A 69,667-nucleotide genomic window follows, 5' to 3' on the forward strand; every position below is an offset into this window, starting at 1 on the left:
GTACCAGTGTGGCAAAGTGCCCCCCCTGTGTATGTTATATGTTACGTGTTGTGTGTAAATGTTGGTGTATAAGCATTGGTACACGGGATATAAGCGGGTCTGTGTTTCACGTGTGTGTAAATTGTATATTTGTATTAGGCACGGGGATGGCACATCACATCACGTGCAAGTAAAAAGTAATAATATGTGAGCACGGGGAATTGCACTTTAATTAATTCACGTGCAGTTGTACCGAGATTCCAATTGAATGATTGACTAGCAATCGAGTCTCGGTAGAACTGCATAAAAGCTGCATGTTTTCACTCACTGGGGGTTTTGGTGTTCGGTGAGTGGAGAACGGGAGTGAGAGGAGGAAAGCAAAGTAAAGTAAAGTAATTAGTGTTTTCACTCACCATGTTTGTCCGTTTGTCTGTTCACTGTTTAGTCTGTTTTGTTTGTCTCTTTATTTTGGTGTATAGTGCCGTGTCCCGTGTTTTTGTGTTTAAAACCTTTTATTTTCGGTTCTGTTCTGTTAATTATTAAATGCTGAGCGCGATCACGCGCTCAGCTTAACCAAAACTACAAGTCTTTGTTTATTTATTTCCTGCTGTAGATCCCACGCAGGACACCACGTGTCACAAAGACGGCCGGAGTGGGTGGCGTCAGACCAGAAGCAGGAAATAAATAAACAAAGACTTGTAGTTTTGGTTAAGCTGAGCGCGTGATCGCGCTCAGCATTTAATAATTAACAGAACAGAACCGAAAATAAAAGGTTTTAAACACAAAAACACGGGACACGGCACTATACGCCAAAATAAAGAGACAAACATAACAGACTAAACAGTGAACAGACAAACGGACAAACACGTTGAGTGAAAACACTAATTACTTTACTTTGCTTTCTTTTCTCCTCTCTCTCCCGTTCTCCACTCACCGAACACCCAACCAACTAGTGAGTGAAAACATGCAGCTTTTATGCAGTTGTACCAAGACTCGATTGCTAGTCAATCATTCAACTGGAATCTCGGTACAACTGCACGTGAATTAATTAAAGTGCAATTCCCCGTGCTCACATATTATTACTTTTTACTTGCACGTGATGTGATGTGCCATCCCCGTGCCTAAATACAAATACACAATTTACACACACGTGAAACACAGACCCGCTTATATCCCGTGTACCAATGCTTATACACCAACATTTACACACAACACGTAACATATAACATACACAGGGGGGGCACTTTGCCACAACCAGCCATGGTGATCAATAATTGAATAACTGATTAGTTGATTAATTGTTGCTTCTCTACCAAGAAGGGATTATATTGTAGCGTCAAGATGAACAGGATTGTGGGGCTCTGTCTGTCTGTCTGTCTGCAGCTTTAATGAAACTAAACTCTTTTCAGAATGTAGTAAACTAACACAGACCCCAAGAAGAAGGGATTATATTGTAGCATCAAACTGAACAGGATTGTGGGGCTCTGTCTGTCTGTCTGCAGGTCTAATGAAAATGTTTTCTAGCATTGAGCCTGTACTGGTAGTAAACAAACACACTGGCGTCACTGGCATGTGGTGTGTCTATTCAGATGAGAGAAATCTTGCATAACAACCACACTGTTAATAATTATGAAACAAGAAAAATGGGGCTGCAATCCCACAATCCTGTTCATCTTGACGCTACAATATAATCCCTTCTTCTTGGGGTCTGTGTTAGTTTACTACATTCTGAAAAGAGTTTAGTTTCATTAAAGCTGCAGACAGACAGACAGACAGACAGACAGACAGACAGACAGAGCCCCACAATCCTGTTCAGCTTGACGCTACAATATAATCCCTTCTTCTTGGGGTCTGTGTTAGTTTACTACATTCTGAAAAGAGTTTAGTTTCATTAAAGCTGCAGACAGACAGACAGACAGACAGACAGACAGACAGACAGACAGAGCCCCACAATCCTGTTCAGCTTGACGCTACAATATAATCCCTTCTTCTTGGGGTCTGTGTTAGTTTACTACATTCTGAAAAGAGTTTAGTTTCATTAAAGCTGCAGACAGACAGACAGACAGACAGACAGAGCCCCACAATCCTGTTCAGTTTGACGCTACAATATAATCCCTTCTTCTTGGGGTCTGTGTTAGTTTACTACATTCTGAAAAGAGTTTAGTTTCATTAAAGCTACAGACAGACAGACAGACAGACAGAGCCCCACAATCCTGTTCAGCTTGACGCTACAATATAATCCCTTCTTCTTGGGGTCTGTGTTAGTTTACTACATTCTGAAAAGAGTTTAGTTTCATTAAAGCTACAGACAGACAGACAGACAGACAGACAGACAGACAGAGCCCCACAATCCTGTTCAGCTTGACACTAAAATTAATATAATCAACCTTTGACTCCTGCTATGTTCATCTGTGGTTGGATTAGGTCAGTGAGCAAAACTCCACCTTTCTTTTAATTTTTGAGGGGGAAAAAAAATGATTAATTCACCAAAACAAATCTACAAAAAACTAAACCAAAAACATAAAACATATATATATATATATATATATATATATATATATATATATATATATATATATATATATATATATATATACACCGTGTTTATTTTAATAGTTACCTCCGAAGAAGATACGCCAGTACTTGGGCTAAATCCACGTCCTCTTCAGCTCTCCCGCTTGAGGGCCCTGCCGCCCCGGACCCGCTCCAAGACGCCGCCCGGTTGCTCCCCGACGAAGCCCCGGCGGCCCGGTTGCGGCTCGGTTCGTTCCCGCTTCGGTTATTTCGGCTCGTATTTGGGTTCCTGTTGGTGTCTGTCCCGTCTCGGCTCGGCTCAGCTCCGTCTGCGCTGCGGCGCGATCCCGACATGGCAGCTGCGCTCGAGCTGCTGCGAGAGCCCATTCACTGGAATTCAAATTTATATACAGCACGCGCACTAACGGTCGCTTCGCAGTTTAACCGACGAGGACGACTGCGACAAATCATACAATATTTAATATAAATGAAATATCGTTTTTTATTATTTATTTGAGATACTACTACGTCTTAACTAATATTTTCTTTCAAATGAAAGTTAAGTTACAGTAATATATTGTGTTGTGAAAAGTTACCTGAGGTGAAAAAAAAAAGTAAGTTACCGTAATTTACTCAATTAAAAATTTCAGCAACGTTAATTGCCCTAACCTGCGGGCATTTAAAAATTAAAAAAAAAAATCCTCGGTATTGCAAGGTTTAGTTGAAATTAATTAACTAGTAAAAAGCTTAATAACAGAAACAAGCCACATCCGTAATATCGGAGTGCTGTTTTTATTAACTTGTTTATGAACTGCGAAGTGTAAGGAAGTGCCAAACAGATTTTATTTTACTTTCAGTGGCACATTAAATCTTGGTTTAAAATTTCAGAAAACTTAAATATTCAAAAACGATACCCTACAATATTTAAATCAAGTATTGTTGTTTTTTTTTTTTTTTTTTAAGAAAAGAAAACGATTCAATTTTACACCCAGAGCTCCATTATCTATTTTACGTATCAAACTTGTACTTTGTGACAAACACGTCAGGATACTGAATAAACCTGCGTAAACGCTTTTAAAATATATATTTCTAGGTATATTTTATTTCTTCTCATTAAAAAAAAACAAAAAACACCCCCGTCAAAACAAGCGAGACAGTTTTGCTTCCGTTCGACAAAAAAAAACAAATCGGTAAGATTTCGGATACTGTACGGTCGTCTCTGTAAAAATATATCAGATACGCTGTCCTTCCTTCGTCTTCGTTTTTAACAGAAAATGAATCCTTTCGCATTTTTATTTTTCTTCAGCCATGTTGTTTACATCCTCACACAGCTCCATTTCGCAAGTCACATGAGTCGCGACCCCAGCGTTTCCACTGTCGAGGGCGGCCCGGGAAACCGGCTCCATCTTGGCTCTACTGAGGCAGCTTAGCCGCCCAGAAACTATTGAGCGACTGGAGCCAAGATGGCTGGTACAGGGATACAGTTTCCTAACTGCAAATTGTGACGCGCTTGTGTTTCTTTCTTCAGTCGTATTTACCACCCACATATGTAACTCGCCTTTAAAAACTATATATAGCTGCACAGGCATCTACAATGTGGGGTCCCCAATAGCTACCACAAGCTCGTTTTAACAGGACGCTCCCCAGCGCAATTCTGGATGTCAGTGGTGTTGCTGGCATTATTATTATTATTATTATTATTATTATTATTATTATTAATATTTATTTCTTAGCAGACGCCCTTATCCAGGGCGACTTACAATTGTTACAAGATATCACATTATTTTTTACATACAATTCCCCATTTATACAGTTGGGTTTTTACTGGAGCAATCTAGGTAAAGTACCTTGCTCAAGGGTACAGCAGCAGTGTCCCCCACCTGGGATTGAACCCACGACCCTCCGGTCAAGAGTCCAGAGCCCTGACCGCTACTCCACACTGCTGCCCTATATTGATTTCAAAAGGCACGGGAACAGGGAATTGATTTATTATTATTATTATTATTATTAATAATAATAATAATAATAATAATAATAAACTGAAAAGCAGGAATTGACCCTCGACCGTGGTAAGGAACACAGACATAATTTCAGAGGAACCAGCCTCTCTCTCCCTCCCTCCCTCCCTCTCCCTCTCCCTCTCCCTCTCTCCCCCTCTCTCTCCCTCCCTCCCTCCCTCTCTCTCCCTTTCCCTTCCTCCCTCTCCCTCCCTCTCTCTCTCTCTCCCTTTCCCTTCCTCCCTCTCCCTCTCTCTCTCTCTCTCTCTCTCTCTCCACTCCCTTCAAGAGTATTATTGGCATGACTGATTTTTACAAGTATTGCCAAAGCAGTGATGGGAAAATTCAATCTTTCCAATTAACATTTTATTTAACTGAATAAAAACAAAACAACACAGTATACTTAAAACAAATCACAACAACACTAATGAGATAGATAGATATGTAAATAAACAAACACACACACACTCTCTCACTCCCTGTGCTAAACTCTCCTGTACAGCAGTTCATAAAAAAAAACCACGAACATAATTTAGTAGATCTTTTATTTAACATCATGTAATCAAAGAAACTACAAAATGATACCGCAGAGATCAGGGGGTGCAGAGAGAGTGAGGGGTGCAGAGAGATCAGGGAGTGCAGAGAGATCGTCGGGGGGTGCAGAGAGATCGGGGAGTGCAGTCGGGGGTGCAGTCTCTGTTTCAGGGGTGCAGCTTGTGAGCTCTCAGTAGTCTCCCATAGTGCTCTGGGTGGAACTGCTTCAGGTAGGCGTCCATTTTACCAGGGACCCGATTCTTACAGGCCTCGCTGAGACCTGAGGGGACAGACAGAGAGACAGGGAGACAGAATAATCATTAGTATAATAGAGACACAGACACTCACACACACTCACACTGAGACACACTCACACTGAGACACACACAAACTGAGACACAGACGCTTACACTGAGACACACGCACACACACACAGACACTCACACTGAGACACACACACACAGACGCACACACACTGAGACACACAGAGACTCACACACACACACACTGAGACACACAGAGACTCACACACACACACACTGAGACGCACACATACAGACACACACTGACACACACACAGAGACACTCAGACTGAGACACACACACACACAGACGCACACACACTGAGACACACACAGACGCACACACACTAAGACTCACACACCCACACAGACACTCACACACACACACACACACACTGAGACACAGACGCACACACACTGAGACACACACACACTGAGACTCCCACACAGACACTCACACACACACAGACGCACACACACTGAGACACACACAGACGCACACACACTGAGACTCACACACACACTCTCACCCAGTTTCTCCACCAGTTCTGCGATCCTCTCGGCACCTGCTGGGATCTGCTCCGGGGTCTCCACCAGCACTTCCAGTTCTCCCACTGCGAACCCGAAATCCACCAAGTCCAGGTCGGCCCGCACCCCTCCCTGCAGGATGTAGGAGCGCCTCACAGTGGTGAAAGAGGCAAACTGCACCAGAGCAAACTCACCCAGCCAAGCACTGTCTGTCTGTCTCTCCCACCGTCCCTCTCTCTCTCCTTCTTTCTCCCCCTCTCCCCTTCCCTCTCTCTTTCCTTCCTTCTCCCTCTCCCCCCTTCCCTCTCCTTCCTTCTCTGCTTCAGTCTTGCAGGAGCGCTCTCCCTCTCCCTCCTTTAAAATCTCCCTCTCTCTCTCCCCCTCTCCCCTCTTCTCTCTCAGCACCACTTGCCTCACCCTATCCACAATCTCCGACAGCTCAGTTATCTCCCTATAGCGGGTACACAGTTTTATGTTTCGTCCTTCTCCTCCTCCTCCTCCTCCTCCTCCTCTCTCTCTCCCTTTCTCCTCCTCCTCTTCCTCTCCCTCCCTCACTCTGACCGGGCATTTCAGCTCCCAGCATGCCCCTCTGCAGCGTAGCCAGGTGTCAGACAGGGTCAGGGTGAACTGCTCGGTATCAAAGTAGCGATCATGAAAACTGCGTTCGCCCACAAACTGAGCTGGAGAGAAGAGAGGAGAGGAGAGGGGAGAGGATAGGAGAGAGGAGTGAGAGGACTGTCACCTTAACCATCAACACAACAGGGGGAGTCACACAGTCAGGGGAGCGCAGGGGTCCCCGAGGGTCTCCCCTGGTAAAGGCACGGCTGTGTGGTGTGGAGGGGGGAGTCACACAGTCAGGGGAGCGCAGGGGTCCCCGAGGGTCTCCCCTGGTAAAGGCACGGCCGCGTGGTGTGCAGGGGGGAGTCACACAGTCAGGGGAGCGCAGGGGTCCCCGAGGGTCTCCCCTGGTAAAGGCACGGCTGTGTGGTGTGGAGGGGGGAGTCACACAGTCAGGGGAGCGCAGGGGTCCCCCGAGGGTCTCCCCTGGTAAAGGCACGGCCGCGTGGTGTGCAGGGGGGAGTCACACAATCAGGGGAGCGCAGGGGTCCCCGAGGGTCTCCCCTGGTAAAGGCACGGCCGCGTGGGGCACAGGGGGAGTCACACAGTCAGGGGAGCGCAGGGGTCTATTACAGTAATAGTACTAGTAATAATAATAATAATAATAATAATAATAATAATAATAATAATAATAATAATAATAATAATAATAATAATAATAATAATAATGCTCTGGTTCCTCACCTCCTAGCTCTTTCAGTCTGGTCTCTGTGTCAGAGCGACACACAAACTTCCGTTCTACCTCCACACTCATCCCTCTGTCCAGACACTGAAGAGAGAGACAGAGAGAGACAGACAGGGAGAGTCAGAGGGAGAGAGAGACAGGGAGAGTGTGAGAGAGACAGACAGAGAGAGAGAGAGGGAGAGACAGAGAGAGACAGACAGGGAGAGTGTGAGAGAGACAGAGAGAGTGAGAGACAGAGGGAGACAGACAGGGGGACTGTGAGAGACAAAGAGAGAGACAGACAGGGAGAGAGAGACAGAGAGACGGACAGGGAGAGTGTGAGAGACACAGAGAGACAGACGGAGAGTGTGAGAGACACAGAGTCCAGAGAGAACAGCAGCCCCACTGGCTGCCCAGTATGTGTGTGCCTGTGAACAGTGGGGTGGGGGGGGGGGGACGGAGAGGGAGGGAGGGAGGGGGGGAGGGGTAGGGGGAGGGACGGAGAGGGAGGGGGGGAGGGGGAGGGGGGGAGAGGGGTAGTTTGTTTTCAGAGTTCTCAGCGTTCAATTTCACATCCCTATCTCTTTATCTAATTATTAATTAATTTTCATTGCTTAACTTTTATTGATGTTGCTGATGTTTAGACTGTACTTTGGAACTGCTTTTGGCAAGGCAGCTAATGTCGTCATGCTAATAAAGCACCTTTGAATTTGAATTTGAGAGAGAGTCATTAAAACAGCCAGCCACAGGGTGGGGCTAGAGAGAGAGAGAGCGAGAGAGAATACATATAAGACACTGTCATGAGACCGCACCTGTAAAACCAGGGATATACTGAATTATTAAATTAACCTTGCTATTTTAATTGAATATATTTACATTTAACTGACCATATTTTATTTTCAGATTACTATACTGAATTTAGAGTCCAACATCTGTGTTAGTATCTAACTCTCTCTTCTCTCTCTCCTCCTCCCTCGACTTTGAATTTGAGAGAGAGAGAAAGAATTAGAGTGCTATCGGGCCCTAAAAAGACACTACACCCTGAGCAGGGTGAAAGACAACAAGCAGAGGCAGATCCGAACCAAATACAGGATCAGTGAGCACAGCCTGGCCATAGAAACAGGCCGACACAGGCAGACCTGGCTGCCCAAAGAGGACCGGCTGTGTCATCACTGTCCACTCCAACAAGTAGAGACAGAGATGCACTTTCTACTGCAGTGTACAAAATACACAGAAATAAGGGAAACTTTCCCAGCTGTGTGTCCAACTGGCAGCCCAGTACACAGCCGCCTGTCAAAGCCTGAGGGACAGACAGTGAGCACTCTGCATGAGTTCAAATCAAGTTATATTTCATTGTTGTTATTGTTAACTTATTAATAACGTGGTTATTATTTATATTTGTTTACCATTATTATTATCATTATTATTCTCATCAGTGTTATTGTCTATTTAATGTTCAGATGATGTGCTGTGCATGCATTGCTTTGGCAATACTGTGAATAATGGTCATGCCAATAAAGCACCTTTGAATTGAATTGAATTGAAAGAGACAGAGAGAGAGAGAGAGAGAGACAGAGACAGAGAGAGAGAGAGAGAGAGAGAGAGAGAGAGAGAGAGACAGAGAGAGAGAGAGAGAGACAGAGAGAGACAGAGAGAGAGAGAGAGAGAGAGACAGAGAGAGAGAGAGAGAGAGAGACAGAGAGAGAGAGAGAGACAGAGAGAGAGAGAGAGACAGAGAGAGAGAGAGAGAGAGAGAGAGAGAGAGAGAGAGACAGAGAGAGAGAGAGAGAGAGACAGAGAGACTTGCCAGACCCCGAAACACTCCCCATCCTCCTCGGAGAGCAGACAAGCTGTATAGAAGTGGCAGCCCAGGACACAAGCGCCTGCCACAGCCTGAGGGACAGGGAGTGACACTGAGGCTCCTCACACAGGGAGGGAAAGATAGATAAATACATGTTATAGAATACATATATAAATGTATATCATTATTGTTGTTGTGATGTGTCTGAAGTACTATGTTGTTTTTGTTTTATTTTATTAAGTTTTAAATGTTCATTGTAAAGATGGAATTTGGCAATACTTGTGAAAAATCAGTCATGCCAATAAAGCACTTGAAATTATTATTATTATTATTATTATTATTATTTATTTCTTAGCAGACTCCCTTATCCAGGGCGACTTACAATTGTTACAAGATATCACATTATTTTTTACATACAATTACCCATTTATACAGTTGGGTTTTTACTGGAGCAATCTAGGTAAAGTACCTTGCTCAAGGGTACAGCAGCAGTGTCCCCCCCACCTGGGATTGAACCCACGACCCTCCGGTCAAGAGTCCAGAGCCCTGACCACTACGAAATTGAATTGAGAGAGAGAGAAAAAGGGAAAGAGGCTGTGAGGTCCAGTGGTTAAAGAAAAGGGCTTATAACCAGGAGGTCCCTGGTTCAAATCCCAGTTCAGCCACTGACTCATTGTGTGACCCTGAGCAAGTCACTTAACCTCCTTGTGCTCCGTCTTTCGGGTGAGACGTAGTTGTAAGTGACTCTGCAGCTGACGCATAGTTCACACACCCTAGCCTCTGTAAGTCGCCTTGGATAAAGGCGTCTGCTAAATAAACTAATAATAATAAAAAGAGACGCCCATGCATACAATACTCACGCACAGAGAGAGAGAGACGCGCACACATTTGTCGTTAATGTACCGCACGATGCGGGGCAGGTGGCAAGCCTGCGTCTGATTCCGTGACGTAATATAAACATGGACAGCGGTGAACACACTCACCTCACCGGACACGGCCGTGATTGAACGCGCGTCTTTTTTTTTTTTTTTTTTTTTTTTTTACGGCGCTGACTAGGGGAAAATAAAACGAATCACGCACGATTATACTTTTAAAAAATGTAAAAAAAAATCATTTAAAAAAAAAAAAAAAAAAATTGTGTTGCCTGGCAACGGAGATCTATTGGCGTCGTAAAACTAGACACCATCGCAAATAAAGCGATTTTTATTTATTTATTTTTTTTCCAAAAACATTATTTAAAATGCTCTAATAAATAAAAGCGACCTACCCTTCTGAGAATCAAAGCGGCAAGTGAAGCCGGCGAATTGCATTCTGGGTTTGTAGTATTTTTCTACTTACGTACAACGTTTATTATTTAGACGAGACATAATTATTTTTGCAATAAAATCATCTCTTTTTTTTAATTGTCAGCGTGGCGCTTAATTAAAACCTTTTTAAAGTTGTCCTATAACATTACCAGCTATCGAAGCACTAAATGCCTACAACTCCCAGAAGGCACTGCTTTCCTTACGCTCTTTGGCCGGGAGTTAGGGAAGAAGCCTGCGCGGTGCACTCTGGAAGTTGTAGTCTTTATTTTGAGTTCGCCCACACCTGAGCTGAACTAGTCGCACAACACGTTTCACGCGTTTAGAAGTGTGTGTAGTTTTTTTTGCATGTGATAAAAAAAAAAACAAAAAAAAAAACGTCACTACAAATCGCTCAGCGCGGTGCTTGAAAGCAGAACCGTAAAGCAACGAACTGCTTGCAGACGGGTCCACTATAAGCGATTCGGTTGACCCACTGTTAAAACTGTTGTTTTGTAATTTACTCCAGTCGTGAACATAAGAACATAAGAAAGTTTCCAAACGAGAGGAGGCCCCATTCAGCCCATCTTGCTCGTTTGGTTGTTAGTAGCTTATTGATCCCAGAATCTCATCAAGCAGCTTCTTGAAGGATCCCAGGTTGTCAGCTTCAACAACATTACTGGGGAGTTGGTTCCAGACCCTCACAATTCTCTGTGTAAAAAAGTGCCTCCTATTTTCTGTTCTGAATGCCCCTTTATCTAATTTGTGACCCCTGGTCCTTGTTTCTTTTTTCAGGGTCCCCTGGGTCGACATTGTCAATACCTTTTAGGATTTTGAATGCTTGAATCAGATCGCCGCGTAGTCTTCTTTGTTCAAGACTGAACAGATTCAATTCTTTTAGCCTGTCTGCATACGACATGCCTTTTAAACCCGGGATAATTCTGGTTGCTCTTCTTTGCGCTCTTTCTAGAGCAGTAATATCCTTTTTGTAACGAGGTGACAAGAACTGAACACAATATTCTAGATGAGGTCTTACTAATGCATTGAACACATATTGAAGCAGAAGTGTATAATCACTGCATAGCGAAATGCTGAAGTTTGCAAAAATTAGACTTTTTTTTTTTTTTTTTTTAAATACCATCACAGATGAAAAGGCACTGGACATATATCCAACAGATATTGTTTAAGAATAGCTATAGTGTGAAGCGTTTATTGGTGATAAATACAAGGACATTGAAAAGGAAACGGTTTTTCTCACAAGGAGGCTGTGTGTTTCCGTGGTTAAAGTCCAGGGCCTGTACCCAGAAGGTCCCGGGTTCAAATCCCACCCCTGCTCCTGACTGACTCACTGTATGTGACCATGAGCTAGGACTATATAAAGCAGGATAGGACAGTCAATCCCGTGATGCAGTTCGGTACCCCATTACAGGTGCCATTTCTGGAGCCCACTCTGTACTGAATACATTGCGGAGATGCTGTGTTGCAGCGCCGGGATATACCGGTATGTTTTTTTAATAGCAATACAAAATATCCTAAATATAAAGTGACTGACTTTTATTTATGCCAATTAATGCTTGATTATGTCAAGACACATTTTACCAGCGCAAGCGCGAATATGTTAAAAGCATTGCGAGCACGCTGTGAAAGAGCTCTACGGGCTCCAGAAATGGCGTCACTGTTTACTAACTCAGTCCACTTGTGACATCATTTTCCTGTACTTCTTTATACAGTCCTAGACCCTGAGCAAGTCTCTTCACCTCCTTGTGCTCCGTCCTGCGGATGAGATGTTAAATCAGTGTCCTATTGCAAGTGACTCTGCATATAATGCACAGTTCACAGCCTGCCTCTGTAAAGCGCTTTGTGCTGGTCGGCCACTATGAAAGGCGCTATATAAAAATAAATATATGATATTACTATTATTTCAGACAGATGGCCAGGAAAGCAATGCACACATATTTATGAACAGCAGAGCAGGCTGAACAAATGGCAATATTAGATCAGAAGGCTCTATTTATTAATAATAATAATAATAATAATAATAATAATAATAATAATAATAATAATAATAATTCTGGCTAGATAATTGTATTAACTGCATTAAATCCTGTGAACTGGCCAAAATACAGATATAGAAACGTGTCGTGCCAGCGTCATCGCCGGGGCTTCTGGGTAGTGTAGTTTTCAAAGCAATGCATTCTTTAGAGTCCAATGAAAGCTGCTGAATAATGTTCCCTTGTTAACATATTGAATTGCACACCCTCTATATAGAATGAACTCCCTCAGCTTCATAGAGTCCAATGAAAGCTGCTGAATAATGTTCCCTTGTTAACATATTGAATTGCACCCCCTCTATATAGAATGAACTCCCTCAGCTTCATAGAGTCCAATGAAAGCTGCTGAATAATGTTCCCTTGTTAACATATTGAATTGCACCCCCTCTATACAGAATGAACTCCCTCAGCTTCATAGAGTCCAATGAAAGCTGCTGAATAATGTTCCCTTGTTAACATATTGAATTCCACCCCCTCTATATAGAATGAACTCCCTCAGCTTCATAGAGTCCAATGAAAGCTGCTGAATAATGTTCCCTTGTTAACATATTGAATTGCACACCCTCTATATAGAATGAACTCCCTCAGCTTCATAGAGTCCAATGAAAGCTGCTGAATAATGTTCCCTTGTTAACATATTGAATTGCACCCCCTCTATACAGAATGAACTCCCTCAGCTTCATAGAGTCCAATGAAAGCTGCTGAATAATGTTCCCTTGTTAACATATTGAATTGCACACCCTCTATATAGAATGAACTCCCTCAGCTTCATAGAGTCCAATGAAAGCTGCTGAATAATGTTCCCTTGTTAACATATTGAATTGCACACCCTCTATATAGAATGAACTCCCTCAGCTTCATAGAGTCCAATGAAAGCTGCTGAATAATGTTCCCTTGTTAACATATTGAATTCCACACCCTCTATATAGAATGAACTCCCTCAGCTTCATAGAGTCCAATGAAAGCTGCTGAATAATGTTCCCTTGTTAACATATTGAATTACACAGCGCTTTGTAGTTTTCCCAGATACTATTACGGCTTCCATTTTTTTTTTTGCGATATCGTTTTGTAGTTTCTCTTTGAGTACATGCTGTTAAATAAAACATTTAAATTATGTTCATATAGTTGTTTTTTTTTTAAATACAGATCACCTTTTTTGTTTTGTTTTTTGAACTTTGTATTGTATTGTGATCCGACATGCTTCCAAGAAACCTGACGAAGATATATCCAACCGGAAAAGCCTGTGGCGCATTCCAGGTCATAAACGAACTGTGGTCTCACAGATCCCCGCCTCATTTTCCCCTTTCAAGCGTGCTGCAATGACAGGACTCAGCCACCTTGAAGGTTGTTACATTTCTATTTGAAGGAACCACGGGAGGCACAGGGACGCCAGCAAGCAACAGGCTATCGTGCACAACACACGAGAATTTAGGTTTACTAACACAGCATACGAAAATAAAAAGGATATTGCTGCTCTAGAAAGAGTGCAAAGAAGAGCGACCAGAATTATCCCGGGTTTAAAAGGCATGTCGTATGCAGACAGGCTAAAAGAACTGAATCTGTTCAGTCTTGAACAAAGAAGACTACGCGGTGATCTGATTCAAGCATTCAAAATCCTAAAAGGTATAGACAATGTCGACCCAGGGGGACCTGAAAAAAGAAACAAGGACCAGGGGTCACAAATTAGATAAAGGGGCATTCAGAACAGAAAATAGGAGGCACTTTTTTACACAGAGAATCGTGAGGGTCTGGAACCAACTCCCCAGTAATGTTGTTGAAGCTGACACCCTGGGATCCTTCAAGAAGCTGCTTGATGAGATTCTGGGATCAATAAGCTACTAACAACCAAACGAGCAAGATGGGCCGAATGGGGCCTCCTCTCGTTTGGAAACTTTCTTATGTTCTTAATATCGCTTCATGTTTGTGTAAACGCAATAATTCACGAGAAAAAAAAAAAAAAAATTTGGAGAAAGGCAACAAGTACTTATCTGAACCTGGCTCTCCGGCCAGGTCAAGCTTGAAAGGAAAAATGACGAGGGAGACCTCGGTCCCATTATGACCTTTGGGGTCGGCGCCACGACCTCGTCGCAGGATCGTCCGAACAGCTTGGATAAATCTTATTCTGAACAAACGAGGTCCTTTTGGAAGAGACTGCAGCAGCCAATGACTCCCTGTGTGTGTGTGTGTGTGTGTGGGGAGGCCCCATTCAGCCCATCTTGCTTGTTTGGTTGTTAGTAGCTTATTGATCCCAGAATCTCATCAAGCAGCTTCTTGAAGGATCCCAGGGTGTCAGCTTCAACAACATTACTGGGGAGTTGGTTCCAGACCCTCACAATTCTCTGTGTAAAAAAAGTGCCTCCTATTTTCTGTTCTGAATGCCCCTTTATCTAATTTGTGACCCCTGGTCCTTGTTTCTTTTTTCAGGTCCCCTGGGTCAACATTGTCAATATCTTTTAGGATTTTGAATGTTTGAATCAGATCGCCGCGTAGTCTTCTTTGTTCAAGACTGGACAGATTCAATTCTTTTAGCCTGTCTGCATACGACATGCCTTTTAAACCCGGGATAATTCTGGTCGCTCTTCTTTGCACTCTTTCTAGAGCAGCAATATCCTTTTTTGTAACGAGGTGACCAGAACCGAACACAGGGAATCAGTGGCTGCTGCAGAGTCACTTCCAATAGGAGCTCGTTTGTTTGACGTCTCATCCGAAGGACGGAGCACAAGGAGGTGAAGAGACTTGCTCAGGGTCTCACACACACAAGTCACTTCACCTCCTCGTGCTCCGTCCTTCGGATGAGACGTCAAACAAACGAGCTCCTATTGGAAGTGACTCTGCAGCAGCAGCAGTTGATGATGATGCAGAGTTCACCCCCCCTAGTTTCTGGTAGTGGATAAAATCGTCATGCATTCAGAATTGTATTGATATTTTGATGGGAGCAAAGAAATGACACGTCCATGTTAAAGTTCAGTCTAATTTATTGACTTATTTTAAAACATACAGAGGAGTACAAACAAAAATACAGTTTATAATAATAGATCATAATAGATGGAACACACTCGTCACACAAGCTACGAGATCAGGTTTATAAAGCTCTTTCTTTCTTTGTAGTTTCTCAAAGTATCGTGTCGTTGGTTTATATTTGGCGTTTTATTTTAGTCTGCAGTTTTTTTTTTTTTAATTTCTTCGTAGAAAACTTTGGAATTGACTCAAGAACTTCAGAATTTCCATTTTTCCAAGGCAGAAAACGGTTGCCGGTCCTTTTTGATGCTTTGATTCATCTCAAATACTGGCACCCTCCACTTAGAACACAGAATACAAGCATCTAGTACTAATCATTAGGAGCTGTTGTTCTTTCAAAACTGCACATTTCACACAGACCGAAAAAAAATAATAATAATAATAATAAAAAGACAATTTCTGGTAGTTGTAACATCTTTATAAAATAAAAATAAAAAATAAAAACCACTGTAATACATTTCAAATATTTGTCATGCGTGATTTTGTTTCAAAGAGTGGCACCTTTTACATGATCAGCAATAATGTCACAAAAATATTGATGGACTGAAAACGCGGTTTGGTTTTATTCGATGACCGCTCCCGCTCCTCCACGACTGAATAAAATTGCTAGAAATTGTGTAATTCGCTTAAGAAGTTGCTGAGAGTCACGAACCTTGAATCATGGCATGGATGACGTCATTTTTGGGGGGTTATTTTTGATCATGTGACGTCCCTTTAACATTACTGTGAGCCCGACTCAGTTTCTTCACCAATTAAATTCTGTTTCACTGATAAAATTTTTTTTTTTTTTTTAAATACTGTAAGGATGTCTCATCAAATCAGTGGCCAAAAGTTTAGCATTACCTAGAATTTTAGGACTGAGACGTTTTATATTTAAAAAAAAAATAATAATAAATAGTAATTTATATTTTTTTTTATTTAACATTATTATGTAATCCAAACAAACTACAAAATGATATTGCAAAAAAAAAAAGTCTGCCGGAAGCCATCATAGCAGTCCAGTACTATTTCAGATTTCAGAAATGTCACATTTTTCCAGTCAGTTTTAGCAGCTTTCATTGGACTCTATGAAGCTGAGGGAGTTCATTCTATATAGAGGGTGTGCAATTCAATATGTTAACAAGAGAACATTATTCAGCAGCTTTCATTGGACTCTATGAAGCTGAGGGAGTTCATTCTATATAGAGGGGGTGGAATTCAATATGTTAACAAGGGAACATTATTCAGCAGCTTTCATTGGACTCTATGAAGCTGAGGGAGTTCATTCTATATAGAGGGTGTGCAATTCAATATGTTAACAAGAGAACATTATTCAGCAGCTTTCATTGGACTCTATGAAGCTGAGGGAGTTCATTCTATATAGAGGGGGTGGAATTCAATATGTTAACAAGGGAACATTATTCAGCAGCTTTCATTGGACTCTATGAAGCTGAGGGAGTTCATTCTATATAGAGGGGGTGCAATTCAATATGTTAACAAGGGAACATTATTCAGCAGCTTTCATTGGACTCTATGAAGCTGAAGGAGTTCATTCTATATAGAGGGTGTGGAATTCAATATGTTAACAAGGGAACATTATTCAGCAGCTTTCATTGGACTCTATGAAGCTGAGGGAGTTCATTCTATATAGAGGGTGTGCAATTCAATATGTTAACAAGGGAACATTATTCAGCAGCTTTCATTGGACTCTATGAAGCTGAAGGAGTTCATTCTATATAGAGGGTGTGGAATTCAATATGTTAACAAGGGAACATTATTCAGCAGCTTTCATTGGACTCTATGAAGCTGAGGGAGTTCATTCTATATAGAGGGTGTGCAATTCAATATGTTAACAAGAGAACATTATTCAGCAGCTTTCATTGGACTCTATGAAGCTGAGGGAGTTCATTCTATATAGAGGGGGTGGAATTCAATATGTTAACAAGGGAACATTATTCAGCAGCTTTCATTGGACTCTATGAAGCTGAGGGAGTTCATTCTATATAGAGGGGGTGCAATTCAATATGTTAACAAGGGAACATTATTCAGCAGCTTTCATTGGACTCTATGAAGCTGAAGGAGTTCATTCTATATAGAGGGTGTGGAATTCAATATGTTAACAAGGGAACATTATTCAGCAGCTTTCATTGGACTCTATGAAGCTGAGGGAGTTCATTCTATATAGAGGGTGTGCAATTCAATATGTTAACAAGGGAACATTATTCAGCAGCTTTCATTGGACTCTATGAAGCTGAAGGAGTTCATTCTATATAGAGGGTGTGGAATTCAATATGTTAACAAGGGAACATTATTCAGCAGCTTTCATTGGACTCTATGAAGCTAAATTAATTCATTCTATAGGTGGAGGATGCAAAACTTTTGGCCAGAGCATATCTCAAATCCTCAAATTTTGGTTTAATCACAAATTCAATAAAAACGATTGCAGCCGACAAATTAATTCCATCATCAAATCTCGCTGCACGCTTCCTTGAGCTTTGTGGCTCTCTGATGTGGAGTTTTGAAAGAAACACACGTTCCAAACGTCGTATTTGACATTATAAAAACACGACATCTGGGACTGGTAAAGAGAGACTCGGGGGGGGGGGGGGGGGGCGGGCGGGGGGACAGTTCAGGACGCGTTCCTGTAAATCTGAGCAGTGAAATTTCAAACCAGCTATGAAGCTCAAAACACATAGAAAATTGATCTGCTTTACCATCGCTGTGGGGACGAAATGAAACACAAGTAATGCCTCAATTCTAGGCTGCGGTTTGTGATTTAAATCGAGGTTCAGAGAAGCATCTGAAGGTATTTTATTTGCTGAATTATCAGGTGCGTTGAGACTGGAGAGGTTAACACAATTAAGAGTAAGATATCGTCACGATATAGTCAAAGAGAAAATGAGATATCAGGTACAAAATGCTTAACATTTTTTTTTAAAAATGACAAAACAAGTAGCCCAGTCCTCAAATTAGGAAAACGGTAATTAATGGGTTAAAACAAACTCCAGATCTGTGTGCGCTAAACATCTATGTGGTTCTTTCAGAACTGTACATCTGAGACCAGTGCAGGACAGCTACGATTTTTAAGAGAATTGTTACAAGCACTTTCAAATTATCAGTGGAGTTTGACAAAGCACAGCAAGCTAGCTAGCTAGCTAGCGATTTTTTTTTTTTTATATATATAAAAAAAGTCCACATAATTAAAAAGGATAAATAAAATGTGTTCCTTAGATTTTTTTACATTTTTAAATGGGTTTAAAATGGAAGTCGATTGGATTTAACAAGCCGCTTGGTGAAACCACAGGGCGATGTATTTTATTGTAAAGAAGTCACGCAGCGGTGTGCAAAACTATCGGAAGACCTCAAGCAGGGTTAGCGATAGCCTTTGCAAACCTCTGGGTGTGAGAATTTCAATTTCCATTCAGATATGTAGCGAAAACGCGAGACCGCTTTTGCCTTAAATCAGGCATCTTAACCCCTTGCGGTCCTATCTCGGACCTGGTCCGGCATTGCAATTATTCCTATCCGGTCCAATATCGGACCCTGTCCGACATCATCAAAAAAACGCAAAAAAAATGGTTTCTAGTCGTTTTTTCTCCGGAAAAAGCCGAGAAAACCATTCAGCGGCCGAGTGGGAGCGACAGGAGCAGAGACAAGCCGAAAAAAAAAGGGCGTATCTCATGAATAGTCATACTTGCCCCTGGGATCAGATAACGGGGCGGTCATAAGGAAACAAGCTGGCTGTGACTGCATCAGCGCTCAGAGAATATCACGGACATTTGCAGAGCTTTTTTGAGATGTTATAGTAATAAAATAATGACTTGGATCGCATTATTGAGGAGTTTGGTGATAAAACGAGTGATCAGGAGATGATTGATCGGTATGCACGACTATTATTATTATTATTATTATTTATTTCTTACATAGCTGAATGCGATAGCGAGCGAAAGGGTGGGGCGGGGCTGGAGATGCCTAGTGAGTGCTTTGTTGATATGCAGGGCCATTTAAACCCGTTTGACTGTGGAAAAAAATACTTTTAAACAGCGCGTCTAAAATTAACTGGGCGCCTGAGACGTGCTGAATAAATGGACTGCAAAGGGTTAAACAACTTCTATAAAGTCTCCTGTGTTTTACCGCGTGTGGCTTCTGTGTTTCTATTTGAAATGACCTGCACGCCCGGCAGTCATTAATGGCGCCATTTTCCAGATTTTCAGCTGCAGTGAAATTCAGAAGGTGCGTTCATCTCAATGTCTTTATAACCGCTGGGGTAAAAAGGTCGCCCCAAAAAATACTAACTAAAAAACTACAACCACGCCCCACCCCCAACCCCAAAACAAACAAACAAAAGGTGGCCTCTAAGGTTTAAACATCACTCTGTATTATCCTTTGCTCAGCGTGTCTGTCTGTCTGTCTGTCTGTCTGTCGGATTTGGGATCTCCGCAAGATTTACAGCCAATTAAAGGGCAGCGAAAAAGGGTCACAAAATATAATTAGGAGCTACAGATTCAAATTTTAAACCAGGGTCACCATTATATTCAATAACTAATGCATTCTAATACCGTATTATTATTGTTAATTAGTCATTCAGCAGACGCTTTTATCCAAAGCGGCTTAGGGACTAGGGGGGTGAACTCTGCATCGTCAACAACTGCTGCAGAGTCACTTCCAATAGGAGCTCGTTTGTTTGACGTCTCATCGGAAGGACGGAGCACAAGGAGGTGAAGTGACTTGCTCGGGTCACGCACACACACACACACGCACGCACACACAGGGAGTCAGAGGCTGAGCCAGGATTTGAACCTCCTGGTATCAAGACCCCCTTTTCTCTAATCGCTGGACCAGCGAGACTCCTACAGTTGCAGTCAGTTCAGACTTGGGAGTCATCACACCCACCCCCAAGAGTACCAAATTCAAATTTCTTCCAACAAAAAATCAGAACGCAATCTAAATTTATTTAAATCAACAGACGACCATTTCAAAAGTTTTCAATCTTTTCAGAAATCTAAAATGAAAGGCATAGTTCTATCTCTCCCCCCCCCCCCAGCGTTCTCTCCCCTCCGCCCCTGCAACACACTGCCCCCTAATGGGTGAAAGAAACATTTGCGTGTGCGTCTTACTGCTATATTTTTTCCCTCCACTAGGGGTCAGGAGTGCTGCGGGGGGGGGGGGGCACTCTGGCTGTACTTTAGACATGATTCCGAGAGCTCTATTGAAAACACAGGGTTTTGCTTTCAAAATCAGTATTATTTTTCTTTAAAATGTCCCCAGGAAATGCCCAGACTGAATCAGAAAGGGATACAAAGTGAATCTATAATATATATATATACACATATATATATAAATTAGACTAGTTGCTAGTTTAGTATAAAATTTCCCCAGTATTTTGAAACAGACCACAGTGTAAATTATTGCAGAGAGAGAGAGAGAGAGAGACAAAGAGACAGAGAAAGAGAGAGAGAGAGAAAGAGACAGAGAGTGCAATTAAAAAAAAATTTGGGCAAAGACGTATGCAACCCCAGGCCAATAAAACTCTTAAATCAGACACACAGACAAACAATCGCTCTGACAGACAGACAGACAGACAGACAGACAGACGGACAGACAGACGGACAGAGCCGCCACACACCCCAGATTCTACTCTACTATCCGCTGCTAAAAGACAAAAGCTCCTCAGAAAGTTTCATCACAAATCAGACAGGCGGGCTGTCTAGCTGCTGCAGTGTGTGATACAGGTCCAGTTTACAGGGCTGTCCGGAGGAGCTAATTAAAAAAAAATCTGGAGTTTAGAGGGGGGGGGGGGGGGGGGGGGGGGGGGGGGGGGGCGAGGGGGGGGGTCAAGGTAATACTCCCCGATTGCTTTTCGAAATTACACACTCGTCCAATCACAGCGCAGCCTGCAAAGTCCGGTTCTGAAAAGGTTCTGAGTCCGAGCGTTGATTTGGTTCTGAGCAGGTCCAGGTATATATATATTTTTTCATTCCCCCCCCCCTCCACCCCCCCGCCCCGACACCCCCCAAGACAGGGTTTTAGTTCTTTGGGGGTGGGGGGGGGGGTGGGGGGGGGAAGCATAGTTCTGGTTCTGGTTGTAATCCAGCCCGGTTCGATTCTGAAAGACGAGGGTTTTAAAAAGAAAAAGAAAAAATAAAATTCGTGGGGGGGGGGGCTGATCAAAATCCTGTGATTCAGCCACATGATCACCGGCCCCTCCCTTTAAAAGGAGCGTCTTTAAAATCCGTTCTCTCGCCTCACTATCTCTTTCCTCTCAATCTTTTGGTTTTTTGCTTGTATGGGGTAGAAATCAGACCGCGTGACCTACAGCTAACAGGAAGCGTCTGGAATTTGAATAAAAGACGCCCCCCGAATTCACACCAACGAAACCAATTCGCGGGTAACAACAACAATTATTATTATTATTATTATTACTATTTTTGTTTAGTTTTTCTTCAAAACTTGCCTTAACGGTGCCTTTTCATCATAAAGACAGCGTGACCCGGAAGCTGTCCCGGGCTCGCCGGCTTGGAGCTGCTCCCGGTGGGTGAGGCGGGAGGGAAGGGGGTGAGTTCTTGAGGCTGTCCTGCTTCTGCCTGTTTCAATCTCTGCAGGTGGGCCCTGGAGAACAAATGAGCCCTGCTGCTGGACGACTGCTCCCCAAAACGATAGTCGCAAAGCTGGCACTTGGACCACAACGCCTCCCCTCTCCTCCGCTCCTCCAGGCTCCGGAAGTCCATCCTGGGAGGTCCATCCTGGCCCTGGCCCTGGTGGGTGGCGACCGGGCTGGACGTGAGCCTTTTCTCCCTGGCCCTGGAGTTCTGGAACCAGATCTGGACCACCTTGAGCGGCAGGCCCAGCTCTCGGCCCAGGACGTCGCACTCGTGAGCGGTTGGGGTTCGACAGCGTTTGAAACACGCTTGCATGACCCGGACCTGCTGCTTGCTGAGGTGGGTTCTGGCCCTACGTTTCTGCTTCTGAGCCTGGAGCGGGTCTGACTCGGGCCGGGCCCCAGAGTCGCGGTGCTCCGTCTCTTCCGGGTACCCCTCCTCCTCTTCCTCCTCCTCCTCCTCCTCCTCCTCCCTCCTTCTTTTCTTCCTGGCTGGACCTTCTCTCTGGGCCTGAGAGCGAGTGAGGTACGAAGATGATGGAGAGGAGGACGAAGGGCCAGGTTGCTGGGGTCTGAGGGGCTCCGGTTTCAGATCCTCCGAGAGGCGCTCGCTGGCCGAGTCCTTCCTCTCTCTCGCAGAATCCTCCGGCAGGCTGGGAGACGCGGAGAGATCCGTTTGAAACCCTGGCTGCTTTGCGATCTTCCCAGCTTCCGGGAGCGAATTATTATTAGCGACAATAACAACGTTACTACTTCTGTTGCTACCCTCGTTTTTGTTACTGTTGTTGTTATTACGAGACAGACTGTTATTATTGATGTAGTGCCTGGGTTTCATTACAGCTAGAGAACAGCTCTTCCCCTCTTCCTCTCCTCCCTCCTCCCCCTCTTCCTGCTTGATCTTCTTGAGCGACCCCGCGCTCTCAAAACAGCAGGCCGCTCCTCCATCCTCGCTCTCAATTTTAACGGGTGCCACCTTGCGATCCAGGACCCCCGGGGTGTCCAGCCCGGTTCGTTCGGGGCTGGGCAGCTCGTCCAAGGGGGCGGGCGGCCAGGTGAAACGGATCAAAGGCTTCCCCACGGCGGCCAGAGTCCCGTCGCTGAAGAAACGGATCTCCCCTTTCCTCTCCCTGGCCCGCATGTTCTGAAACCAGATCTGCACCACCCTCTTCTCCAGGCAGACCCACTGGGAGATGCGTTCGAAATCCCTCTTGACGGGGTTAGGGTCTCTGAAGTAGCAGCCGTAGAGGAAGTCCAGCTGCTCGGGGTGGATGGTGGTGCGAGAGCGCCGGCTGTCTTTGAGAAAGGGGGTGCGCGGGAGCCGGGGTTCTTCGGAGCGGGTTGTGGGGCCCCTGCTGCTGCTTTCCGGATTGGGGAGGATCCTAGAGAAGCGAGGGTCCGGCTTCGAGGTCTCCAAAGTCTCCTCTCCTTTCCCCGTTTTCATGGCGATGGGAGGGTACCTGCCCAGCAAGGATTGTTGGAGGTTCTCCACTTTGATGCTTCCTCTTCCTCCTCCTCCTCCTCTCTCCTCCTTCTCCGAGGCTCTCTCATTCTCCCTCTTCCTAGGTATGGTCATGTCCACTGGAGCCTCGTTGTCCTCCACCTTCACTCTCTTGGCGGTGGTGGCGAGGAGGAGCAGGGGAGAGGAGGAGGGAGAGGGGTGCGAGGGCAGCTGGGGGGCGTGGGGGTGGTGGAGGAGGGAGAGGGGGGGGATTCTAGTGACCGCTGGGGGGCTGTGCAGGGAACCGGAAGCCAGCGAGCCAACCAGAGTGGGGCTGGAATGCGAGATGCTGGCGGCCAGCGAGGACGTGCCGAGCCCGGGGGGCCCCTGGATCACGTAGGGGTTGAGGTAGCGCGCCAGGAAGGGGTTCAGTTGCGGGGGGAGGCCCAGGGAGGGGTGCAGGGAGAAGTTGAGGGCCGGGAGCAGGGTGGGACTCCCGCTGGGCAGCCTATTGGCTTTGAAAAGGGAATCCAAAATGCTGCGGCTGTCCGATTTCTCCTTTTTCACTTCCCTCTCCTCCTCCTCCTCCTCCTCCTCCTCTACCCCCTGCTCTCCTTCCGTTTCCTTTTCCGCTCCCTCCATCTCCTCCCTCCCTCTCTTCACCCCTCTCCCTCCTTCGATCTCCCCTTCCCCTCCTTCGCCCCCTTCTTTCAAGGACTCGGCACTGGTGCTAGAGGTGGGATCTGCCTCAACTCCCCTAGAAACCCCTTTAATGTCAACAGAAGGGCCAATCTGAACACTATCGCTGCTACAATCCCTCTTATTAACAGAAGTAGCTGTGTCTGTTTCTGGATTAGATTGCAAAGGCTTTGAGGAGCCCTCCCCCTCCCCCTCCCCCTTCCCTGCCTCTCTTAAGCAGCCCCCACCCCTCTCGTCACCGCATCTTTCCGACGTGGCGATCCCACCGTGGTTTTCCCCGCCGCTGGCGATCTGGTTCCTGCCTCTCCTCCCCCTGGCTCGATCCAGCCAGACTCGGACCCTCTCCGGGGGCAGCCCCACCAGCTTCGCCAGGGCCTCGCAGTCCTCCAGCCTCCCGGGGTCCCGGGACCCCAGGTCCCTCTCCGACTCCACGAAAGCGCGGAGGACTTCGGACTGAAAGTCGTTCAGCTCCTCCTCTCCGGCTCCCGTCTCCTCCTTTCGTCCTTGGCCGTCCTTCCCGGCTGATCCGGTCTGGTTTGGGGGTTCGGCAGCGGGATTGGTCTCTTGGCTTCCCCTGGGAGAGAAGGGGCCCCCCTGGTCGGTTTGGGGGTCCCGTTTGAGTGTCGCTGCCTTTTCTAGCTCCTGTTGTTGTCGGCCAGGCTTTTGCTGCTGCTGCTGCTGCTGTGGCTTCCCCTCATCCTCTCCTCCTTTTCCCTCCCCTTCTCCAGTCCCTGCGTTTTCGTCGCCCTGCGCCCCTCTTTCTCCGTCTTCAGCACCCACTCCCTCTCCGTTCGGGATCTTCTCCTCCTCCTCCTCTCCTCCTCCTCCTCGCTCAGTCAACCCCTTTTGTGAGTCTTCCTCCTGTTCGTAATCCAACTCTTCCTCTCCCTCCTCTTGAGTGGGATCGTTGGGCGTGCGTTTGCCTCTTCCTCCTCCTCCTCCTCCTCCTCCTCGTCCTTCTTCTCGCGAGTCGCTCGGTAAGCCCGCCAGCGGCCGCGGCCCGCTCAGAAGCTTGAGCACGTTCTGGAGGAGAAGGGGAGACGGAGTCCCGGCGGGCTGGAAACTCAGCCCCAGCAGAGGCAGAGGATTCTGGGGCAACACTCTGCCCCCGGCTGCCCCTCCCAAATCCGTCCCACCTGCAGGCTGACCCAAACCGTTCAGCATCAGGGGCAACAGAACCTGCTGCGGGGCAAACAGAGAGGCCGAGGGGGGCAACAGGCAGGACAGGGGGAGGGCGGCCGCTGTTTGGGGAGGGGAGAGGGAGAGGAAGGCAGTTACTGGTTCCGACGGGCCACTGGGCTGCAACTGAGAGCTGGAACTGGTTTCTGTTGGGTCTTTCAGAGGCGGGTCGGTACTCAGGCCTTTGGGTCCATTCCTATTATTATTATTATTATTATTATTATTATTATTATTATTATTAGATGTTTTAGCAGCAGTAGTGATATTATTATTATTATTAGTGTTATTATTAGTGTTGGCCTCTCTCACTCTGCTAAAATGCAGGACTGAACGAAGGTGTATATCTAAGGTCAAGCTTTGACTGTATGCCATGTTGCAGGTGGTGCACTTGTACAGTTTTTCCAGGCTGGCTGGAGGACAGGTGCCACCGTTGCCAGCGCTACTGCTGCTCAGACTGGGAGCCCGGGGGCTGTTGGAGACGCCCCCAGTCAAACCCTTGTTCGCCCTCTGCAGGTGTGACACTGATTTGTCGTGCAACACCAGCAAGCTGCTCTTGGTGAAAGACTCCTGGCAGGCGTGGCACTTGTGCGGGCGGGAGGGGTCCAGGAACCGGGGGTTGGCCCCCCCGCGGGGCCCCGAGAGAGGGTGGAGGGGATCCGGGTGCGAGTCGCCGCCTTCTTTGTCCTCCTCTTCATCCTCATCATCACCATCGCTGCTGAGGTCACTCCGGAGTTTAGATTCTGCGTTTCTCTCTGGTTCTGTTTGGCCGGCGTTGGTTTTCGCGTGGGCGGAACCCGCCTCGGGTTTCTGAGGGTGGGGGGCTGGTTTCGCTGGGGGGGTCAGGGCGAGGGGGGAGAGGGGCTCCCCTGGTTTGGGGGCTGGCAGTGTCGGCCTCTCCGTTTGGGTTTCTGTGGAGAGAGAGACAGTTCCGTTTTACTGGAGCTGATACGAGGGAGAGAGGGATGGAGGGAGGTGAAGGGAGAGGTCTGGTAAAGCATAGGGAAGCATTGTAAAGCACAGAGGGGTCTGGTAAAGCATAGGGAAGCATTGTAAAGCACAGAGAGGTGTGGTAAAGCATAGGGAAGCATTGTAAAGCACAGAGAGGTTTGGTAAAGCATAGGGGAGCATTGTAAAGCACAGAGAGGTGTGGTAAAGCATAGGGAAGCATTGTAAAGCACAGAGAGGTCTGGTAAAGCATAGGGAAGCATTGTAAAGCACAGAGAGGTCTGGTAAAGCATAGGGAAGCATTGTAAAGCACAGAGAGGTCTGGTAAAGCATAGGGAAGCATTGTAAAGCACAGAGAGGTCTGGTAAAGCATAGGGAAGCATTGTAAAGCACAGAGAGGTCTGGTAAAGCATAGGGAAGCATTGTAAAGCACAGAGAGGTCTGGTAAAGCATAGGGAAGCATTGTAAAGCACAGAGAGGTCTGGTAAAGCATAGGGAAGCATTGTAAAGCACAGAGAGGTCTGGTAAAGCATAGGGAAGCATTGTAAAGCACAGAGAGGTCTGGTAAAGCATAGGGAAGCATTGTAAAGCACAGAGAGGTGTGGTAAAGCATAGGGAAGCATTGTAAAGCACAGAGAGGTCTGGTAAAGCATAGGGAAGCATTGTAAAGCACAGAGAGAAGCGGAGGATTACCTGTCTGTGCGTCTGTGACATCACTGTTGCGAGAGAGTGTGCGACACACGGTTCGAGTGGAGATCTGAGCGTCGACTTTCACAGCCTGGAACAAAACAGAGAAAGAAAAATACCAAACTCATTATCTATTTCTTAGCAGAACGCCCTTATCCAGGGCGACTTACAGTTGTTACAAGATATCATTATTTTTACATACAATTCCCCATTTATACAGTTGGGTTTTTACTGGAGCAATCTAGGTAAAGTACCTTGCTCAAGGGTACAGCAGCAGTGTCCCCCACCTGGGATTGAACCCACGACCCTCCGGTCAAGAGTCCAGAGCCCTGACCACTACTCCACACTGCTGGCCTGTATAAGTTAATATGTCTGGTTGACTCTGTCTCTCTTATATCAGTGGGTGTGGGGGTGTGGGGGTGTGGAGACGAAAATAAAATAAATTAAAAAAGTCTGGGTAGGCTAACAAAAATAAATTTTTAAAAAAATGTCATTTAACAGTGAATGTTTAGGTGTGATCTGGTTTGACATGAAAATCATTTAAAGAATACAGCTACACATCTTTGTAAATACAGAGAATGAGTTTAATATGCTTCCATTTTTAATAAATCTTCAGTTAGTGTGTGAATGTGATTATTATTATTATTATTATTATTATTATTGGTCAACATTATTAAAACAAAGAAGCGTCCTTTTACAGAAATACGAAACCAGCGTGTGTCGCTCCCCGTCACTTTGACCAAAACTGAGGTGAAAAAGAGATAAACGTACCATCAATTTCAAATTGTCTTTATAACCACTGACTAGCACCATAAAGAACTAAGAAAGTTTCCAAACGAGAGGAGGCCCCATTCGGCCCATCTTGCTCGTTTGGTTGTTAGTAGCTTATTGATCCCAGAATCTCATCAAGCAGCTTCTTGAAGGATCCCAGGGTGTCGGCTTCAACAACATGACTGGGGAGTTGGTTCCAGACCCTCACGATTCTCTGTGTAAAAAAAGTGCCTCCTATTTTCTGTTCTGAATGCCCCTTTATCTAATTTGTGACCCCTGGTCCTTGTTTCTTTTTTCAGGTCCCCTGGGTCGACATTGTCTATACCTTTTAGGATTTTGAATGTTTGAATCAGATCGCCGCGTAGTCTTCTTTGTTCAAGACTGAACAGATTCAATTCTTTTAGCCTGTCTGCATACAACATGCCTTTTAAACCCGGGATAATTCTGATCGCTCTTCTTTGCACTCTTTCTAGAGCAGCAATATCCTTTTTGTAACGAGGTGACCAGAACTGAACACAATATTCTAGGTGAGGTCTTACTAATGCATTGTAGAGTTTTAACATTACTTCCCTTGATTTAAATTCAACACTTCTCACAATATATCCGAGCATCTTGGCCTTTTTTTATAGCTTCCCCACATTGTCCAGATGAAGACATTTCAGAGTCAGAACATTATATTTTTCAACTTTAATAACTCCAGTTCCCTTTATTTCTGTGCTCATTTCTGCGTGGAGGAGACAGCGAAAGTCTCACAGGCTCTCCTTCGACTCTATCCGAATTATGTACAGAAAATTATTATTTATTTCTTAGCAGACGCCCTTATCCAGGGCGACTTACAATTGTTACAAGATATCACATTATTTTTTACATACAATTCCCCATTTATACAGTTGGGTTTTTACTGGAGCAATCTAGGTAAAGTACCTTGCTCAAGGGTACAGCAGCAGTGTCCCCCCCACCTGGGATTGAACCCACGACCCTCCGGTCAAGAGTCCAGAGCCCTGACCACTACTCCACACTGCTGCCCTTGTATGAAGGGTTTCGCAGCCTCCCACAAACGTGAGAAACCATCGCACGGCCACGAGACTCTCAAAACTGTGAAAAGTTTAATACATCCGGTTGACCCTGTCTTATCCGTTAACCTGTCCAGCCTGACTGTTTCTGATGACAGAGGTGTGCATGAAGTGACTCACAGCCAGCAGCAGTCTCTCCAGGCAGGACGGCACCACGCTGTGCCCGTTCCGCAGGTGGTCCGTCAGCCCCTCCCTCCCTCGCAGCTCCGCCTGGCACAGCGGGCACAGCCACGCCCCCTGCACGGCATGCTGGGAGCCCAGGTGCTCCCGGACGCGCTCCACGCTGGGGCTAGAGAAACTACACAGCTGACAGCAGAACTCCTGAAAGAGAGAGAGAAAGAGCGTGAGGGAAGAGAAAGAAAGAGAGAGGGTGGAGGGGAGAGAAAGAAAGAGAGAGAGGAAGAGAGGAGAGTCAGGAAAGAAAGAGAGCGTGAGGGAAGAGAGAGAGAGAGAGGGTGGAGGGAAGAGAGAGAGAAAGAGAGGAGAGTCAGGAAAGAAAGAGAGCGTGAGGGAAGAGAGAGAGAGAGGGTGGAGGGAAGAGAGAGAGAAAGAGAGGAGAGTCAGGAAAGAAAGAGCGTGAGGGAAGAGAGAGCGTGAGGGAAGAGAGAGAGGGTGGAGGGGAGAGAGAGAGAGAGGGTGGAGGGGACAGAGAGAGAGAGAAAGAGCGTGAGGGAAGAGAGAGAGAGCGTGAGGGAAGAGAGAGAGGTTGGAGGGGAGAGAGAGAAAGAGAGGGTGGAGGGGAGAGAGAGAGAGAGGGTGGAGGGGAGAGAGAGAGAGAGAGAGGGTGGAGGGGAGAGAGAGAAAGAGGAGAGTCAGGAAAGAAAGAGAGCGTGAGGGAAGAGAGAGAGAGGGTGGAGGGGAGAGAGAGAAAGAGCGTGAGGGAAGAGAGAGAGAGAGAGGGTGGAGGGAAGAGAGAGAGAGAAAGAGAGGAGAGTCAGGAAAGAGAGCGTGAGGGAAAAGAAAGAGAGAGGGTGGAGGGGAGAGAGAGTGTGAGGGAAGAGAAAGAGAGGGTGGAGGAGAGAAAGAGGGAAGAGAAAGAAAGAGGGTGGAGGAGAGAGAGGGAAGAGAAAGAAAGAGAGGGTGGAGGAGAGAGAGAGGGAAGAGAAAGAAAGAGAGGGTGGAGGAGAGAGCGAGCACACACATGAGGGAAGAGAAAGAAAGAGACAGGGTGGAGGAGAGAGAGAGAGAAAGAGGAGTCAGGAAAGAAAGAAAGAGGGGAGAGAAAAAGAGACAGGGTGGAGGAGAGAGAGAGAGAAAGAGGAGTCAGGAAAGAAAGAAAGAGGGGAGAGAAAAAGAGAGAGGGTGGAGGGAAGAGAGAGAGAAAGGAGGAGAGTCAAGAAAGAAAGAGAAACAGAGAGAGAGAGAGTTGAGAAAGAGAGGGGGAATGAGAGTCAGGAAAGAGAGAGAGGAGAAGGAAGAGAGGAAGGAAGAGAGGGAGGGAGAGTCAGGAAAGAAAGACAGAGAGGGATAGAAAGAGTTGAGAAAGAGAGAAGAGGGAGCGAGTCAGGAAAGAAAGACAGAGAGGGATAGAAAGAGTTTAGAAAAAGAGAGGAGGGAGCGAGTCAGGAAAGAGAGAGAAAGAGAGGGAAGGAAGGAAGGAAGAGAGGGAATGTGTCAGGAAAAAGAGAGAGAGAGCGTGAGGGTGGAGGGAAGAGAAAGAGGGAGGGTGGAGGTCAGAGAGGAGAGTCAGGAAAGAAAGAGAGAGTTTAGAGAGAGGCCAGCGTGTCTGCGAAGTAACCACAATAACATCAATAACATGACATCACACATCAATAACATGACATCACACATCAATAACATGACATCACACATCAATAACATGACATCACACCACTCTGACCTACAACCCAGGATACTACATCCACTGTGCAAGACACAGAAACCAAGGACCAGAGGGGACACAGCGTCGAAAATTCACTGGAGACAGACTTCAAGACACGTTTTCTTAACACAGAGCGCGGCGAGGGGGGGGGGGGGAACGGGTTGCCAAGGGTTACCGAGCCCTGTTCTGAATGCTGAATCACAGGGATCCTTTAAGACCGGACCGGACGAAAGTTCCGAGATCAATCAGCTGCTCGGAACCGGACCAAACCCGCTGGGCTGAACGGACTAGATTTGTTAATTTTCGATATCAAAACTGCAAGTTCCTTCTCAATTTAGTCTACTGCAGTTGATAGCACAGGGCTGGGAATCAGACTCCCGCTGCACAGCAGTGTGATCCAGTCCTGGTTTCACTAGGAGTTTAATAATCAGACACACCTGAGCTTGTTAGCTAGACACACTGGGGGCTGATCAAGCTGGTAGCAAAACCTGGACTGGATCACACTGCTGTGCAATAGGAGTCTGATTCCCATCCCTGTACTGTGCCCCTCAGGTTCAAATTTAAATTCTGTTCAGGTATTTACGTGTAAACCGTCTAATTTTTTAAACCCGTATTCACCACAGAGTTATTAAATCGGGCGGGACTGAGTTTTAAGACTGATAGCGAGACTGACATTAACCGGAGGGTGAATTAATTAATAATAGTATTAGTGCCAACCGACCCAATTATAATTTCGTGGTCGGAGAACATTTGAATGTATTGTGATACAATGCGAGGAGGGAAACGTTAAAAATGGGGGGGGGGGGGGGGGGGGGTAATTAAACGGGGTCGACTGTAAAATACATACATACATAAATAAATAAATAAATAAATAAATAATACAAACAAACGTCTCGAGGTTATTAATTTAAAAGGACGGCTCTGAAAAGATTCCGATTCTGCGGTCTATTTTAAATCCGCGTAATTAAAATATTACAAACGGTTTATTAATATCAAAATTAAATTTACGTCTCACGCAAAACGTTTTGGTTTTTTTTTTTTTACCATACATACAAACTACCTGCTTGGTATGTTTTGGGTTTTTTTTTAGAACATATATGCTTCCAAATATTAACATAATAATATTAATAACAGGACTAGATAAAAAAAAAAAAAAAATCCGCATTAGTCAGACCAAAATTAACAAGACGAGAGCGTGATCGGATCCGCGGTCTGTATTAGAAAGCTTAGCCCGAATGCGAGCGATGTCAGCCGGCAGGGAGCGGCTCTGTGATCCTTACGCGGCTGCAAACACCCAACACGGGCCTAGTTTTTTCAAAGGTACTCAAACAAATGTTTTTGTATTTTTTTTTACCACTTTCCGCAGCAATAAACAGCCAAATTATGTGAAATAAGGATCGGAAAGTGCCCAATTCAGTGGGGTATTGAACCCAGACTCGTTATTTAGTTAATTTTAACCCTTATTTTCGTGTGTGTGTCGATTACACGGTTTGCAGAATGAAACTTTGATATATTGAGCTACACAATACCCAACAATTAATTAAAAATATATATATATATATACAACGATATAAACTAACCAGCCTGTTCTTTATTTTAATCCGTCTTTTGAACGACGTAAAACATGCACGGGGGGAGTGGGGTGGTGGTGGTGGGGGGGGGGGGACGACGAAAAAACAAAACCAGCGGATTAATTAAATAAAGGTTAGCTCGTTAATTACCTGTAGTTTGGATGCGGCGTGCACGTCCATGCTACTCATTTAAATCAACAGTGCAAAAAAAAAAAAGGAAACTTTTTTTTTTTTTTTTTTTTTAAACGTAGTAAACAGACCGCAGCTCCCTCTAGCTGGTAGCATTAAAACAGTCCTTTTTATTCCCCCCCCCCCCCCAGCCCCCCCTGCTGTAAATTATTCGTTTTCCGCGACCAACTACTATAAGCGCCTTCTGAATGAACATAACCCCAAATAAAAGCAAGTGTGTTGGGTGCTCGGGTGCAAATCAGCATGCATGTTTATTTACTTGTAAAATAGTTCCGTTGCACACAAGCGCAATTTATCGTTTTTTTTTTTTCTGGAAAATACCGCCCCTCTCATTATCAGCGAGTGCGCCCGTATGCGAGGTTATACGGTAAAAGGCTGACGTGTGCCGCCCGGTGGATATTTAGAGTATTGCACCTCGTGTGGTATTGCTTCGTTTTGCATTCAGATCTAGTGAAACGCACTGGCCTAGTTTTGGATGTTGAAAAAGAAAAACAGGTTTTTTTTTTTTTTTTCTATAACCTTCGTTTCATTCACATTCACATTCACAAGGCTGCAAGGTTCAAATAGATTGTAGTCATTTAGCAGATGTCTTTATCCAAAGTGAGTTGCAGAGACTAGGGGGGTGAACTCTGCATCATCATCAACCGCTGCTGCTGCTGCAGTCACTTCCAATAGGAGCTCGTTTGTTTTACGTCTCATCCGAAGGACGGAGCACAAGGAGGTGAAGTGACTCGCTCAGGGTCTCACGCACACCCACACACACACACACACACACGCACACACACACACACACACACACACACACACACACACACAAACAGGAAATCAGTGGCTGAGCCGGGATTTGAACCTCCTGGTATCAAGACCCCCTTTCACTAACCGCTGGATCACACAAGCCTATGAAGACGCGATGGCAGGGAGGTGTGTGTGTGTCAGTGTGTGTTTGTGTGTGTGTGAATGTGTCAGTATGTGTGTTTGTGTGTCAGTGTGTGTGTGAATGTGTTTGTGTGTCAGTGTGTGTTTGTGTGTGTGTGAATGTGTCAGTATGTGTGTTTGTGTGTCAGTGTGTGTGTGAATGTGTTTGTGTGTGTTTGTGTGTGTGTGAATGTGTCAGTATGTGTGTTTGTGTGTCAGTGTGTGTGTGAATGTGTTTGTGTGTCAGTGTGTGAATGTGTCAGTATGTGTGTTTGTGTGTCGGTGTGTGTGTTTGTGTGTCTGTGTTTGTGTGTCTGTGTTTGTGTGTGTGTGAATGTGTCAGTGTGTGTGTGTCGGGGGTGTGTGTGTGTGAATGTGTCAGTGTATGTATGTGTGTGTGTGTGTGTGTGAATTTGTCAGTGTGTGTGTGCGTGTGTGTGTCAGTGTATGCGTGTGTGTGTGTATGTGTGTGTGTGCGTGCGTGCGTGCGTGTGTATGTGTGTGTGTGTGTATGTGTATGTATGTATATGTGTGTGTGTGTGTCACCGCATCGACTCACAAAGAAAGGCTCCATTGAAATTGAAATATTGAATATCTTACTGTGTCGGTCGAGTCTCTGTCTTCTGAACCCCTCTCATCGTTGCCACGTGGATCTTAAGTTAGCAAAAGAAAATAAATCAGTGAAGTCACATACATTTTATTCCTGTTATCATTATCTTCTCTGTGCTTTGAGAAGGGGGCTGGTTCATTATCTTCACTGTGCTTTGAGAAGGGGGCTGGTTCATTATCTTCACTGTGCTTTGAGAAGGGGGCTGGTTCATTATCTTCACTGTGCTTTGAGAAGGGGGCTGGTTCATTATCTTCACTGTGCTTTGAGAAGGGGGCTGGTTCATTATCTTCACTGTGCTTTGAGAAGGGGGCTGGTTCATTATCTTCACTGTGGTTTACTACACTGTGCTTCTTTAGTATTGTCATTATAATGCTGCCTGCGGTGATCGGATCTGATAAATGGATTTTAATCCTCTGTGTATGCTCTTTGGAACTGCGTTAAAGACAGATCAATACTTTAATTGATCAGGAGATTATCCTGCAGCCTGAACTATTGACATCTCAATTAGACCTCCGCTCAGCATGAAAGAGATGCCTGTCAACAGCACAGACCAGGCAAGAGTCACATACTAACTGTCTGATACCATCCCCTCTGCGTTATCTAACATAGTGGATCAGACAAGGGGCCCACACTGTGGTGAATATTACACTGTGTGTGTCAGTGTGTGTGTGTCTCAATGTGTGACAGTGTGTGTGTGTATCTCAGTGCATGTGTGTGTCTCAGTGTGTGTGTGTCTCTGTGTGTCAGTGTCTGTATCTCAGTGTTTGTGTGTCAGTGTGTGTTTGTCTCAGTGTGTATGTGTGTCAGTGTGTGTATCAGTGTGTGTCTCAGTGTGTGTGTGTGTGTGTGTCTCAGTGTGTGTGTGTCTCAGTGTATCTCAGTGTGTGTGTGTGTCTCAGTGTATCTCAGTGTGTGTGTGTGTCTCAGTGTATCTCAGTGTGTGTGTGTGTCTCAGTGTGTGTGTATCTCAGTGTGTGTGTATCTCAGTGTGTGTGTGTGTCTCAGTGTGTGTGTATCTCAGTGTGTGTGTGTCTCAGTGTATCTCAGTGTGTGTGTGTGTCTCAGTGTGTGTGTATCTCAGTGTGTGTGTGTCTCAGTGTATCTCAGTGTGTGTGTGTGTCTCAGTGTGTGTGTATCTCAGTGTGTGTGTGTGTCTCAGTGTGTGTGTGTGTGTCTCAGTGTGTGTGTATCTCAGTGTGTGTGTGTGTCTCAGTGTGTGTGTGTGTCTCAGTGTGTGTATCTCAGTGTGTGTATCTCAGTGTGTGTGTCTCAGTGTGTGTGTATCTCAGTGTGTGTGTGTCTCAGTGTATCTCAGTGTGTGTGTGTATCTCAGTGTGTGTGTGTGTGTGTGTGTGTCTCAGTGTGTGTGTATCTCAGTGTATCTCAGTGTGTGTGTGTATCTCAGTGTGTGTGTGTGTCTCTGTGTATCTCAGTATGTGTGTGTGTCTCTGTGTATCTCAGTGTGTGTGTGTCTCAGTGTGTGTCTCAGTGTGTGTGTGTCTCAGTGTGTGTGTGTCTCTGTGTGTGTCTCTGTGTGTGTGTGTCTCAGTGTGTGTGTGTGTCTCTGTGTATCAGCGAGTGTTTATATTCAGTTCATGCGTGGTTGGTCTTGTTCAAAGATCTCCTTTGTGTGAGAACGCCCCTCTCTCTCTCCCTCTTCCTCCCTCTCCTTCTCCCTCTCCCTCCCTCTCTCTCCCTCTCCCTTCCCCCTCTCTTTTTCAATCCTTTAATTTGCCAACTCTGTTGCTAGGCAACCCCTCTCCTGCCGCTGACATCACAACCCATTATAAATATGGCAGCTGCAGGAAACTGCTTCATTAGTCCTGGCAGAAAATATGAACATGATCACCGGCCCCTCCCTTTAAAGGAGCGCTGACCATCTTTAAAATCCATTCTCTCACCTCTTATTAGCTTTATTAACACGATCACCGGCCCCTCCCTTTAAAGGAGCGCTGACCATCTTTAAAATCCATTCTCTCACCTCTTATTAGTTTTATTAACATGATCACCGGCCCCTCCCTTTAAAGGAGCACTGACCATCTTTAAAATCCATTCTCTCACCTCTTATTAGCTTTATTAACACGATCACCGGCCCCTCCCTTTAAAGGAGCGCTGACCATCTTTAAAATCCATTCTCTCGCCTCTTATTAGCTTTATTAACATGATCGCCGGTCCCTCCCTTTAAAGGAGCGCTGACCATCTTTAAAATCCATTCTCTCACCTCTTATTAGCTTTATTAACATGATCACCGGCCCCTCCCTTTAAAGGAGCGCTGACCATCTTTAAAATCCATTCTCTCATCTCTTATTAGCTTTATTAACATGATCACCGGCCCCTCCCTTTAAAGGAGCGCTGTCCATCTTTAAAATCCATTCTCTCACCTCTTATTAGCTTTATTAACATGATCAGCGGCCCCTCCCTTTAAAGGAGCTCTGACCATCTTTAAAATCCATTCTCTCGCCTCTTATTAGCTTTATTAACATGATCACCGGCCCCTCCCTTTAAAGGAGCGCTGACCATCTTTAAAATCCATTCTCTCGCCTCTTATTAGCTTTATTAACATGATCACCGGCCCCTCCCTTTAAAGGAGCGCTGACCATCTTTAAAATCCATTCTCTCACCTCTTATTAGCTTTATTAACATGATCACCGGCTCCTCTAGATGAAAAGATGTCTCCAACTCACCGCATTTGAGCGAAGGCTCTGACTGGCTGGTGTCTTTGTCAGGGGAGCTGTCTTGACGAATCCTGTTGAGGTTTTGCTGTGGGGAGAGAGTGCGTGTGTATTGTTCCATTAGACCAATTAGCGACTGTCTCAATTAATGGATGGCTTTAATAGGCCGGGCGTGCAAGTCATTTCAAATAGAAACACAGAAGCCACACGCGGTAAAACACACGAGACTCTTTAGAAGTTGTTAACATATTGAATTGCACACCCTCTATATAGAATGAACTCCCTCAGCTTCATAGAGTCCAATGAAAGCTGCCGAATAATGTTCCCTTGTTAACATATTGAATTGCACACCCTCTATATAGAATGAACTCCCTCAGCTTCATAGAGTCCAATGAAAGCTGCTGAATAATGTTCCCTTGTTAACATATTGAATTGCACCCCCTCTATATAGAATGAACTCCCTCAGCTTCATAGAGTCCAATGAAAGCTGCTGAATAATGTTCCCTTGTTAACATATTGAATTCCACCCCCTCTATATAGAATGAACTCCCTCAGCTTCATAGAGTCCAATGAAAGCTGCTGAATAATGTTCCCTTGTTAACATATTGAATTGCACACCCTCTATATAGAATGAACTCCCTCAGCTTCATAGAGTCCAATGAAAGCTGCTGAATAATGTTCCCTTGTTAACATATTGAATTCCACCCCCTCTATATAGAATGAACTCCCTCAGCTTCATAGAGTCCAATGAAAGCTGCTGAATAATGTTCCCTTGTTAACATATTGAATTGCACACCCTCTATATAGAATGAACTCCCTCAGCTTCATAGAGTCCAATGAAAGCTGCTGAATAATGTTCCCTTGTTAACATATTGAATTGCACCCCCTCTATATAGAATGAACTCCCTCAGCTTCATAGAGTCCAATGAAAGCTGCTGAATAATGTTCCCTTGTTAACATATTGAATTGCACCCCCTCTATATAGAATGAACTCCCTCAGCTTCATAGAGTCCAATGAAAGCTGCTGAATAATGTTCCCTTGTTAACATATTGAATTCCACCCCCTCTATATAGAATGAACTCCCTCAGCTTCATAGAGTCCAATGAAAGCTGCTGAATAATGTTCCCTTGTTAACATATTGAATTGCACACCCTCTATATAGAATGAACTCCCTCAGCTTCATAGAGTCCAATGAAAGCTGCTGAATAATGTTCCCTTGTTAACATATTGAATTCCACCCCCTCTATATAGAATGAACTCCCTCAGCTTCATAGAGTCCAATGAAAGCTGCTGAATAATGTTCCCTTGTTAACATATTGAATTGCACACCCTCTATATAGAATGAACTCCCTCAGCTTCATAGAGTCCAATGAAAGCTGCTGAATAATGTTCCCTTGTTAACATATTGAATTGCACCCCCTCTATATAGAATGTAAATTCTCACACCCAGATGTTTGCGTGCAGGCCGGTCTGTAAAGGCTACAGCTAACCCTTCTTGAGGTCTTCCGGTAGGTTTGCACCCTGCTGCGTGTTCAGTTGACTCTAATGGTGTTGGAGCAGATTTGCTTAGACTGTGTATCTGAGACTTCATCAGCACCTTGTTCATTATACATAGACAGCCATAGTGCCTGTAAACCTCTCCATTAAGTGTGTCTAATTACTGTGAATTTACAACAAGGGTTAGGGGTTAGGGGGTTCGATTTGGGGGTTGGGGTTGGTGTTGGGGTTAGGGGTTAGGGTTTGGGGTTGGGGTTTGGTGTTGGACACAGCGGGCAATGCCAGCGCACTAGATAACAACTTCATATAGACCCCACTGTGCTGGGTAGCTGCTGTAGTTCTGTGCAGGGTTTTATATCAGTGTTATACAGTGTGGTCGCGCCAGCATTGCCCTGTGTGCAGCACAGCACAGCGAGGCTCTGCCCAGCACACAGCGGGCAATGCCAGCGCACTAGATAACAACTTCATATAGACCCCACTGTGCTGGGTAGCTGCTGTAGTTCTGTGCAGGGTTTTATATCAGTGTTAAACAGTGTGGTCGCGCCAGCATTGCCCTGTGTGCAGGCGAGGAGAGGAGAGGAGGGGAGAGGAGGAGAGGAGAGGAGAGAGGAATAGAGGCGGGAGGAGGAGGATAGAGGAGGAGAGGGGAGGAGAGGGAGATGACATCTCATACGAGAGATGGGGTCAACGCTTCAGCTGGGGTCAAAAGTTTTGCATCACCTAGAATTTTAGGATTGAGACATCATTAAAAAAAAAATAACTATAGGAACATAATTTAGATCTTTCATTTCACATCCATGTAATCAAAGAAAACTTCGCAAAATATATATATATATATATATATATATATATATATATATATACATACACACATACCGGAAGCCATCCTAGCAGTCCAGTAGTATTTCATGTTAGATTTCAGAAATGTCACATTTTTCCAGTCAGTTTTTTCCATGTTAAGTATCTGGAAAACTACAAAGCGCTGGGTGTGCAATTCAATATGTTAACAAGGGAACATTATTCAGCAGCTTTCATTGGACTCTCTGAAGCTGAGGGAGTTCATTCTATATAGAGGGTGTGCAATTCAATATGTTAACAAGGGAACATTATTCAGCAGCTTTCATTGGACTCTATGAAGCTGAGGGAGTTCATTCTATATAGAGGGTGTGCAATTCAATATGTTAACAAGGGAACATTATTCAGCAGCTTTCATTGGACTCTATGAAGCTGAGGGAGTTCATTCTATATAGAGGGTGTGGAATTCAATATGTTAACAAGGGAACATTATTCAGCAGCTTTCATTGGACTCTATGAAGCTGAGGGAGTTCATTCTATATAGAGGGTGTGCAATTCAATATGTTAACAAGGGAACATTATTCAGCAGCTTTCATTGGACTCTATGAAGCTGAGGGAGTTCATTCTATATAGAGGGTGTGCAATTCAATATGTTAACAAGGGAACATTATTCAGCAGCTTTCATTGGACTCTATGAAGCTGAGGGAGTTCATTCTATATAGAGGGGGATGCAAAACTTTTGTCCAGAGCTGTAGGTAGGAATCATAGATTATGAAGCTGTCTCACCTGGTACCTGTTCACTGCCTCTCCGTGCTCCGCAGTCTGTGTGTGCAGCCGCATGGCCCTGGGGCTCGGAGAGTTGAACCCGCACAGTCTGCAGCTGAGGTGGGTGAGGGGAGGGGGGGCTCCTGGGAGCCCTAATCTCCCCTCGAAGCCCTGGCCCGCCCCCCTGAGGTGTCTGGCCAGGGCCAGGCGAGCACAGTGGCGCCCCGTCCGCAGGTGTAACCCGAAATTGGCAGAGAGGGGGGTGGAGTAGAGGCAGAGGAGGCAGTGGTGGATGGAGACTGAGTCAGGTTTGGGATCCCGCCACCAGGTGTCGCCACTGGGAGGCGAAGGCGGGGAAGGAGTGAAGCTGTGTTGCAGAAGCACCTTGAGCTGGTCTGTGGTGAAGGTGGTGCAGACCAGACACTGGAATATTGAGGGAGGGGGAGAGGGGGGGAGAGAGGGGGGAGGAGGGGAGGGAGAGGGAGGGGGAAGGGGAGGAGGAGGAGGAGGAGAGGTAGGGGCTGAGAAGAGAAAACAAGGAAACCAGTCAATTTAAGGATTGCAACGCAGATTCATTCTCTTGGAACTGTTGTGTCAAAACTCATTTCAAACCGGAAACCCAGTATAATCATGAAAAAAATAACAGACACACACACCCACCTCTCCCAGTTGCTCCCAGTCCATCTCTCTTACTGGTCTCCGGTCCGGTGGGGCAGCTCTTCTTCTCCTCCTCCTCCTCCTCCTCCTCCTTCTCTTCCGTCACTCCCTCGCTGACATCACAGCTCAGCAGACTGACAGTACTCAGTTCCACCACAGGGGCGGCGCTGCTACTCAGCGTGGAGCTGGGCTTGATCCCCTGTTTGTTTAAAACACTTTTAAAGGGGAGCCCGAGACTGCCCCCGTTGGCGCCCCCTAGCCCCAAATTCATCAGGATGCTGCTCAACTGCCCCTGGCCGCTCAAACGAACCAGGGGGGGCAAATTAACCACCCTGAACTGCCCCAAACCGGGGCTGTTCGCCTTACCGGGCTGGGGGGCATCCGAGGGGGGGCTGTAAGCGTTTTGGGGGCCCCTGGTCCCTTGTACGTTAGCCACATGCTTGTCGGACTGAGTGTGGATCGTGAGGTTTCCTTTAGAGTTTGTGGAATAGTCGCACGCCGCACAGTGGTAAGGTTTGAAACTACAAGCGTGGGTCTCCCCCCGTCCCAAACGAGGGTGGGGCTTGCCCGAGACGCAGAAGGGGCAGCTGGAGGGAGAGGGGTTGTTGCTCCCCCACGCCCCCAAGGAGCCCGCCACGCCCACTGCTGGTCCACAGTGCTTCTCTCTGATGTGTGCCACCAGGGTCTGCTGGTATTTATAGTGCCAGTTGCACTGCGGGCATTTCAGAGTCTTGGAGGAGTTTTTGGAAGGCGGGAGGTAGTGCGGGGTGGAGGGGGAGGGGGAGGGGGAGGGGGAGAAGGGGAGCCGGAGGGGGAGAGGGAAGGGAGGGAAACAGGGCCAGCCGGTACCCTCCACCACCTCCCTCCCCGATGCTGTTTCTGTCCCTTCGTTTTGAGGTTTGACGAATGTAGTCCCAGTTGCACTGTCTCTCTCCTTCTCTACCTCCACCTCTCTCCCCTGCCTCTCTCTATCCCTCTCCTCCCTCTCTCCCTTCTCCCTCTCCCCCTCCCTCCCCCTCTCCCTCAGCACACCGGCCTCATCGCTAAAGCTTGGATCTGCGTCTTCATTGGCATCAATCTTTGGGCAAGTTTTGGTTTGAGAGCTAAAGTCGCGAGTTCCCAAAACTCCGATCTCGGGGCTGGAGTTTGCCTCAGACTCAGGGTCAAGGGTGCAATCTGAAGCACAGTTCGAGCTGGCTTGTATCTGAGAGCGGACGGGCTGACTGCTGGAGTCAGGGTCTGTGTGCATATCCACAGAGGCTTTGACGTTAGGGTTTAGGTTGCAGTTGTTAAAGCTAGGGTCGCAATTTTTGGATTCGTTCCTGTCGACGGGGGTAAAGCCATGGGCTTCAGCGGGGTTCCTGTGTCTCTCACCGGTTTCCGGTTCGGCGTCAACGTTTCCGCGGGCGTCGAGCGCGCCGTTCACAGTAAAGCTCCCAGTGGCGGACTGGGAATCGCGGAGGCTCCAGTCGGAGCTCGCGTTTTGGTCGTTTTTAAAGCTACCGTAAAAATCGGTGTTGCCGGAAAAGTCGCGGCGGGTGTGGCTATTTGGTTTGCTGTCGTCTCTCCGATGTTTGGTGTCCGCACTGTCATCTGTGTCCGCGATGACATCATCAATGGCCGTGCAGTCGGCTCCAACAGTGGCACCGTCATTGTAAAACCCATTGCTAGGGCAAAGGTCACCCTCAATGCAGAAGCCATCTTTAGGGTCTTTGTCTCCAGCAGCTTCCTTAAAACGGCCGCCGTCTGGCTGGAAATTGGGGGAAGTTTTGGGGGAAAAAATGCCTCCCTCGTTGGCATCGCGGTTCGTTCTACTCTTGAAGTCAGGGTCGTTGTCAAGTTTGGGGCTTTGCTTTGTCGCGCCGCCACTGGCTGGTGAGACTTCAGGGAGCGAATCAGAGTAGAGGTCACCGCCGGGGTCATTTGGCTGGACGGGAGGGGTTCCCCCAACCTCGGTTTCGGGGCACCCCGGGTAAAGCTTATCGACTTTGGTCGGAAGTTGCGTGAGGTAATTTTGCGGGCTGGCCGTAGAAGCGGCCCCGAGGTCACAGCAGAGGTCGCTAGGAGGGTCTGCTTTCTCTTCACCGTGAGGCTCGGGACCGGTGATCAGGATCAGGCTGACGTTACCCCCCAAAGCGTCGCGCCGAGCGGAAACCGTCTTTCCCGTGGCGCCTGGGCAGTCGCCGGCTGTTTTGGTGCCACATAAAGCAAAGTTTGTTGAGGGGTCAACTGGAAGTTCGTCCGCACGGGCGGCGGTTTCGGAGCTCGGATCGTGGCTGCCGGCTGAGTGTGTACCGGGTTCGGAGTTCGGTTTGGGGTCACGCCGGAGTTCGTCGGCCCTCTTGCTCAGCGAGTCAGCAAAGCAGAGTTCGCGTTGAGGTCGGTTGGCGCCCCGGAGGGGACTGGTTTTGGCTGGGGGCCCCCCGAGGAGGTGAGAGGTCAAAGCGTTGGACGTGTCTGAGGTATCTCTGCTCGGGGTTTGGTTGGGAGGAGCTTCCTCTTCCGTGGCGATCGATCTGCTCCCTGCTCCCGGCCTCGGGCCTGGGCCAGGACTGGCCCCACTCCCCCCCAGGAAGTGATGCGTCCTTTGGAGGTAGTCTGAAGATGGCCGCGGGTCTTTGGTGGAGAGAAGGGAGGGGGAGGGGGGGGGGAGGGGGAGGCGGGGAGCAGGGGGGAGGGTCCGGGGCAGTAGGGGACCCCCCCCAGCGCCCCTCCTGGGCTCCACAGGGGGGCGCTATGACCTGGCTTCATCACTGGAGCAACAGGAGAGGGCAGCTCTCATCTCCCAGCAAGACCTGGGGGGGGGGGGGGGGACAGGAGAGCAGTGGGGTTATTGTGAGTGGAGTTACTGCGAGTGGAGTTGTTGACCTTCTAAAAGTTTACCAAGGTAAATTTGCCCAGTAATTTTACAGTGCATTTACCATAGTTTATCATGCTTTGTAACATGTTTTACTAGACCTCTCTGTGCTTTACAATGCTTCCCTATGCTTTACCAGACCTCTATGTGCTTTACAATGCTTCCCTATGCTTTACCAGACCTCTCTGTGCTTTACAATGCTTCCCTATGCTTTACCAGACCTCTCTGTGCTTTACAATGCTTCCCTATGCTTTACCAGACCTCTCTGTGCTTTACAATGCTTCCCTATGCTTTACCAGACCTCTCTGTGCTTTACAATGCTTCCTTATGCTTTACCAGACCTCTCTGTGCTTTACAATGCTTCCCTATGCTTTACCAGACCTCTCTGTGCTTTACAATGCTTCCCTATGCTTTACCAGACCTCTCTGTGCTTTACAATGCTTCCCTATGCTTTACCAGACCTCTCTGTGGAGGACAATGCTTCCCTATGCTTTACCAGACCTCTCTGTGCTTTACAATGCTTCCCTATGCTTTACCAGACCTCTCTGTGCTTTACAATGCTTCCCTATGCTTTACCAGACCTCTCTGTGCTTTACAATGCTTCCCTATGCTTTACCACACCTCTCTGTGCTTTACAATGCTTCCCTATGCTTTACCAGACCTCTCTGTGCTTTACAATGCTTCCCTATGCTTTACCAGACCTCTCTGTGCTTTACAATGCTTCCCTATGCTTTACCAGACCTCTCTGTGCTTTACAATGCTTCCCTATGCTTTACCAGACCTCTCTGTGCTTTACAATGCTTCCCTATGCTTTACCAGACCTCTCTGTGCTTTACAATGCTTCCCTATGCTTTACCAGACCTCTCTGTGCTTTACAATGCTTCCCTATGCTTTACCAGACCTCTCTGTGCTTTACAATGCTTCCCTATGCTTTACCAGACCTCTCTGTGCTTTACAATGCTTCCCTATGCTTTACCAGACCTCTCTGTGCTTTACAATGCTTCCCTATGCTTTACCAGACCTCTCTGTGCTTTACAATGCTTCCCTATGCTTTACCAGACCTCTCTGTGCTTTACAATGCTTCCCTATGCTTTACCAGACCTCTCTGTGCTTTACAATGCTTCCCTATGCTTCACCAGACCTCTCTGTGCTTTACAATGCTTCCCTATGCTTCACCAGACCTCTCTGTGCTTTACAATGCTTCCCTATGCTTCACCAGACCTCTCTGTGCTTTACAATGCTTCCCTATGCTTCACCAGACCTCTCTGTGCTTTACAATGCTTCCCTATGCTTCACCAGACCTCTCTGTGCTTTATTACACTTTGCTGTGCTTCAGTTTCATTAGGGTGGGAGTTAATATTAGGGTGGTTGTTGCGATATCTGGAGGGGGTAACTGTAATTGGGCAGCAGTGTGGAGTAGCGGTCAGGGCTCTGGACTCTTGACCGGAGGGTCGTGGGTTCAATCCCAGGTGGGGGGGGACACTGCTGCTGTACCCTTGAGCAAGGTACTTTACCTAGATTGCTCCAGTAAAAACCCAACTGTATAAATGGGGAATAATGTGATATCTTGTAACAATTGTAAGTCGCCCTGGATAAGGGCGTCTGCTAAGAAATAAATAATAAATAATAATTGTGTTGCTCTGAGTGAGATATTGGGAGTGAGATATTGGGAGTGAGGTATTGGGAATGGAGTTGCTGGGAGTGAGATGTTCTGAGTGGGTTATTGTGAGTGGGGATATGTTGAGTGAGATATTATGAGTGAGATATTGTGAGTGGGGATATTGTGAGTGGGTTATTGTGAGTGAGATATTGTGAGTGGGGATATTATGAGTGACATATTGTGAGTGGGTTATTGTGAGTGAGATATTGTGAGTGGGGTTATTGTGAGTGGAGTTATTGTGTTTTCAAAGAGGCTGAATAAAAACTAATTCCAATCTCAATACAATGCAGGTCAATCAAACTGACCCCCTCTCACCCGCCCCACCACAGCCCAGCTAATACACCCCCCCCACCCGCCCACACACACACACACACACACACACACACACACACACACACACACACACACACACACACACACACACAGACACACACACACACACACACACACACCCTGTAAACAAGACTATAACATTCCACGGTACAACAAAAAACAAAAGCACAGCCAACTATCCCTTTGTCTGCTTTCCTCATCCCTCCCCCACCCCTCTCTCTACCTCAGTAATTACAAAATGATAGTGTGTAAATTAAAATGAACAATCTCCCGTTCTCCCCCCAGCCTCCTCTCTTCTCTCTCCTCTCTCCTCTCTCCTCTCTCCACTCTCCTCTCTCCACTCTCCCCTCAGCCTCCTCTCTCCTCTCTCCCCTCAGCCTCCTCTCTCCTCTCTCCTCTCTCCACTCTCCTCTCTCCCCTCAGCCTCCTCTCTCCTCTCTCCACTCAGCCTCCTCTCTCCTCTCTCCCCTCAGCCTCCTCTCTCCCCTCAGCCTCCTCTCTCCTCTCTCCCCTCAGCCTCCTCTCTCCGCTCTCCCACCAGCCTCCTCTCTCCGCTCTCCCCTCAGCCTCCTCTCTCCTCTCTCCCCTCAGCCTCCTCTCTCCTCTCTCCGCTCAGCCTCCTCTCTCCTCTCTCCCCTCAGCCTCCTCTCTCCTCTCTCCACTCTCCTCTCTCCGCTCAGCCTCCTCTCTCCTCTCTCCACTCTCCTCTCTCCACTCTCCCCCCAGCCTCCTCTCTCCTCTCTCCCCTCAGCCTCCTCTCTCCACTCTCCTCTCTCCCCTCAGCCTCCTCTCTCCTCTCTCCCCTCAGCCTCCTCTCTCCTCTCACCACTCTCCCCCGGCCTCCTCTCTCCTCTCTCCTGTCAGCCTCCTCTCTCTGCTCTCTCCTCTATCCTCTCTCCTCTCTATTCTCTCCACTCTCCCCCCAGCGTCCTCTCTCCTCTCTCCACTCTCCCCCCAGCCTCCTCTCTCCTCTCTCCCCTCAGCCTCCTCTCTCCTCTTTCCCCTCAGCCTCCTCTCTCCTCTCTCCACTCTCCCCTCAGCCTCCTCTCTCCTCTTTCCCCTCAGCCTCCTCTCTCCTCTCTCCTGTCAGCCTCCTCTCTCTGCTCTCTCCTCTATCCTCTCTCCTCTCTATTCTCTCCACTCTCCCCCCAGCGTCCTCTCTCCTCTCTCCTCCCTCCTCTCTTCTCTCTCCACTCTCCCCTCAGCCTCCTCTCTCCTCTTTCCCCTCAGCCTCCTCTCTCCACTCTCCTCTCTCCCCTCAGCCTCCTCTCTCCACTCTCCTCTCTCCCCTCAGCCTCCTCTCTCCACTCTCCTCTCTCCCCTCAGCCTCCTCTCTCCTCTCTCTCCTCTCTCCCCTCAGCCTCCTCTCTCCACTCTCCTCTCTCCCCTCAGCCTCCTCTCTCCTCTTTCCCCTCAGCCTCCTCTCTCTCCTCTCTCCCCTCAGCCTCCTCTCTCCTCTCTCCACTCTCCCCTCAGCCTCCTCTCTCCTCTTTCCCCTCAGCCTCCTCTCTCCACTCTCCTCTCTCCCCTCAGCCTCCTCTCTCCACTCTCCTCTCTCCTCTTTCCCCTCAGCCTCCTCTCTCCTCTCTCTCCTCTCTCCCCTCAGCCTCCTCTCTCCTCTCTCCACTCTCCCCTCAGCCTCCTCTCTCCTCTTTCCCCTCAGCCTCCTCTCTCCTCTCTCCACTCTCCCCTCAGCCTCCTCTCTCCTCTCTCCCCTCAGCCTCCTCTCTCCTCTTTCCCCTCAGCCTCCTCTCTCCTCTTTCCCCTCAGCCTCCTCTCTCCACTCTCCCCTCAGCCTCCTCTCTCCTCTTTCCCCTCAGCCTCCTCTCTCCTCTCTCCCCTCAGCCTCCTCTCTCCTCTCTCCGCTCTCCCCTCAGCCTCCTCTCTCTTCTCTCTCCTCTCAGCCTCCTCTCTCCCCCAGCCTCCTCTCTCCTCTCTCCCCTCAGCCTCCTCTCTCCTCTCTCCGCTCTCCCCTCAGCCTCCTCTCTCCTCTCTCCGCTCTCCCCTCAGCCTCCTCTCTCTTCTCTCTCCTCTCAGCCTCCTCTCTCCCCCAGCCTCCTCTCTCCTCTCTCCTCTCAGCCTCCTCTCTCCTCTCAGCCTCCTCTCTCTCTCCGCTCAGCCTCCTCTCTCCTCTCTCCCCTCAGCCTCCTCTCTCCTCTTTCCCCTCAGCCTCCTCTCTCCTCTCTCCGCTCTCCCCTCAGCCTCCTCTCTCCGCTCTCCCCTCAGCCTCCTCTCTCTCCTCTCTCCTCTCAGCCTCCTCTCTCCCCCAGCCTCCTCTCTCCCCTCAGCCTCCTCTCTCCTCTCTCCACTCTCCCCTCAGCCTCCTCTCTCTCCTCTCTCCTCTCAGCCTCCTCTCTCCCCCAGCCTCCTCTCTCCCCTCAGCCTCCTCTCTCCTCTCTCCACTCTCCTCTCAGCCTCCTCTCTCCCCCAGCCTCCTCTCTCCTCTCTCCTCTCTCTCCTCTCTCCTCTCTTCTCTCTCCTCTCAGCCTCCTCTCTCTCCCCCAGCCTCCTCTCTCCTCTCTCCTCTCTCTCCTCTCTCCTCAGCCTCCTCTCTCCCCCAGCCTCCTCTCCTCTCTCTCCTCTCTCCTCTCTCAGCACCAGTGAAAATCTGTTGGTTTTAGCCTTTTTGATAGTACTGGGTTTGTCTTGGAAATAAAGCACGATTTAAAACGATTTAAATTCAATTGAAAACTCGGAGCAGATCAATATCGCAGCTCCAACACTCACTGGCGCTCAGACAGACAGACAGACAGACAGACAGACAGACAGACAGACAGGAAATTCAATGTTGTTACTTACAGATTTGGTTGTTCAATGTGAAATCCATCTCTCTCTCTCTCTCTCTCTCTCTCTCTCTCTCTCTCTCTCTCTCTGGCTTTGTCCTTTATTTTGTTTGTTTTCGGAGCGTAAATCCTTGTCAATCCTCTAGCCCACAGAGACGCGGTGTGTTGTGTTGTTAATGCTTTTTCATTGATTTTTTTCAAAGCCTTTATTATGTGTCCATTCACAACATAAAGACAGCCTGCCTCTCTCTCTCTCCCTCTCTCTCTCTTTTCAACACAATAGAATAATCAATAGATATTCGTCAAGGATTGGGGGGGAGGAGGGGGGAAGGACTGAGCAGGTGCATTGTGGGAAATGTAGTTTTTTAGTTTTGGTTTTGTAGGCTGGTGTTCAGATTGATAATAGAAACTGTTCAGATTTAAGTACTTGCTTATCAATTCACATTTGATGAATACCAACACAGCAGTGACATCAAAAACTGCGCCGGGCAGCGTTCAGTTAAAATGAGCTTCTCGAAGCGACAGGAAATGACTTCCACTGAAGACGACGCGTTTTTGGTTTGTTTGTCGGTCAATTCAATCGGCTTCAAACGAACGACCGCAGCGATTATTAATATTATTATTACGCGTCTAAAAAAAAAAAAAAAAATAGCAAATTATAAATCGAGGGACTTATAACCGAAATTGAAAACAGGAATGGACGTCGAAAAGTATTTTTCGACGTCTTTAAGGAAAAGGTTTCTGGTTGAGACGCTTGTCTTATGAGCTATCCTTGCACTTTGTCATTGTAGATATAACTTGCTGTGATCCTAACTGGCTGCATCCTAGTTCATATTGTATTCTAGCAGTATTGTGATTTAGCCCTTGCTGTAAACTCCACTGTGTTTAAATATGAAGCTTGCATTGTAACCCTGTGCTGCCCTGTGACGCCTGTGTGAGTCGCCACTGGGATTAAGGTGTCTGACAAATAAATAAATTAATAATAATAATAATAATAATATAATCAACGACTTCAGGATCTTGATGGGAGTTGAATTAAACAATCTCGAGCAGGGTTGGAACCAAGCCCAGGAATGGAATCGCTCTCCAGGATCGTGACTGGCCAGAATTCGTATTGAAAGCATTGTAACTCAGATTACGTGTGTGTGTGTTTTTTAATGTTTTGGTAAAGTCTGTGTGAAGTGCTTTCTTCAACTGTCTTTACAATCTTAAAACCCTCGGGGACCCCTGTGCTCCCCTGACTGTGCGACTCCCCCCCTGCACACCACGCGGCTGTGCCTTTACCAGGGGAGACCCTCGGGGACCCCTGCGCTCCCCCTGACTGTGCGACTCCCCCACTGCGCCCCACGCGGCCGTGCCTTTACCAGGGGAGACCCTCAGGGACCCCTGCGCTCCCCTGACTGTGCGACTTCCCCCCTGCACACCACGCGGCCGTGCCTTTACCAGGGGAGACCCTCGGGGACCCCTGCGCTCCCCTGACTGTGTGACTCCCCCTGCACACCACGCGGCCGTGCCTTTACCAGGGGAGACCCTCGGGGACCCCTGCGCTCCCCTGACTGTGTGACTCCCCCTGCACACCACGCGGCCGTGCCTTTACCAGGGGGGACCCTCGGGGACCCCTGCGCTCCCCTGCCTGTGTGACTACACATACACACACACACATATATATATATATATACATACACACTGAGCAAAAGAAACTTATCACTTACACCAAAAACATTTTGTCACGGTCCATCATTCATCTATCTATCTATCTATCTATCTATCGAGAGAGAGAGAGAGAGAGAAGCAAATTGATCAGAACTTCAATTTGAAGTCAGTAGATTTGCACCAATACTCAAATATTGATATATATCAATCCCTCATTTAATTCACATTAACATGGAAAAAAAAAAAACTGTCTGTGCACAAGTGCAAACACTTAAGGACTAGAGAATTACGTTATTAAAAAAAGGCACATTTTATTATAAAACCAAATTATTTTACAAAATCGCAGTTGCATCAATACAGTTTATATAGTCTTTTTTTTTTACAATTCAAATCAACCAACACAGGATCAGGATGGTAATCAGACTCCTATTCCACAGCAGTGTGATCCATTCCAGGTTTTACTGCTACCAGCTTGATCAGCCCCCAGTGTGTCTAGCTAACAAGCTCAGGTGTGTCTGATTTATTAAACTCCCAGTGAAACCAGGACTGGATCACACTGCTGTGCAGCGGGAGTCTGATTCCCAGCCCTGGAGGGTGTGCATTAAATTAATTTGGAAGCAGCGTATTTTTAAAAAACTCATTTCTTCCCTCTCATCAGCACATAAGTCTCATATAAAATTTCTAATATACACTGTCTTCTCTGTCCAGACAGTTGCAGCCCCAGAACTACAGCCCCCACAATCCCTTACTGATTACAGCTAGTGCAGAGGCATGCTGGGACTTGTAGTCTGTTACACAACTACAAACATGGCAGAAAGGTTTGAGCTGGTGTTGAGGGCAGGTCATTTAAAAAAAGCACAAGAAAAACTCAAATCATGAAGATTAAAAGCCAGTTAGAAACATTTGTCTCCTCTTGGTTTAATAAGTTTAATAGGAAAAAGGTTTTATAAAAGGTTATTATTGCAGTATCCAAATACATTACAAGTCAGGTCTGAATTGCAGCCTGGCTGAACTGAATTCTCCCTGTTCAAGCAAACCAAATATTCAGTTCTGCCCTCTCCTACCTCAACACCAAGACTTGAGTTTAAACTGCTTTGGTTTCTGAGAAACACAAAACTTAAAAGCTAAAACACAACTTTGCCTTTAAAGGGTTTTCTCCGAGGTAAATTTACATTTCCTTCAAGAAGCACTGGTTGCCATTCACATGCATTTCATTTCAACAAGCACTTTGGCGCCACCTGGTGGCAAAACACAGCAGCTGCATCATTTACATTTTTTTATTATCGTAGTAAATAAGATTTGAAGGAATTACACTTGGTGCAAAACTACGCCCCCCCCCCCCCAAAATTAGAACCTTTAGAATACAACTGCCAGTACACCCCAAAAACTACAGCCCCCACAATCCTTCACCGATACTGATGAGGCATGCTGGGAGCTGTATTCCAAACCTGGCCACTGCCAAACTGTTTACAACCCCCTAACCACTCTGCAATTAAACAGAAAAAACTACAGTTCCCATCACCCCCCCCCCCCCTCACCCAAAGCATGCTGGGAACTGTAGCTTAAAACACTGGTGATTGGAGGAGGGAGCACGATTGCAACCCTTCTGGTCTTTAAAAACAGAAGCAACATTTTAATATATACACACGCAAGCAAGCAGTATATTTTTGCAACTTCAAGAGACATATTTCTCTTTTGGATTTAAAAATAAAAATATTGCACAACACCAACGATTAACAAAAAATTAAATAGTAATTTTGCGCACGTGTGTGTGAGAGAGAGAGAGAGTCTTTCTATATTAAGAGATGCTATTATCTCTCCTGTACAGCATTTGCTCAAGTCCGTAATGGTTATAGTTGGGCGCTGGCGGTGGCATTTGCTGCTGCTGCGGATACCCAGAGTAGTGATTCCTCAAATGGCCACCAGATGTCACTGTTACCTGCTCAAGAGGCTGATAGAGAAACTGAGGAGGCTGAAGCTGCTGGGCATACTCAAACCGCAACGACCCTCCATGACCACCAGAGGGCAGCGTGGCCCAGCCTTCTTCACTGCTGCTGCTGACTGTCCTCTGATGGGGTGGAATAGCGGGGGTAGCAGTGCAAGACGCAGGAGAGTCCGGGGAGTATTCAGCAGCCCCTTCCTCGTCCCGTGGGGAGATGGGGGTTTGGTAGGGGTGCTGGGAGGCGTACAGGGGTACGGACCCAGAGGGGCTGTGTTTGGGGTAATCTGAGGTTGGGTGTGGAAGCGGCTGGTACTTTGGGTCCCCGGGAATTAGCCCCCCTTGCTGGCTGTAGTATTCTGAAGGGAGGGCAGCTTCGCTGGGAAGATTGGGGTAGGGCCATTTCGACAGCTGTTGGGAGAGAAAAGAATGAATATTTAATGGAGAAATGCTACGCAAAAGTACTGTATCCAAAAAATGTGTGGATTGTGTTTGAAACTGGCTTTAAAAACACAAGAAATATAAGGAGAGGCGTTTACAACCACCTAAACCCTCGCTGTATTAAAAACTACATCTCCCATCACCCCTCACAGATACCAAAGCATGCTGGGAAATGTAGTTTCAATTCTGGTCGGAGGGGGGCACACTGAAACTCTGCTCGCTACAATTATTATTATTTATTTCTTAGCAGACACCCTTATCCAGGGCGACTTACAATTGTTACAAGATATCACATTATTTTTACATACAATTACATTATTTTTTTTTTTACATACAATTATACAGTTGGGTTTTTACTGGAGCAATCTAGGTAAAGTACCTTGCTCAAGGGTACAGCAGCAGTGTCCCCCACCTGGGATTGAACCCACGACCCTCCGGTCAAGAGTCCAGAGCCCTAACCACTACTCCACACTGCTACAATAATTAGGGCGTCTTCGGCTGAATTGTGTTTCTAAATTTGGGTGAACGCTTTTTAAAAAAAAAAAAAAAAAAAAAAAAAAAAAAGTGGACTTTTTTATATAATATATATATATAAAATAAATAAAGAATCCAGGTAGAAATTGGGTTTTCTTTACAGAGAAACAAATGCCTCAGTACAAAGTTGTTAAGAGTTGAAATCTCCCAATGCTTGTATAAATTCCACACATTGGGGTATACAAACCTTTGATGGCATCTCTCTATCTGAAAGCATATACGCTGTTTCACAAAGAAACGAGCCACTGTTGCATCTAAATGTTCTCTGCTTAAAACACACACCCATAAAAACGAGCGTGCAACAAACAGCAAAAACATTGAAGCTGTAGTGCTGTAATTTTGAAAAGCCTAAAAAAAATTACACTAGATTCACTTCCCATCACAACTGTGCATGCGTGTATTCATATACAGTATGTGTCTATTCGGAGAGTTTGAGTTCAACCATTCGGGACAGGGGGGTGGGGGGGGGGGGGGAGAAATCGGATAAAACCTGATAAAATCAGACACCCCAACTATAATATAGATTACAGAGGTAACCACGCAGAACATTAGAATCACCAAAACAACCTGAATGTCTAAGAGTCGAGATGTAGCAAAATGACCTCATTTTATTTCATGAACAAAAATTATATATATATATATATATATATTATATATGATATATAAAATAAATAAAAAAAAACACAATGCATGCTAACTGGGGGGGGGGGGGTCCCTTACCGGTGCATTAGCGGAGATATTGGGGTACCTCTCCGACACCCAGCTGGAGTCTTTCTGGTGCCTCTTAAACTTCATCCTCCGATTCTGAAACCAGGTCTTAACCTGAGGAGAAAGAAAGGCTGTTAAATTTAGTAACAGGGCGGGGGTCCCCCCCCCAGGGGGCTGTTAAATTTAGTAACAGGGCGGGGGTCCCCCCCCCAGGGGTCACAAATGGAGATTAGATAAAGAGGCATTCAGAACAGAAAATAGGAGGCACTTTTTTACACAGAGAATCGTGAGGGTCTGGAACCAACTCCCCAGTAATGTTGTTGAAGCTGACACCCTGGGATCCTTCAAGAAGCTGCTTGATGAGATTCTGGGATCAATAAGCTACTAACAACCAAACGAGCAAGATGGGCTGAATGGGGCCTCCTCTCGTTTGGAAACTATGCTCTTATAAAGCAGTGTGCTGGTCATGGGGGACGACAAAATTACTGAACCAACAAATGTATCCGGACAAAGGGGAGGCAGATTTCAAATCAGGTACGGACAGTTTTACACGCCGCATTTAGTTTTAAATAAAAAGCACAATTTGTTTTTCCAAGCCACAAAAGGAGGCCGATTGCATTCCTGCCCCTTGCTCGAACACTTTGTTTAAAATAAAGAAAGAAAATCGCTACCTTATCCCAGTTTTTCATGGATGTTTTTGCTACAGTCCGAGTTTCCATGGTTACTTAAATGTAGCTTTGATTTTTTTACACTGGAAATGTATTTGCTTACGATTGTAAGTCGCCCTGGATAAGGGCGTCTGCTAAGAAATAAATAATAATAATTTGCTTCTCCAGATGGGTTATTATTGGGTAACCCCTGTATTAAACCAGTCTATGCACGGGTTGGAACAAAGACCTGGAGCGGATCCTGGGCAACCCCTGGAGTGGATCTTGGGTAACCCCTGTATTAAACCATTCTATGCACGGGTTGGAACAAAGACCTGGAGCGGATCCTGGGCAACCCCTGGAGTGGATCTTGGGTAACCCCTGTATTAAACCATTCTATGCACGGGTTGGAACAAAGACCTGGAGCAGATCCTGGGCAACCCCTGGAGTGGATCTTGGGTAACCCCCGTATTAAACCATTCTATGCACGGGTTGGAACAAAGACCTGGAGCGGATCCTCGGCAACCCCTGGAGTGGATCTTGGGTAACCCCTGTAATAAACCATTCTATGCACGGCTTGGAACAAAGACCTGGAGCAGATCCTGGGCAACCCCTGGAGTGGATCTTGGGTAACCCCCGTATTAAACCATTCTATGCACGGGTTGGAACAAAGACCTGGAGCGGATCCTGGGCAACCCCTGGAGTGGATCTTGGGTAACCCCCGTATTAAACCATTCTATGCACGGGTTGGAACAAAAACCTGGAGCGGATCCTCGGCAACCCCTGGAGTGGATCTTGGGTAACCCCTGTATTAAACCATTCTATGCACGGAGCCCTCAAAATAACATTACGATTTTCACAGTGCTAAACTATTTCAAAAAAAATCCGCAACAGCATTCGGGGTTGGCAGGGGGATAAAACAAAGCATTATGGGATGTAGTTACACGTGTTTTTGTCTAGATCAGCGGTTCCCAACCTCGGTTCATCACAACTGAGTTTCCGATTACCGGACTAGACACCTGAACCGAGAATTGGCTTAAACTCGACCTTTGCAATTGTTCATAACAAGCAACAAGGTCTTATTAAGCAAATTATCACGTATTTATGCATTTATTTATTAGCAGACAAACAGGTACACTTTAACTTACAAACTTAACGTACATTTGTATTTTACAACTGTTACAAAATACCAGAAAGTACAGGATTAAACATTAATTACGTGCGTTAAATGTATAAATTACCAGATTACAAAATAGATCGGCTTTTTGTATAAACCCGTGACGCGCACATCAGACTGATTAATAACCAAACAATACAGAAATTTATTATTATTATTTTTATTTTTTTTAAATGGCACAATCGCTGTGTTTCTGGGATGTCTGTTGTGTTAGCGATTGGGATGCACTGGTAAAAGTTTAGCATTGTTTTTTTAATTTTTGTGAACCTTTCCAAATGAACAAATGTTTGTATCCTGGGACACTATCACCCTTCATGTAAATGTGCTTTATTTTGCTCTTATCAGCCCCCTATTTTACTGCATTTAATCCTGTACCTCAGAATATTGTAATCTGCCAAGTGTTTAATCTGTAGTATTTTGTATTTAATCACATCCTGATGTAACTATCACTATTTAATCATATCCTGATGTAACTATCACTATTACCTGCTGTATTATTGAATTGTGGTTTGTCAAACTTGTACTTTGCTTGAACAAAAGTTATTGTATTTCTTGCTCTCATTGTATTACTTTATTATTATTATTATTATTTATTTCTTAGCAGACTACTTTTATTGTAACGCTTGAAATGTTTTTGCTTACGATTGTAAGTCGCCCTGGATAAGGGCGTCTGCTAAGAAATAAATAATAATAATAATAATAATAATAATAATAATAATAAATAAATAAATAAACAAATAAATAAATAAATAATAATTTAAAAAAAAACACTGTTATATATTTAAAAAAAATGTACCTGTTTGTATGTGAGGCCTATCATCCCCGCGAACGTCTTCATCTCCACGGGGGTCAGGTACCTTTGCACCTGGAAGCGCTGCTGGAGAGCCTGCATCTGTTCCTGGGAAAAAGCGGTCCGCGGCTTGGCTTTCTTGGCTTTCGGTTCGTCCGCCGCCGCCGCCATGTTGATGAGGTCTCCCTCCGGCGCGGAGCCTCCGTCACCGCCCAGCCGCAGCCGCGGAGTTTCCCGGGGCTCGTCGCCGTCCTGGAGCGTGGAAGACAACGGCTCGGCGTCGAGGGAGCTGCCGCTGCATTCGGACTCTTCCAAGCCCTGGACGGATTGAGGCGCGTCGGGGCCGTTTGAGCACCAAGACTCTGCGCGGAGACATTTTATACGGTTTTATTTTTCAAATTAGTTTATAGGTTCTGCTTAAAAAGACGGTTTGGGGAATTACGTACACAACTATTTGTGTATTTAACAGAATTTGAAAAAAATAAACAAAACCCGCTTCTGAATTGGTCAGAAACGGCAAGTATAAATTTGTTCAGTCTTCAACTATCTTATAACGCGGAGCATATCAATGTGCGGTGAAACATTTAATGTGATAAATACATAAATTAATTTTAAAATTGTATTAGTTACATAATATCGGCCTATTTACTGGAGTCTGATAGATGCCGGTTGACAAGTGAACCGTACATAATATTCTGAAATAAAATATGATGATTGCATTTAACCTATTTTTTTTTTTTAATGAGAAATAAAACAAATACAACTGAAAAAAAAGTCACATAAAAACGAGAGACTACAGAACTACAACTCCCATCATCCCTCGCAGTTATTTGCAGGCGGTTTAAGGCTCGCTGGGGCTGAGTTGGTGCGCGATATTTAACTTTTCATCAGTATAAACAGATTACTACGGGTTTAAAACAAAACTTACCATCTCCCATACTATATTAAATCGCATCTTAGCATATGCACGAAATACATATATATTTTTTTTAATAACGTAGTTATAGCGTTGGAACACACTCGTCCTTCACTCGGTTGTAAATAAATACATTCTAGTCTCTATATGGGAGACAATTGTATTTTCTTGCACAATTGTATTAATACTCGTACTGCGATTTTTGAAATGCATTTTTGTTTACGAGTGTAAGTCGCCCTGGATAAGGGCGACTGCTAAGAAATAAATAATAATAATAATAATAATAATAAGGGCATGATCGTCCTGCTCCCCCCTCAATCCCATCCCATATAAAAAGAACACACATTTCTCATGAAATATATTTGTAAGCCAAATGGTAAGGAACCGCTTTGCATACAATTTCTATATTTCACTACCCGATAACTTTCTCTTAAAAAAAAAGTACCTTCAAGCAACGCTCTGCCCCCTAGCTCAAATATATATCCGTTGAGGTTTTAAATAAATCGCCATTATCTGCTGTTAATAACTTCTAATATATAACTGGTGCAAAAATATTAGTTTTTAATTGCAAACCGTCTTGTGTGTGTGTGTATAGTACACGGTAGCGCTAATAAATAAAATGTCTCATTGTATATATATAAAAGGAAATCAATCCGTACTTAAGATGAATCTCTTACCGGGACTTTGCGGTTCTTTATCACCCGAGTCGCTGCTTGCTTTCTGCCCCGCATATGCCGGAGACAGGTCCGGCTGTGGGGTTCGTGTCCCGGGTCCCGGGTGCTGCCCAACGTCCATCACAACGCCACTGCCGGCGGGACCCCAGTAGCCGGCGTGGCTTGCCTGGTGGTCCGGGTAGAGCAAACCGTAGGCGTAAGCGTGGTACGAAGAGGCTGGGGCGATGCAAGAAGTCTTCCACTCCTCCATTACCTATATCTGTTAAAACAGCGGGGTTTAAACGGCGGCTGCTCAAAAGCAGCAAATGCAGACGCCGCCGGGCACGCTGCAATAAAAAAAATAAATAAATTAAATTGCCAGGTTATCGTTCAGAATGTTACGTTGGCGGGGAGGGCGGTCGGTATTTATAGTGGGGAGTCAGCGAAAGGGGGGGGCGTGTACTGTGTGCCTCACCTGTAGCCAATGAGAAAAGATGTTTGTTTTCTTTAACACCTGGTAATTTGTAGTCGCCCCCCCCCCCCCCCCCCCCCCCAACACCCTCCCCCCCCCCCCCGCTATCCGTCGCGCACAAACAATATTCAAATGCTAATTTGCTGTGGAGACGTTTGCTGTTAATCCGCTAACGGGGCGACAACAACGCCGGGGGGGGGGGGGGGGGGTGAAGTTTCACCTCTTTTATGCAAAGTTTAAAAAAAAATAATACGTACACGAATTGTTAAAAAACATAAAATAGGACGCGGAGAGAGAGAGAGAGAAACCCTATAAAAAGCGCAGCGCATGCGCAACACACAGTTAAATTTAAGGGTACCAAACCGCTCCTTAGTGAAATGGTCGCGTGTGTAAAATAAGATAAAAAAATGCCGAAAATTTAAAATAAAACGCGCAGCGCCGACAAATAATTAAAATAATCTGCTAGTGTGTGACACGCGTGGCAAAGGAGATCACACTGGGCAAATACAGTAAGCCACTTACACGAGATGATACAGAAGAGGTGGGGGGTGCGGCGGGGGGGGGGGGGGGGCTTGGTTATAGTCAGTAAACAGCTCACGTGACCCCCCCCCCCCCCCCAAAAAAAAAAAAACAATATCAGAACTCAAGCTGCACTTTGAGAAGTTAAGGGGGTTTTTTTTACGGTTCTTGGTACCATGGCAACAAAAAACGTATAAATACCCGTGTTTTTTTAAACTCTCTTGACCAAGGCGTGTTAAACTCTGTTTGTATCCTGGGACACTATCACCCTTCATGTAAATGTGCTTTATTTTGCTCTTATCTGCCCCCTATTTTACTGCATTTAATCCTGTACTTCAGAATACTGTAATCTGCCAAGTGTTTAACCTGTAGTACTTTGTATTTAATCACATCCTGATGTAACTATCACTATTTAATCATATCCTGATGTAACTATCACTATTATCTGCTGTATTATTGAATTGTGGTTTGTCACACTTGTACTTTGCTTGAACAAAAGTTATTGTATTTCTTGCTCTTATTGTATTACTTGTATTGTAACACTTGAAATGTATTTGCTTACGATTGTAAGTCGCCCTGGATAAAGGCGTCTGCTAAGAAATAAATAATAATAATAATAATAATAATAATAATAATAATAATAATAATAATACACAGAAAACACTGGGAAGTTTACAATGAACAAACACACACACACACACACACACACACACACATATATATATATATATATATATATATATATATATATATATATATATATATATTAGCTCAAAGAGCCAGCTGCCCTTCTTATCAACAAATGTAAAATAACTGTTTTCTAAAACTATGTTGATCATGTTCAGTACCTCTGCTGTTGGTATTGATTTATCTAGTCTATTATCTAGTGCTTTTTGACAAGCTTCTAAAGTTTCTTTACGAGGGACACTTGGGTACAAGGATTTTACATCCATGCAAAATAAAATTGTATTCTCTGGAAGGTTGTGTTTTATTGATTCAAGTCTTTTTAAAAATTGTGTTGTATCCTTAACATAGCTTGGTAATTTCTCAACGTGCGACCTAAGTTGTTTTTCTGCTATTTCAGCTATTATGTGTGTTGGATTATCAATTGTACTGACTATCATTCGCATAGGGTGATTTTCTTTGTGCATTTTAGGATTTCCTCTTGCTAGGCCTGTTCTTGCATTATGTGGTTGCATGTATTTTTTTAATTCTTTTGATATAATGCCTTTATTGTATATATTTTAGCTCAAAGAGCCAGCTGCCCAACGTTTCGATATGTTGTACATATCTTTCTCAAGGGAGCCTGTGTTTGAATCAAAACATATTTTAGGTATTTATAGGTTTTTGACGGCATGACAACTACTTGTTATTGTTTACATTCAAATTCATGATTTATTCTTACATGATGTAATGCTGTTCTATATATTGTGACATCATTTTTACTTCTATCTTTGAATCTGTATTAATTCTAATTAACACTACTTTATATAAACTTATATTTTTATTATATCACGCAATGCTGGCTCTGAGGATCAGTCTAGATTTGGCCTCCCCAGCGCATCAGCGTGCACAACTATATATATATATATATATATATATATATATATATATATATATGAGAGGGCAGCAGTGTGGAGTAGTGGTCAGGGCTCTGGACTCTTGACCGGAGGGTCGTGGGTTCAATCCCAGGTGGGGGGACGCTGCTGCTGTACCCTTGAGCAAGGTACTTTACCTAGATTGCTCCAGTAAAAACCCAACTGTATAAATGGGGAATTGTATGTAAAAATAATGTGTTATCTTGTAACAATTGTAAGTCGCCCTGGATAAGGACGTCTGCTAAGAAATAAATAATAATAATAATAATAATAATAATAATAATAATAATAATGAGAGAGATTATGATTTACACAAAAAACTCGTGAGCCAGCTAATATACGATATACGGTAGAGGTAAACCTCTCGAAACGCCACATAAATAAATAAATAAATAAATAAATAAATAAAAATAACAGACTGTTATAAAATAAAAACGCAGACGTATTGGCTTACATTTCACACGTAAAACGCTGACGTTTCGAAAGCCCGTTCCACACGCAGCTGAAATTAATTTCTTCAGGATGCGAGGGCGGGTTTATGGAATTGATTTTCCCGGTGTAATTAAAAAGGCTGAAGTGAAAACAAACGGCTCGGTTTTGCGAGCCAGTCTTGAAAAGCGAGTGAAACAAACGCGCGACAATTAGAAAAACAAATTATAATCCCAGGTAGAGAGAGAACGAAACAGTCCTCGTCTTTTATTTATTATTATTATTATTATTATTATTATTATTATTATTATTTATTTCTTAGCAGACGCCCTTATCCAGGGCGACTTACAATTGTTACAAGATATCACATTATACATTATTTCACATTATACATTATTTCACATTATTTTTACATACAATTACCCATTTATATAGTTGGGTTTGTACTGGAGCAATCTAGGTAAAGTACCTTGCTCAAGGGTACAGCAGCAGTGTCCCCCATTTGCTAATTAATTTAAATTTGATTAAGTGTTTACAACGTTTATATTATTTATGAATTATGTTATTATAATTGAAACCCCGGCCAATATATAGGGGCAGCTGGCTCTTTGAGCTAATATATATATATATATTCAATTTTGTACACTGCCTCATTTAAAAAAATATGTTGCAGTTGCAAAACACAACAACGCAAATGCATTTTTAAAAAATAAATGTTTTTATTTTTTACCGTGGGGGGGGTGTTTTCGAATCTCCAGTATGCATAAATTTAAGTCGTTTTTTTTTGTTTGTTTTTTAGATGCTAACTCGCCTTTATTAAGTGCGAAAAGAGCAGCCGCAAACGAGCTCGTGCAGGTGTAGCCCATTCAGTTGTTTTCACACGACCCCCCCCGATTTCACCCCCCCCCCCCCCAACCCAACCCCCCCTCCAAAACAAACTCGATACTCTGTGCAATTATTCTGCCCTGAGGTACACCTAAAAACTAAACTAATCACCCTTATATTACACTATGTAACACAATTTTTGTTCCTGGGTAGTAAGTGTTATTTCCTAATTGCTTATGCCTCAAAAGTATAGAAAATGGCTATTATTCCCCACAAACTTTGCTTTTGTGACCAGGACAGTGATATTTTGAAATTGACCTATTTCCAATAAGAAAACAGGCAAATTTGTGTCTTTTCGTTCACATAAAGTCAGAAAAAAACAACATATGAATCCAAATTAACATGTATTTATACTAAAGTAATACAAAAATGACTACAAAAGATTTAGAAGTGAGTAGTTTTTCGAGATTTACGATTATACTGTAAATCACTTTCACGAATCAGCCCCCAAATGTAGTCTCCCATCATGTTCTCGTTATACTGGCCTTGGTAGCGGCGTTCAAAGTCCAGTATATCCTGGTGGAAGCGCTCGCCTTGCTCCTCCGAGTACGCTCCCATGTTCTCCTTGAATTTATCAAGATGAGCATCAAGGAGATGGACTTTGAGGGACATCCTACAGCCCATTGTGCCGTAGTTCTTCACCAGAGTCTCAACCAGCTCCACATAGTTTTCGGCCTTGTGATTGCCCAGGTAGCCCCGAACCACTGCGACAAAGCTGATCCAAGCCGCTTTCTCCTTACTAGTGAGCTTCTTGGGGAATTCATTGCACTCCAGGATCTTCTTTATCTGTGGTCCGACGAAGACACCGGCTTTGACCTTTGCCTCAGACAGCTTAGGGAAGAAGTCTTGAAGGTACTTGAAGGCTGCCGACTCCTTATCTAGAGCTCTGACAAATTGTTTCATAAGGCCAAATTTGATGTGCAAGTCTGTCATCTGAAATTATATAAGGACAGCGGTGTGGAGTAGTGGTCAGGGCTCTGGACTCTTGACCAGAGGGTTGTGGGTTCAATCCCAGGTGGGGGGGACACTGCTGCTGTACCCTTGAGCAAGGTACTTTACCCAGATTGCTCCAGTAAAAACCCAACTGTATAAATGGGGAATTGTATGTAAAAATAATGTGTTATCTTGTAACAATTGTAAGTCGCCCTGGATAAGGACGTCTGCTAAGAAATAAATAATAATAATAATAATATAAGCGTCAGTTGTGGATCCTCACCAGTTTATCAGATACGGGCTCGTCAGGGTTCAATTAAATTCAATGGACTCCTGACACGTTAATGTTATAGCGAGGAGACACATTTACAGACTGTCAGTAATACCTGTAATTAAAGCTGAGTTTTAATTGAATGCATTATTAAAAAGAAGACAATGGAAACACACGCTGAGTTTTCTTAATAAAAAATATATATTAAAAAAAAAACGCGCGGCGATGTGAAAATAATTTCACGTCGCAACGAGGCCACGTCTCTGTGGTAAATAAAAAAAACATTGTATAACTGGATATAATTAAATACAAAATTACAAAAAATAAATTTGAGGATCTGGTGAGGGGTTGATTCGGATTAAAAAACACATTTTTTGGGGTTGATTCGGATTAAAAAAAACCCACATTTTGCGGTTCTGGCGTGTCGGATTTAAGGGAGCGCTTTGAAACGAATTCGCGTCGGATTGATTTTGATGTTAAACATGGGTTTCGTTTTATATTGTGTTTGTAGCACACAGGTAGGGATGTGCCAGGTATGTCCCCCCCCCCGCTGGTGGGACGGAGCCTGGTTTTAAACACCCGTTTTAAATGTGAATGGAGACGTCACAACGATTTTAAATACCAGGTATCAGCGGCGCCGCGTCACAGATGGAATGCAATATGCTAATCAGGTCCCTTACCAAGCCATTTCAAAACACCTACCAACTTCTTACAAAGAAACATCTAACTTTATTTATTTTTTTCCATTTGATATAAACTGTATGTTTATTTTTGAAAACACCGTGGAAACCGGCATGTATTTTTAACTGATTAAAAACTTTATTTATTTTTTTTCCATTTGATATAAACTGTATGTTTATTTTTGAAAACACCGTGGAAACCGGCATGTATTTTTAACTGATTAAAAAAAAAAAAAAAAAAACATCATTTATTTTAGGACGTTCCGGATAAAAAGCGCTTTCTAAGCCGAAACGTCGTGAAATATTTAATTTTGTAAGCCAGCTGCCCAACGTTTCGATATGTTGTACATATCTTTCTCAAGGGAGCCTTCCATTATAAATCTGTTAACATGAAATTGAAATGAAACATGCAATAAAATATAAATCTGTTAACATGAAATTGCACCGTAAAAGTTCTCTGATCAACAAAATAAAGCTTGGTTCTCTATATCATTTCTATATCATATCATCTCTATATTTGAATCAAAACATTGGAGGTATTTATAGGTTTCTGACGGCATGACAACGACTTGTTATTATATACGACTAAAATGAACCCGATAAGTAATTATTAATGTATTTATTTTAATCAGAACGCAAGCTGTATTTATGCAATTTGCTGCGTTACATTTAGACTTAACGTTATATAGTTAAAAGCAATGTTTTAACAGGTAGAGAGTTAAAAAATAGTTGGTTTTTTTTTTAAACAAAAATACAGAAGCGTCCTAGTGTTATTTAAAACATTGTCTTTAACTATATAACGTTAAGTCTAAATGTAACGCAGCAAATTGCATAAACACAGCTTGCGTTCTGATTAAAATAAATAAATTAATAATTACTTATCGGGTCTGCTAAGAAATAAATAATAATAATAATAATAATAATAATAATAATAATAATAATAATAATAATAATAATAATAATAATAATTACTTATCGGGTTAATTTTAGTCACCGTCTCCACCGCCGTCCACAAGGCGTCGCTGTGCTGCCCTCCAGGCGCGGCTTGCCGAACTACACCGACTTGTGTATTTTTGAAACTCGCTGGCTCTCCGCGTTGCCATGTGTGGCACTGCTTCGGGAAGCACACGCTTTAACACATTTCCAACACCTCTCCTGCGTTTTAAAATCCATTTTTTTTTCGGGGTCGTGCGGTTTTGAGCCCCGGATCTCTTGAAAGATGACAGATCAACTTGAGCATATCTTGTCTCAGCTGGTACAGCCCGACAATGCGATCATACAACAGGTACGGCAGCATAAATAAAACCCTATCTACGATTAAATCGTTACGGTTTTATAAAACCAGAGATATATTCTTCAATACTAACAGTATTCAATGAACTAGGAATAGGTTTTGCTTTTTTTTAAAAATTATTACTATTATTATTTTTGTATTGAAGACCGTTATAACTTGTTTGGGTTGCCTCTACACACGTTTACTGCCATTTTGTGTCTCTTTATTTCACGTTTTCGGTTATTTGATTTAATTAATACATCCCTGGTTCGTATTATCAGGCTAGTTTTATATCGTACGGCTATTCCAATAATTGTTTTCATGTTAATCCAGTTGCTGTCATTCTTGATCTTATTGACAACACGGTAGCTTTATCGCCTGTATCATGTTGTTACAGATACAGTTACAAATAAATACACAAATAAAGTATAGTAGTTAAAATTTGCTAGACCTGTATTGTTTAAAATGTGTTGGGTTTAGGGTATGTTATCTTGTTGCTGTGATTTTAAATGGGAGTTGGGAGGGGTGTGCTGACAGCCTTACCGTTATTTATTTATTTACTTTTAAAATAAAACATATCAAAACACGTCAACGGAACATTGCCCGACTATAACTCAGTGTGTCGCTTTTAGGGTCGTTTCTGAACATTACTGTTAATTATTTTATTTTGTAACAGTAATACACAGTTGTCTTGTTGGGTTTGGTGGTTTGGTTTCTAACAAAAAAAAAAACTTCATTTTACTCCACATTAAGCCAGATACTGTCTCTTTTTCATAGCCACCAATTGCTAAGATTATGTTAGGGGATGTGATTTGATGTTAAAGGTTTTGTTGGGTGAGAGGTACAATACAATGGTTGTATTTTATTTGCCGGTATCACACTTTTTTTTTCCCCTTTCAATATTGTCCGGTCAATTGTAATATTGTCAATTTGCCACGTTGGACCCACACCTGCATTTAAAGCATAACAAAGGACTGCAACTATATATATTTTTTTATGTGGTTGTCATTTTTTAAATATTATATGGTCTATTTATTTTTTAATTCAGTAAGGGTTTTTTATGCGTCGGACGAGTAGTGGTCTACGTAGGAAGGTAAAGTAAAATGCGCTATAATCCAACTATTTTTAGACTTGAGGGAACACGAAGCTAATTTTTCAGTAACAGTGGCTTGAAACCTGGTTCAAGGAGACCGACTTTGAGGTATCAAACCCCAAGTTATCCTCTGTTTTACAGTTTGTAAGACCACTGCTCTTTTATTTTAAATTATAATAACGTTTTTGTTTCCCCCTCGATATCGTGTATAACAGGAGAAACGGTTATAGAATTTTGAGTTTTTTAAAAAACAAGCGTTCTTAAAAATCGCCCGCTAAAGCTCGCTCGCGCGGAGAATTCGGCGTACTGATTGGCTGTTGATGACGGCATGTTCGTTTTGGCGGTCACGGGACTGAAGCGAGCGCTTCTTCGTCAAGTTGGTGAACGGCTTTACCGGCGTTAATAAAATATATTTTATTTAATTTACGTTAATATTTTATATATATATTTTTTCCTCTCGTAGGCAACAGCACAACTGAAGCAAGCCTTTAAAGACCCGGCAGTAATACCGGCACTGTGTGGGGTAATGACCACCTCACAAGACGCCCAGGTAAGCTAATTAAAATATAACGGTATTATTATTATTATTATTATTATTATTATTATTATTGTGACTTGTGTAAACCATAAATGGTTATCCTCTTCAATGTTTGTGAAATTTCTGAGGGTTGTCACCATTTGAAGTTAAGAAGACAAAGGAATAACGTGTAACTTAAGAGTTTGTGTTCAGAAAAATACATATTTTATTATATATATATATATATATATATATATAATATATATATATATATATATATAATATATATATATATATATATATATATATATATATATATATATATATATATATATATATATAAAGTTTGAGAAAAAGGAAAACTGCTGTGTACCAAAATGATCAAAAAGAAAAAAGAGAAAAGAGTATTTCAGGAGGCTGTGTGGTCCAGTGGTTAAAGAAAAGGGCTTGTAACCAGGAGGTCCCCGGTTCAAATCCCACCTCAGCCACTGACTCATTGTGTGACCCTGAACAAGTCACTTAACCTCCTTGTGCTCCGTCTTTCGGGTGAGACGTAGTTGTAAGTGACTCTGCAGCTGATGCATAGTTCACACACCCGAGTCTCTTTAAGTCGCCTTGGATAAAGGCGTCTGCTAAATAAACAAATAATAATAATAATAATAATAATTTCAGGTAGAATAATTGATTACAAATCAATTATCAGGACGTTTTGGACTACAAGTCCTTCATCGGCTGAATATCTGCAGTGTACAAAATTGAAGGCATATGAAAGAAAAGATTTTAAAAAACCTTTTCTTTTTATATATATATATAGCTGTCAGTTTAGAAGAATATTTGTTTAATATTGAAAGAATATTCATTATCCTACTCTTTGACTGTCAGATCCGTCAGTTTGCTGCGGTCATGGTGAGAATGCGAGTTTTGAAGCGCTGGAGGAAGCTGGCACCCGACATCAAAGAAAAGTAGGTGGCTACACTGCTGTGTTTATTATGAACAGGGCTTCTGATTTTTCAGTGTTTTCCATCGACTGTTCTCCTCTCCTTTTAAAAATTCAATTGATCTCCGGTAAAGGCGCTCAAGTGCCTAAAAAAAATAAATAAATAAAAACAAATTAAATCACTAAATTAAAAAAAACAACAAAACTGTCTAATACAACATTTTATAAAATTGAAATAAAAAAAAAAAAAATACAGTTTTAATTGTAAAAATATTACAAAATATTAAAGCAAGAAATGAAATCTCTACAATCTAAGTGAAAGACGTGTCATCCGGTCAAAGCTACCTGCGCTATTTTTTTTCCGGCTGCACTTTTGCGTTTTAATAAATATTCTCACCCCCACACAGCACCTGTAGGCCTACACACATTATCCTGTGGCAGTTAGTTCTGGAATGAACCCATTTTACATTGTAATTCTCTATATCCAGGGCTCTCCCACCCGGTCCAACAGAGGAGAGCTAACAGGGTCTTCTGGTTCTCATTTCAACTGATCTCTCAGTTACTTAATTGAACCAGTTATTGGCTTAATTAGTCAAGGTTAACGGGTAGTTCCAAATCATTAGCCACTGATGATGTAAAGACACCTATTAAACCTGCTGGACAGGGGCTCTCCAGGCCCAGGGTTGGAGATCCCTGCTGTATTTAATTTATCTATAGAACAGTGACGTGCCGTGACAAAATGGACTGGGGTAGCAGAGGCGTTTTTTTCTAGCGTCTGGTCATTGTTTTAGACTTATGCAGGGGGAATGCAGATCTCTTATTGGCTGATCACATCCCCTTCAGGAAACCCCTAGACTCTTTAAAAAAAACTATTAAACCCTGTAAAGTCGTCTTGGATAAAGGCATCAGACAAATGAACAAATAATAATCAGAGTAGTATGTTTCATAGTATAAGCAAGCACACTGTACGCAAGTGAGTGAGGCAACGTAATGTCATTTGACTGACGGTTTACTTGGCACTGTCTTGTCAGCAGAGAGTATATTGAAGGTCCTGACGGCACGCCACTGCTATAGAAAATATCAAAATGATGGGGGATTTGCTGTGATATGGACAAACACAGTTTACAGTAAAAGCACTGCAGGAGATTCAGTAACTCTGTAATCTCTCTCCCTGTGCTTGCCCACCCCTCCGTTTATTATAACCAGACTGGCTCCTGCTACTTTAGTTATCGTCTCACTTAACAGTCCTGCAACTGACTTCCAAGCCACTTTGGGGGGGAAATGTAAGTTGCTGTACAGTAATGATGTTGTTGTTATCCGAGGACACCCTGGCCGAAGCTCCCCTCCCCTCCCCACCACACTCGTCCCCTGCAGTTGTTAACTAGTATGTTTAAAAGTGGTCCATAGAAGGCTTACTGCTGAAGAGACTAGAAAAAAAGGAGGCTTGGTGGTTGAAGATAGGGGTTTGTACCAGGAGGTTCCCAGTTAAGTCCTGGCTCAGCCACTGACTCTCTTTGTGTGTGACCCTGAGCAAGTCACTTAACCTCCTTGTGCTCCGTCCTTCGGATGAGACGTAAAATCCTATTCTAAGTGACTCTGCAGCAGCAGTTATTGATGCATAGTTCACCCCTTAGTCTCTGGACATGGATGGAAGCAACTGATAAATGACCAATTCAAAAAAAATACTTTTCTCTCTCTCTCTTCTCTTCCCTTCTCCTGTAGCCTCAAGGCCTTAGTCTTACAAGCCCTGCAACAGGAAACTGAGTGAGTATCTGATGTCATCTGATATACAAGTTGTCATCAAAAGTTGACATACCCTCTATTTGCAACAATGTTATTTCCCAATGTATTAAGTGTTATAAATATTGTTTAATACACAGTGATGCCTCGTGTGAGTGTGTTATTAATATTATAATTATTATTATTTATTTCTTAGCAGACGCCCTTATCCAGGGCGACTTACAATTGTTAGAAGATATCACATTATTTTTACATACAATTACCCATTTATACAGTTGGGTTTTTACTGGAGCAATCTAGGTAAAGTACCTTGCTCAAGGGTACAGCAGCAGTGTCCCCCACCTGGGATTGAACCCACGACCCTCCGGTCAAGAGTCCAGAGCCCTAACCACTACTCCACACTGCTAAACTCCCATTCATCTTACCAAGTGGTAGTTACAAATCTGGTGAATTAACTGAGTTAAGGCACGGTACCAATATTTATGAATTAACTCCATTGACTTTCATAGAGTTGGAGTCATAAATATTGGTACCTGTTGACCTTAACTCAGTTAATTCACTAGATTTTTAACTACAGCTGTTCAGCACACTCATAAGAGACATCATTGCCATTTAAGTATAGTGTATCAAATAATACTTACAACACTTAATATATTGGGAAATAACATTGGTGCAAACAGAGAGTAAGTCAACTCTTTGATGACGACTGTATATATTTTAAAAAGGAAAAATGCTATGTGCAAAATCAAAAAGAAAAAGGTCATGTAGGTACACAAAAATGTGAATAATTGATAAAAAAAAATCCATTATATCAGGATGCTTCAAACTACAAGTCCTTTGATTGGATGGAAGCAGTCCTATATATTACATGCAGTCAGGAACATAATTCATACACGCTTCACTGCATACTGTTGGAACAAAACTTGAACCAAAAGGTTGAGCTCAACTGTCGGAAAATAAACTTTTAAAGACACTGAATCAGTTCAGTGAGAAACGTTTTGAATAGGCCTTGAAAAAGACTTCTAAGCCAAACATTAGCCATTGAGAACTTGCTATGTTTCTTTCAGTGTTTCTAAA

The 69,667-nt window shown here is 44.5% G+C and overlaps 6 protein-coding genes across 9 annotated transcripts in view; 1 reads left to right on the forward strand and 5 right to left on the reverse strand.

Annotated features, from left to right (window-relative positions):
• The window catches only part of dcaf11 (ddb1 and cul4 associated factor 11), a 12,521-nt gene extending 8,659 nt beyond the window's left edge, over positions 1-3,862 (reverse strand). Inside the window, 1 exon segment of the mRNA XM_059016976.1 lies at positions 2,600-3,862. Coding sequence (XP_058872959.1) covers positions 2,600-2,880 — 281 coding nt within the window. The 5' untranslated portion in view covers positions 2,881-3,862.
• A 1,156-nt stretch (positions 3,863-5,018) lies between these two features.
• On the reverse strand, positions 5,019-10,325 carry thtpa (thiamine triphosphatase). 4 transcript variants are annotated; one of them, XM_059016981.1, is made up of 4 exons: positions 10,205-10,325; positions 7,157-7,241; positions 5,857-6,534; positions 5,019-5,304 (listed from the first exon to the last, which is right to left on the reverse strand). In XM_059016981.1, exons 2-4 carry the CDS (start codon positions 7,224-7,226, stop codon positions 5,192-5,194), a joined length of 861 nt encoding a protein of 286 aa, XP_058872964.1. In that variant the 5' UTR covers positions 7,227-7,241; positions 10,205-10,325; the 3' UTR covers positions 5,019-5,191. The 4 variants fall into 4 exon arrangements, with proteins under 4 accessions (XP_058872964.1, XP_058872965.1, XP_058872961.1 ...); XM_059016982.1 differs by lacking the exon at positions 10,205-10,325 and adding an exon at positions 9,921-10,189; XM_059016978.1 differs by lacking the exon at positions 10,205-10,325 and adding an exon at positions 8,944-9,214.
• A 4,903-nt stretch (positions 10,326-15,228) lies between these two features.
• LOC131723338 (zinc finger homeobox protein 4-like) lies at positions 15,229-24,194 on the reverse strand. The gene has a single exon (XM_059016983.1). It carries the CDS (start codon positions 23,944-23,946, stop codon positions 21,724-21,726), a length of 2,223 nt encoding a protein of 740 aa, XP_058872966.1. The 5' UTR covers positions 23,947-24,194; the 3' UTR covers positions 15,229-21,723.
• LOC131723244 (zinc finger homeobox protein 4-like) lies at positions 24,015-39,961 on the reverse strand. Its single transcript, XM_059016868.1, has 7 exons — positions 39,517-39,961; positions 36,450-36,525; positions 33,756-33,808; positions 28,779-28,979; positions 26,821-26,905; positions 24,211-26,090; positions 24,015-24,071 (listed from the first exon to the last, which is right to left on the reverse strand). Exons 1-7 carry the CDS (start codon positions 39,568-39,570, stop codon positions 24,015-24,017), a joined length of 2,406 nt encoding a protein of 801 aa, XP_058872851.1. The 5' UTR covers positions 39,571-39,961.
• A 9,768-nt stretch (positions 39,962-49,729) lies between these two features.
• On the reverse strand, positions 49,730-57,647 carry nanog (nanog homeobox). Its single transcript, XM_059016984.1, has 4 exons — positions 57,268-57,647; positions 55,681-56,036; positions 53,073-53,174; positions 49,730-51,788 (listed from the first exon to the last, which is right to left on the reverse strand). Exons 1-4 carry the CDS (start codon positions 57,512-57,514, stop codon positions 51,237-51,239), a joined length of 1,257 nt encoding a protein of 418 aa, XP_058872967.1. The 5' UTR covers positions 57,515-57,647; the 3' UTR covers positions 49,730-51,236.
• Positions 57,648-64,108: 6,461 nt separating this feature from the next.
• LOC117398276 (importin-4) overlaps positions 64,109-69,667 on the forward strand; it is a 68,691-nt gene continuing 63,132 nt past the window's right edge. The window contains exons 1-4 of the mRNA XM_034912893.2: positions 64,109-64,315; positions 65,860-65,946; positions 66,796-66,875; positions 68,573-68,614. Coding sequence (XP_034768784.2) covers positions 64,250-64,315; positions 65,860-65,946; positions 66,796-66,875; positions 68,573-68,614 — 275 coding nt within the window. The 5' untranslated portion in view covers positions 64,109-64,249. The remainder of the gene's footprint in view (positions 64,316-65,859; positions 65,947-66,795; positions 66,876-68,572; positions 68,615-69,667) is intronic.

This window comes from Acipenser ruthenus, chromosome 54, assembly GCF_902713425.1.
Source record: "Acipenser ruthenus chromosome 54, fAciRut3.2 maternal haplotype, whole genome shotgun sequence".
NCBI lineage: Eukaryota > Metazoa > Chordata > Actinopteri > Acipenseriformes > Acipenseridae > Acipenser > Acipenser ruthenus.

What these genes read in the sequence shown, in the direction of transcription:
- thtpa (XM_059016978.1), bottom strand. Translation starts at nt 9,105, where the DNA reads ATGTATTCTATAACATGTATTTATCTATCTTTCCCTCCCTGTGTGAGG. An exon ending in GGGGAGTGTTTCGGGGTCTG is followed by an intron (nt 7,242 to 8,943) that starts GCAAGTCTCTCT and finishes CTCTCTCTTCAG; the next exon opens with TGTCTGGACAGAGGGATGAG. An exon ending in AGAACTGGTGGAGAAACTGG is followed by an intron (nt 5,305 to 5,856) that starts GTGAGAGTGTGT and finishes CTGTCCCCTCAG; the next exon opens with GTCTCAGCGAGGCCTGTAAG.
- LOC131723338 (XM_059016983.1), bottom strand. Translation starts at nt 23,946, where the DNA reads ATGGAGGGAGCGGAAAAGGAAACGGAAGGAGAGCAGGGGGTAGAGGAG.
- LOC131723244 (XM_059016868.1), bottom strand. Translation starts at nt 39,570, where the DNA reads ATGCGGCTGCACACACAGACTGCGGAGCACGGAGAGGCAGTGAACAGG. An exon ending in AGGCAGTGAACAGGTACCAG is followed by an intron (nt 36,526 to 39,516) that starts GTGAGACAGCTT and finishes CTCTCCCCACAG; the next exon opens with CAAAACCTCAACAGGATTCG. An exon ending in GTGGGGGCTGCTTAAGAGAG is followed by an intron (nt 24,072 to 24,210) that starts GCAGGGAAGGGG and finishes TTGACATTAAAG; the next exon opens with GGGTTTCTAGGGGAGTTGAG.
- nanog (XM_059016984.1), bottom strand. Translation starts at nt 57,514, where the DNA reads ATGGAGGAGTGGAAGACTTCTTGCATCGCCCCAGCCTCTTCGTACCAC. An exon ending in TAGGCCTCACATACAAACAG is followed by an intron (nt 53,175 to 55,680) that starts GTACATTTTTTT and finishes CTTTCTCCTCAG; the next exon opens with GTTAAGACCTGGTTTCAGAA. An exon ending in ATATCTCCGCTAATGCACCG is followed by an intron (nt 51,789 to 53,072) that starts GTAAGGGACCCC and finishes CTCTCCCAACAG; the next exon opens with CTGTCGAAATGGCCCTACCC.